This window comes from Anabrus simplex, chromosome 10, assembly GCF_040414725.1.
Source record: "Anabrus simplex isolate iqAnaSimp1 chromosome 10, ASM4041472v1, whole genome shotgun sequence".
Lineage (NCBI taxonomy): Eukaryota > Metazoa > Arthropoda > Insecta > Orthoptera > Tettigoniidae > Anabrus > Anabrus simplex.
The window spans coordinates 49,684,755-49,756,843 of NC_090274.1; positions in this window are offsets into that span (position 1 = coordinate 49,684,755).

Below are 72,089 nucleotides of genomic sequence, written 5' to 3' on the forward strand. Positions count from 1 at the left end.
ACTCTGTATAATCGCTGTTTACCATATATATTTTAAGTAAAACAGGGCCTACGAAAGTACTGCTTGTATATCCTTATTTAGAGAATAACACAAGGATGACAGCTAGCCGCCATGAATTGGAGAATGAGTGTAAATAAACTGCAAGTTAATGAAATAATGAATGTTGGAAAGAGTTCAAGAGTTGTGGGTAGACAGGCAAGCTGAGGGTAATTGCTCGACCGTGAGAGAGATAGAAAGAGAGAGAAGAGAGAGAGAGAAAGCTAGCAGTTGCGCTAGATACTCCAACTGGAAGTTGCGTTGCTCCATTGCACCGGAGAGAACGCTATTACGACATGCTCGTTGTTGAAAGTGTCTTGGTAGCAACACTCCAGCTGCTACCTCGTATCGGTAGTCTGTAAGGTGTTAGACGTTCTTGCATTATTTGCAGGAACTTGGGACTGCAGTCAATAGGCTCGTGTACTTTTTGCGTGTTGATTCTGTCTGATAGCCACATGTCCGAAAATTAGATACGAAGTGGCCAGAACAATATCAGTTAAACAAAAAGAGAAATGTCATTTATATAGACAAGAAACAACAGTGGGCCTAAGACTGAACCTTGAGGAAAATTTTGTGAAGGAACACAGTTTTCATAGAAAGATCACATAGAAGGTTTTAGAGGAACTTTCACTTACCCCAAGTCAGTGGCGTAACGCCAGGACTTGCAAGGCCTATAATGTAGGTAAGCGCAGGGCTTAAAGGCCCCGCAGACTTCCCCAGAGGAAAAAACCTGGACATCAGTATGTAGAATGGGACGAAAAAGTTTGTCATTTCAATTCGTAAGTGGATTAATTGTCAGATGGTTGTATATGTCTGCAGTTATTGTTTTTGTGTTTAGTCTAGCTCAGCCATCACTCTTAACACGAGCGGCACGCTCCCTCAGAAAGATCATCGTCAAGTTATTATGAGAAAAACCAATGAAAGCTGGTTTCAAAGTATCATATTTTAGATCTATTTATTCCCGTCACTATTTCCTCAGTAAAACGATCATTTTCGAAACTCAGACTTATAATGCACTACCTATGAAATGGTATCCCCAAGACAGACTCAGTGAACTCAGCCTCGAATGTGACATGCGCTGATCTCAATGAGTTTGCATCCCAGAAAGCACTCCGTGTGGTCCAGTTTCTTTTTACAATTTGCTTGAGCTCACACCGACACAGATAGGTCTTATGGCAACGATGGGATAGGAAAGGACTAGGAGAGGAAAGCAAGCGGCCGTGGCCTTGTATCCAGTATTCGGGAGATAGTAGGTTCGAACCCCACTATCGGCAGCCCTGAAGATGGTTTTCCGTGGTTTTCCCATTTTCACACCAGGCAAATGCTGGGGCTGTACCTTAATTAAGGCCACGGCCGCTTCTTTCCCACTCCTAGCCCTTTCCAGTCCCATCGTCGCCATAAGACCTATCTGTGTCGGTGCGACGTAAAGCAACTAGCAAGAAAAAAATTAAGGTACAATATTTGCCTGGTGTGAAAATGGGAAACCTCGGAAAACCCTCTTCACGGCTGCCGACAGTGGAGTTCGAACCCACTACCTCCAGATTAGAAGCTCACAGTTTGCGCCTCTAACTTCACGGCAACTCGCTCAGTACATCCCAGTTTTAAAAGGAACCATTCTCTTAAGCCAACTTTAGCAATTGAAATGTTTTATGTATAAAAGGAAATCGGGCAATTATTTTACCAGAGTCTGAAATATACAACTAACTGAAACCATTTTTTAAACTGAATACTTACCTAGATCGGCAGCGCGCCGCCCTCTCACCACTGTGCTCCGTGGCTCAAATCCCGGTCACTCCATGTGAGATTTTTTCTATGCAAAACGGAGGCGGGACAGGTTTTTCTCGGAGTACTCTGGTTTTCCCTACCATCTTTCATTCCAGCAACACTCTCCAATATCATTTCATTTCATCTGCCAGTCATCAATCGTTGCCCCAGATGAGTGCGACAGGCTTCGGCAACCGGCACAATTCCTATTCGCGTCCCTAGATAGGGGCTTCATTAATTGCATTCCTGACCCGGTCGACTGACTAGAACAGGCTGAGGATTTTCAATTGCCTAGATATGCCCAAAAATGTTATATTCTTTACATAATATGTAAAATATGTAATATTGTGAAGAGGTAAAATGAAACCGAAGTATAACCCTATCAGAACCACAATTCGCCGACATTTTCCCTTTATATTTGCCTACAGGTAGTAGTAGTATAAAATTACATAAGGGTGAGCGCGAGCCCAGACTACATAGCCTACGGAGAGATGAAGCTACACAGAAACAGGTTTACACCCCCCATCATTCCCCCACCACGTACAAAAACATGTGGCATGAGTCCCAAAGGGTAAATAGAGAGTTTAGGGCTGCTGTGTTGGTATCGTATCGTTCTGTTCAGGGAGTAAAGAATACAGGGAGCTGCCCGCTACACTACTCTCTGTCGCTATCGCTTGAAGCCAACGGCCACGCCCCCCATGGTTACCAAAACATGGCAGTTTTTACGTTGTGGATATATACAAACTAAGACATTTTCTCGGGAGTAAGGAAACTTCGAATCGCTCAATGAAGTACAATCGTTTTCAAAATAACACGGCGATTAACTGTAACAAAGTTTTCTGGCAAACCGACCTATTAATGCATTTTTACTGAGCTCAAAGGAAGCGTTTCTCATGACCCACAGTCTTAAATCTACCCTCTCGCTAGTTGACTATCGGTACTATAAACCGAGTATATTAAAAAAATAGATGCAAATCTATCAGATATCAGTAAAGATAAGGAGTAGGCTGTTAATAATGGCATACCGCAATCTGAACTTTAGGGGAATAAATCACCAAACTGGGCTTAGCAACATTGCTTACTACATATTTTTTACTAGTGGTGGTGATTATTGTTTTAATAGGAAATAAAACCATCAAGCGAACCATCCTCTGACACCAGTGGAAACAATGCAGGACTCAGCTAAGGGCCCCTTGGATGCCAACCCACACTCCGAAGTTAAGAGCCCTTAGGCTCTTAATCGCCTTTTACGACACGTGGTGGTGATTATTGTTTTAAGAGGGAGTACAACTAGGCAACCATCCTCTATTAATACTAATAAGAGAGAAATGAAGATATCGACCAAAGAAAGACAAGGGCCATGAAAGGCGAGAAAATGAGACACCCTAGCCCTCGAATCCACGTACAGCCTCAGGGTCGTAAAAGAACAAGAGATGACCATCGGAAGTCGTACATGATAGATTCAAATTAGCCTGGCAAAAGTGGAATGAATGCCAGGACTCAGCTAAGGGCCCCGTGGTTGCCAACCCATGCTCCCAAACTGAGAGCTCCTGGGGCATTTAAGTCGCTTCTTACGAAAAGCAGTGTATACCGTGGGTGTTGTCCTACTACACCCACCTCCCCAGGGATTTTTACGACAGGCAAGGAGATACCGTGGGTCTTCTTCTGCCGTAAAAGTACAACTGGGCAATCATCCTCTATTAACACTAATTAAGAGGAAAAATGGAAAAGATCCGACAATTCGAAAAATGAAGGTATCGGCCAAAGGAAGACAAGAGCCACGAAGGGCGTGAAAATGAAAAACTCTCTAGGCCTCGAGTGCTCTAATTCTGTACGTAAGAAAGGAATGCTAAAAAATAGTAGGTAATGCATTCTCCTTCATAACAACTTTCTTCATGGACCAATCACATAATTCCGGTTGGAAATGTGCTGAACATATTCTGGTGTAAGGAAAAGGTATCCGATTTTCCCTTCTAATGGCCTTAATCCACCCTGCTCTCCTTTCTTCACGAACAGGAAACCTCAGGAAAAATTGACGATAAACAACAAGTCTAACCTAAAAATTCTTACAAAAATTGAACGGTGCTTCTGAGACTCCGAAATACAATGGAGGTAATATAATGTACTGTAGGCCTACTACATATTACAAGCCATACTTAGAATCTTATCTGTGAGATGTTATTCCAGGAATAATTTTGGATTTCCGATTCTTGCAACCGTATGCACAACACGACATTGTAAGAGCTACAACTAAATATTAGTATCTCTTTTACATTTTAGCGTGTCGTACAGTGTTTGCATCTGAAAATTCCCGCAATTACAATCTTCGTACACCGTATTCACTTCAATGAGCTGTGATAGAATTTGACAATCAAAAAAGAACGTGCGTTCTCGCATCTATTCACGACCACGCCCCCTATGTAGACCACTGTCACTGGGCTTCACTCTCAGAGCTCCAAGGCATCTCCCTGTATTCTTTACTCCCTGGTTCTGTTGTAAGGAATGTCTAGGGTGGAATGGAAACTCCCCCAGCCTGTCCAGCCTGGCACTACAGCCCTGATGACCGCTCAGGCGAGGTGACGCCTGAACAGCGCCACGAATCCTCTCGGCTTTCATTCTTGGTTTTCTAGATCAGAACCGCTATTTCACCAGAAGACGGCTCCTCAATTGTATCACTTTGGCCAAGTGGACCTCTAACCAGCCTTAAGTCTAGGTAAAAAAAACGCTGACCTGGCAAAAAATTGTACCCCTTCAGAAATACCCTACCCAGGAGTACGTGTACCCCCCGGTTGAGAAACAGTGATGTGGACTACTTGCTATATCGAATACCATGAATATTGAAAACCCTAAACCCTAGAGTTTTAATAATATTGTTTTTACGTCCCACTAACATCTTTTGGTGGTTTTAGGAGACGCCACGGTGCCGGAATTTTGTCCCGCAGAAGTTCTTTTACGTGCCAGTAAATTTACCGTCACGAGACTGGCGTAGTTGAGCACCTTCAAATACCACCGCTCTGAACCAAGATCGAACCTGCCAAGTTGGGGTCAGAAGGCCAGCGCCTCAACCGTCTGAGGCAATCAGCCTGGCCCTTAAAGTTTAAAAAATTCACATTCAATAGGTGGTCTTCACACATCCTTAATCAGATTCAAAAGTATTATTTTTTTAAATATTATTTTTACAAGTTGCTTTACGTCGGAACGACACAGATAGGTCATATGGCGAGGATGGGATAGGAAAGGCCTAGGCGTGGAAAGCAAGCGGCCTTAATTAAGGTACACCCCCAGTATTTGCGTGGTGTGAAAATGGGAAACCATGGAAAACCATCTTCAGGGCTGCCGCCAGTGGGGATCGAAACTATCTCCCGAATGCAAGCTCACAGCTGCGCGCCCTTAACCGCACGGCCAATTCACTCGGTTCAAAAGTATTAACAGTGCAAGATAATGACCTCACTACTACAGTAAAATCGCTTTTCTTTGATGGTAAATTCTTATCATTACATAATGGACTTCAGCATAGATTTGAATACACCATTCGTACCAGTTCTATTCATCTGTTAATCATCCAGAATTAATGCAAAAAACTAATATCTCACAGATAAAAGAATGTTATTCTTTTGCACAAAATTGCTATATAGCAGTGTATATTCAAGTAATTTAATGTATTTTGAAACAGTAGTCAAATCTTACTGATCTATTTAAAATAGAGTGCAGCTAAATTCTGTAAAAGTAACAGGAAAATAGAATAAAAATGTATGTCAGGATTCACTTAGCAATAGTTGACCTAACATAAGTCCGTACTATATTCATCCTACCTCATCTCTGTCTTCTTTTGACTTGATATTTCTGCTTCCTATAGTGGTCGATCATAGAGAGCCTTTTTACCATCTTTTGATAACCCTTGTCCAGTAATTCTAATGTTTCTGCCATCATTAAAAAGGATAATTGCATCCCCTATTTATAGTGTATTCAAAGTCAGAAGCACTCACACGCACACACAGCAGTTAAATGTCTTATGGATTTTTTACGTGCCCATGAAAAACACTATCCAGTAACCTGGGATGAACTGGGATTGCAAAAGTTGCCTCATTTGCTTCAGGTATGTCTGGTGGAGGTGAATGAGTCAGCAAACTTATCTTACCTATAAACAAAGCAAACAATCAGCCAATCAATAGTATTTACAGCATTATGGTATTTTTTGGTAAAAGAAATTCCACCTTTACAATACACTTCTATTGATTTATTATTTTCAGAATAACAATTTCCTAATAAAATGGGACATGTTTCATTCCCATGGGGACATCTTCAGCCGTAAGATAAAATCTATATATATAAAATAACTTGTCCTAACTGACTGACTGACTGACTGACTGATTCATCATCGCAAAGCCAAAACTGCTGGACATAGAGAAATTAAATGTTGGGGATACATTCATATTAACATGTAGGTGCTCGCTAAGGGAGGGTTTTTGGATATTCCGTCGCTAACGGGGTGAAAAGGGGGATTAATTTTTAAAATGAGAATATCTATATCTCAAAAACTTAAAGGTTTAGAGTAATAAAAATTGGTGTTTGGTATCTCCATTAAAAATAACGAAACACGTATTTCTTTGTTTTCGGAAAATCCCATGAAGAGGGGTGAAAAGAGGGGGGGGGGGAAGTGGTTGAACACCTTTTATGAGGAGACTTATATCTAAAATACTGAAGATTTATAGTCATAAAAAATTAAATTTGGAACCTCCTTTAAAAATAAAGAAACACGTATTTTTTGTTTTCGGAAAATCCAAATAATGGGGGTGAAAAGGGGGGTGAATTTTTAAAATGAGTGAATCTATATCTCGAAACTGTAAAAGTTTTTAGACGTAGATATTGGTATTTAGAATCTCCTTTCAAAATAAAAAACACGTATTTTTTGTTTTCGGAAAATCCCAATAGGAGGGGTGAAAAGGAGTGAAAAATGGGTTGAATGCCGTTAATGAGGATACTTATATCTCAGAAACTGAAGATATTACAGACCTGAAAAAAGGTATTTGGGATCTCCTTTAAAAATAAAGAAACATGTACTTTTTGATTTTGGAAAATACAAATAGTGGAGGGTTGAAAGGGGGGGGGGTGCATTTTTAAGATGAGTGTATCTATATCTCAAATCTTTAAAAGTTTACAGGTGTAAAAATTGGTACTTAGAAGAATCTACTTTCAAAATAAAGAAAACGAGTCAGATCGCGAATATTGGCGGGTTATATATAAAACGATACGATCAATTATAAATTTCAGTATAATACCGTAGCGAAGCACGGGTATCTTGCTAGTACACAATAAATTGAACAAAGATAGATTTTAAAACACACACGTTAATAAAAGTGTCAGCCCACTGTCAAATAAGAAACTTGAACTTCCCTCAAGACCAGTACATCAAGATTTCAATCACTATTAAGCTGCAACATTTCTACAATACTACTTTACCAGTATAGTTGTAGGTCTAAGTTTTCCAAAAGAATGTTGCATTAAAAATGAACACTTTGCGACCAATTCTACACATTTTCAACTCTAATTGCTTGCATAGCAAGTTGACAGTTTATATTTTTAATCGGCATTGGCCAGAAAACACATTAGAACTACCCAATGCCTTTTAATGAAATGATATGAAATATAATTCTTGCAACAATAGTATTTATTCAGTCATATTGTGCAGTATATTTTACCTTCTTTTAAGAGCTTCTTCAGTGGAATCCTTAGATTCCCTAGATCAACATTACAAATTATAGTCAATGACAACACATTGTAGCCACTAATACAGTACTTCGTCTTAAAAAGATAATCATCACCACTAATACAACTTAATCATCATATATAATATACTGCATAACGAGAATTGTTTTAATGAACATTTTTAAACTGCACTGCAAAATTTAATAAATCCATGAGTAGTGTCAATTCAGTCATGAAAAAATGTCTCTAGTCCAGAGAAACACAAGACTACAGTACACATTTATAGAACACTAGAACACTTGTACGGAAGTGAAGCACGGACCATCAAGGAAAGAGATGAATCCCAAATCACTGATGCTAAGATGAGGTTCATGAGACCTACAGCAGGATACATGCAAAGGGACCACAAGAAAAACGAGGAGGTGATGAAAGAACAGAGGGCAGAACCCATGTTAAAATTCGCAGGAAAATGTGGAAAGAACAGGAAGGACTCCCAGGTGGATGGAGACCGTAATAGGCCACTTGGCCTAATACCTGTGTGGATGACGAAAAGTCTTTAAAACTAATTTAAAATAGGATATTGTAGGAATATTTCACATTTTCACATTCCTTCAATATCCTGGTCCAAAAATTGCTCATATACTGTACTATCCAAAGCTGAAGCCGGTTTTGTGTGCAGATTTAGACCAGGATAATGAAAGGACATGAGAACATGCAATATTCTTTCAATATCCTATTTAACTGAAAGACTTTTAAAAATGGTATTTAAAAAGAAATTATAATTATAGTGTTACATGAAGAAGTTGTGTGTCAATGTTATCTCAAGTTCAAAAAAAACTGCACTGCAGAAGCCCTTAACATGTAAGCTGCATAATATAATTATGTAGTAAGAAGTACTGATAGGATGATAAATTATTAGCTTTATTTAATATTAATTCATCAGTATGTTCTGACATGGCAGTCTTCTTTTTTTTTTTTTTTCAACAAAATGATCCTCTAGTTGTTTATGCACATTCAAATACAGAACTTTTCATTTGTGGGACAGGTATCATGGTAGGGACTGTTGCTCAGTGAAATATTGGTTTAACAGATTATCTACCTTCCCCTGATGGCTAGGGCACAGTAGCTGTAAGTTATCCTTCCTGGTTCTTCCATATAGGCCTTTTTACTATCTCAAAACTTTGCATTCTATAATATTAGCACCAAGATATCCTCATACAACCTAGTTTCAGTCACTCAAAACTACTTTGGAATAACCATGAACAAGGTACTCCACTCCACATGTGACACTTCAGATCTCCCAAAGATATCGAGTACATCATTTTTCATGACCCACTGTAGCATTCAGTAGTTATAAGTATTGCATTTCTTGATTTTTAGTGCATCCTTCCCAATGTTTTGTAATGCCCTCAACATCTAGAACTTGGCCTCTGTCCAATGATAAGGCACTAATGTAGCCATTCAAAGATAAATGGCCTGCCTTTAGCCACAGCTATCAAAACACTGACATTGTCACTGGCATAACCTTCATTGCATTCTTCACTGATAAAAAGTGAACTTACCCCTGTTGGAATATGAAGTACAATTCTGCTACAAGAATAGAAAAGTTTACTGACTACACAATTCCTGTGCATCGCATGTCATGTAATGATAGTAAATGCTAACGGTAGTAAATTTACTGGTGCAATATTGCACATTTATGTTGTAAAAAATCTCACCTATGTCTTCAGTACATTAATGCATTTAATTTCAAAGTGTCTATTAAAACCAAAAATATTTGAAACAGTGAATAGATGCTGGAATTTTTAATTGCTAATTGGAAAATTAGATGACTTTTAAATGAGTTAAGGATTTATTTAAAAGATGACCTTTTGACTCTGAATTAATTTTGGTTATGGCTCCTTGCGTGTTAATAAGATTGCATTTAAAACTCAAAATATATCAGGTTAAGAAATTCACTAGTTCTTTTGCATTTCTTAGAATTTCCAACCAGTCATTCTGATTATAGACATATAATCGGATCTAGTGTATTTCCCGAGAAGTTTTGTAGAATTTGTTGAAAAGAGTTCTTCATATGTTTTGACAACTTGCTGAGGCTGTTGACAAAGTTTCCTACATCAGAAAATGTCTCATTTTGTAACATTTAAGACTTAATATCTCCAAAAAACAGAAATAGATTTTGTGTCCTGATGTGCTATTGAACAGATAGTGTCCATCAAAGTAACCTCCCATGAATGTACTTTGTATTTCCTGATCAAGGTAAGCAATCTGAAAATTTGATCAGAAAAGTTGTTAAATATGAAGTACTGGAGACTATCAACACTAATAAGAGAACAATTCAGCCAACCTTAATTCCATTAAAACTGTAGATAATAGGTCTGCAACTTCAGCAGGCTTGAAGTAATGTAAAGAATGAAACAAATTAACTGTGTTGTTGTTGTTGTTGTTGAGTCATCAGTCCATAGACTGGTTTGATGCAGCCCTCCATGCCACCCTATCCTGTGCTAACCTTTTCATTTCTACGTAACTATTGCATCCTACATCTGCTCTAATCTGTTTGTCATATTCATACCTTGGTCTACCCCTACCGTTCTTGCCACTTACACTTCCTTCAAAAACCAACTGAACAAGTCCTGGGTGTCTTAAGATGTGTCCTATCATTCTATCTCTTCTTCTCGTCAAATGTAGCCAAATCGATCTCCTCTCACCAATTCGATTCAGTATCTCTTCATTCGTGATTCGATCTATCCATCTCACCTTCAGCATTCTTCTGTAACACCACATTTCAAAAGCTTCTATTCTCTTTCTTTCTGAGCTAGTTATCGTCCATGTTTCACTTCCATACAATGCCACGCTCCACACAAAAGTCTTCAAAAACATCTTTCTAATTCCGATATCAATGTTTGAAGTGAGCAAATTTCTTTTCTTAAGAAAATTCTTCCTGGCTTGTGCTAGTCTGCATTTTATGTCCTCCTTACTTCTGCCATCGTTGGTTATTTTACTACCCAAGTAACAATATTCATCTACTTCCTTTAAGACTTCGTTTCCTAATGTAATATTTCCTACATCACCTGCCTTCGTTCGACTGCACTCCATTACTTTTGTTTTGGACTTATTTATTTTCATCTTGTACTCCTTACCTAAAACTTCATCCATACCATTCAGCAACTTCTCGAGATCTTCTGCAGTCTCAGATAAAATAACAATATCATCGGCAAATCTCAAGGTTTTGATTTCCTCTCCTTGGACTGTGATTCCCTTTCCAAATTTCTCTTTGATTTCCTTTACTGCCTGTTCTATGTAAACATTGAAAAGGAGAGGGGACAAACTGCAGCCTTGCCTCACTCCTTTCTGGATTGCTGCTTCTTTTTCAAAGCCCTCAATTCTTATCACTGCAGACTGATTTTTATACAGGTTGTAGATAATTCTTCGTTCTCGGTATCTGATCCCTATCATCTTCAGAATCATAAATAGCCTGGTCCAATCAACATTATCGAATGCCTTTTCTAGATCTACGAATGCCATGTACGTGGGCTTGTCCTTCTTGATTCGATCCTCTAAGATCAGACGTAAAGTCAGGATTGCTTCACGTGTTCCTACATTTCTTCTGAAGCCAAATTGATCTTCCCCCAACTCAGCTTCAACTTGTTTTTCCATTCTTCTGTAAATAATACGTGTTAAAATTTTGCAGGCATGAGATACTAAACTAATAGTGCGGTAGTTTTCACGGTAAAATAAAAAATACCAACAATTCATTGCTGATGCGTTTGTAATGGTTGCCAAAAAAGAGTTAACTTATCTAAAGTAGAAGTTCATGAGAAGGGCTATGACTAACTCCTCTATTTTAGAGTAACTGCTCACTACCTAGTAAGTGTCCGACTCGTCCGACTGGCCTTCGGTTCAGAGAGTCCCGGGTTCGATTCCCGGCCGGGTCGGGGATTTTAACCTTAATTGGTTAATTCCAATGGCACGGGGGCTGGGTATATGTGTTGTCTTCATCATTTCATCCTCATCACGACGCGCAGGTCGCCTACGGGAGTCAAATAGAAAGACCTGCACCTGGCGAGCCGAACCCTTCCTGGGATATCCCGGCACTAAAAGCCATACATTTCACATTTCACCTAGTAAGTCCTTGTCGGGATCATTCAACTGTCTACTGTACAACTTGATACTGCTTAGTAAGTCCTTGTCGGGATCATTCAACTGTCTACTGTACAACTTGATACTGCTTAGTCTGCTTAGTAAGTCCTTGTCGGGATCATTCAACTGTCTACTGTACAACTTGATACTGCTTAGTAAGTCCTTGTCGGGATCATTCAACTGTCTACTGCACAACTTGATACTGCTTAGTAAGTCCTTGTCGGGATCATTCAACTGTCTACTGTACAACTTGATACTGCTTAGTAAGCCCTTGTCGGGATCATTCAATTGTCTACTGTACAACTTGATACTGCTTAGTAAGTCCTTGTCGGGATCATTCAACTGTCTATTGTACAGTTTGATACTGCTTAGTAAGTCCTTGTCGGGATCATTCAACTGCCTACTGTACAACTTGATACTGCTTAGTCTGCTTAGTAAGTCCTTGTCGGGATCATTCAACTGTCTGCTGTACAACTTGCTACTGCTTAGTAAGTCCTTGTCGGGATCATTCAACTGTCTACTGTACAACTTGATACTGCTAAGACATGACTATTTAATTTTCTTATCAAGGAATGAAGTGAAGATTTGCTTAAATGCTTTTGAACTGAAGGAGGACAGGCAGGAAGGATTCTATATTTGTAATATCGGGTATTAAATGCAATGTTTCCATGAATTGAATTAATTTCACTCAAAAGTGCAGTGCAGCTGAGTAGGAATTTGATTTACATATAAGTAGGCCTAAGCCTTATAGAAGATTTACATGGAAATATTTGTAATTATTTAGTGTCCTGCATACGATGCAAACACTGCAGAGATTATCGTAAATATATTGTATTAACGGTAATACCAATGCATTAGAGATAATAATAGACTACATGTAGCTAAAAACTATGTAGCTATAAGAAATGGATCATTACAAAAGTGTTATGAGGGTCAACAAGACATGGAATCTACAAGAATTCCTATGGTAGAAAAAATAAGTTACAAATCTATTTGTTTTTAATGTTCAATATTCTTAAATGCCAAAAAAAAAAAAAAAAAAAAAAGCAGTAGAAGTAAAAACGAGGAAACAGAAAGCAATTCTGAATCAGATGTATGTATTATTATGAAAAAAAGTGTTTAATTTCTGTGGTATCTTCTCTCTAACACCTCTGTAAAGAAACAAATTAATATTGTATTAATTCCATACCGTTACCTTTGTGAGTGTGCCAACATATAAGCCTACTGTATATACTCATTATAAGGCCTACTATTTACATAATATTCATATCATCACAAGAATAAAAACACGAGGAAGTATGTATATCGCACCTGGAAAAATAAACAAATTAGCCGAATCCCATAAAATCATGCTGGTCCTCCTCCCCAGTTGTATCCCCGACCCAAAGTCTCACGCTCCAGGACACTGCCCTTGAGGCGGTAGACGTGGGATCCCTCGCTGAGTCTGAGGCAAAAATCAACCTTGGAGGGTAAACAGATTAAGAAAGAACTATTATTATTATTATTATTATTATTATTATTATTATTATTATTATTATTATTATTATTATTATTGTTTACGCCTCCGTAGCGTAACGGTTAATGTTATTAGCTGCCGTCCTCGGGGGTCCGAGTTCGATTCCCGAAACTGCCAAAAATTTAAGAATGACAAGAGGGCTGGTATGTGGTTGGAATGGTACATGCAGCTGACCTCCATTGGGGGTGTGCCTGAAAAGAGCTGTACTACCTCGCAATGAGAACACGATTTTGTCTGACTCGTTGGCTGAATGATCAGTGTACTGGTCTTCGGTTCAGATGATCCCGGGTTTGATTCCCGATTAGTTCCAATGGCTCGGGGGCTGGGTGTTTGTGCTGTTTCCAACATCCCTGCAACTGACACACCACACATAACTCTATCCTCCACTACAATAATACGCAGTTACCCCCACATGACAGATGCCGCTCACCCTCATCGGAGGGTCTGCCTTACACGGCTGCATTCGGCTAGAAATAGCCACACAAATGATTACGTATTATCGTATTTACGCGAATAATACCCGAATATTTTTTTTAAATGAGGCACGGAATTGAGGTTCGGGTATTATTTAAGTCAATGTTGGCATTTTTTTTTCAAAATCAGCCTTCCTGAAGTTAGAGTGCGGGGATTATTCGCGTAAATACGGTATTAGTATTATTATATGAATAGGCTGCTTGTCAGCCTTCTGTATTAGAGGAGCACAATGTTTGCCTACGATACTGCAAATAATATAAGCCCGAGCGAATGGATGCGCGGTTTGAGTCAGGTAGCTGTCAGCTTGCATTCGGGAGATGGTGGCAGCCCTAAAGATGATTTTCCGTGGTTTCCAATTTTCACAACAGACAAATGCTGGGACTGTACCTTAATTAAGAGCACGGACGCTTCCTTACCACTCCTAGCCCTTTCCTATCCCATCGCTGCCTTAGGACCTATCTGTGTCGGTGCGACGTAAAGCAACTTGTAAAAAATCCTCACCATAAGATAGTGATGGCATAATCGAAAGCAAAATAATCGCTTATTCGATTATATTTTATTCGATTATTTTCTCCATTTTTCGATTATTCATTCCAATGAATGAGGCAAACGAATAGAAAATATTTTTCCATCCGATTATTTTTTTCGATTATTCATTCGGAACTGCATTCGAATCAATGAGGCAATCGAATAGTGAATTTTCTATTCGATTCTTCTTCTTCTTCTTCTTCTTCTTCTTCTTCTTCTTCTTCTTCTTCTTGCGTTCCGGCCACGTTACAATTTCAATTCTTCCTCCTTAATTGTTCTTTCTTTTTCTTCCAGTATTCTTTCAGTCCGGCTCCATAGCTAAATGGTTAGCGTGCTGGCCTTTGGTCACAGGGCTCCCGGGTTCGATTCCCGGCTGTTTCGGGAATTTTAACCATCATTGGTTAATTTCGCTGGCACGCGGACTGAGTGTATGTGTTGTCTTCATCATCATTTCATCATCACGACGCGCAGGTCGCCAACGAGCGTCAAATCGAAAGACCTGCACCTGGCGAGCCGAACATGTCCTCGGACACTTCCGCCACTAAAAGCCATACGCCATTTCATTTCAGTATTCTTTCATTGTTTCACTGTGCTTCTTTTTCCTGTCTTCAGTCCACTTTGTGCCTGTTTTCTTTTCCTTCCTCCCTTGGAATCCTTCCATTTGTAAGACGTTCTTCCTAAAAATATTTCTTTCAAATAGTTCTTCTCGTATGTTGTTCCTTTCCAGGTCTTTCTATCTTGACTTCTTGAATCCAGGTGGTGGTTGACTTCTTTTCCCAAAGGTACTCGAAGATTCGTTTAGTTAGTCTACTGTCATCCATTCTGGGCCGATGACCTTCGATGTTAGGCCCCTTTAAACAACAAGCATCATCATCATCATCACTAAATGTGTCTGATATGTTTTCTATGTTCTGGTAAATTTCATTGTTACTTCTTAATTTTCAAAACTTTGCAATTCTTAGAGAACCTAATATTTACCTTATAATTCTTCTTTCTAATATTTGTAATTTATCAAGCTTGTAGTTCAGTGCTAGACATTCGCTGGCATACATGCATTCTGGTTATACTACTGTGTTGTAGTGCTTTAGTTTTGTTGATAAGCACTTTTTGTTGTAAGTATTCTTAGTTATACCGTAAGATCTTTCCATCTTTTGTATCCTCTCCTCTATAGTAGATTTTTCTAAACCATTTTCTTGAATTATCTCACACAAATATTTGAATTTCTTTACCTTTTCTATTTGACCAATAACTGTTACTAAAAACTTCGGGACAATTTTTATATCCGTCAAAAATTTTGTTTTCTCGGCAGAGATTCTCAAGCCTGTCATGTTGGCTGTCTTTTCAAGGAGAGTGACTTGCATTGCTGCATCTGTAAGGCTTTCTGAAAGTATGGCAAAGTTATCTGCAAATGCTAGGCAATATGTTGCAACACTTTTGTTCTTTTTCCCCAGCACGAGTGGCAATATTTTGGATTCTTTCAGTTTTTCATTCCAGATTGTTACAAATTTCTCCACGACACAGTTGAAAAACAGCGGGGATAAACCATCGCCCTGCCTGACACCTGTATTTATTTTGAAAGGTCGATATATTATTCATTCGGAAGTGCATTCGAATGAATGAGGCAATTGAATAGTGAATATTTTCGACATATTCGAATGAAAAGTGATGTTATTAAGACGGTTAATTCACTCATTTAGTTCTAACATTTTGAGATACGTTTGGAAAAAGGCGTATTTCTATTTTTCGCAAGAGTTCGTCTATTCGCTTATTTCAGTTGATTATCCATCCGACACACTTAAAGCGAAAAATTGATTCATGACGCATCCGAATAGTCTATGCGATACACCTGAATGGTATTTGAAACTCATTGCACCGAACTCGATAGCTGCAGTCGCTTAAGTGCGGCCGGTATCCAGTATTCGGGAGGTAGTAGGTTCGAACCCCACTGTCGGCAGCCCTGAAGATGGCTTTCCGTGGTTTCCCATTTTCACAACAGGCAAATGCTGGGGCTGTACCTTAATTAAGGACACGGCAGTTTCCCTCCCACTCATAGTCCTTCCCTGTCCCATCGTCGCCATAAGACCTATCCATGTCGGTGCGACGTAAAGCAACTAGCAAAAAAAAAGAAAAAAAGAAAAGAAACTCGTTCGATTATTGTATTCGATTATTTATTCGATTATGTTAATAATCGGATGCAGGTTATTCGATTATTAAAAGTATTCGATTATCCCATCACTACCATAAGACTACACAAGCTATGCCGTAACGTAACACATTCAATTGCTACCGTACTATAAAGACATAATCTGGAGTTGCGAAGAGGAACTATAAAAGAGCTCTGTAATGGCTCATGATAGCCCTGAGGTTATAATTGAATTTAACTAGAGCCAGTTAAAAAGAACAAGGAGAGAACCTCGCATCACTTGGCATTGGCCACGCTCCCTATATGCGATGTTATTAAACAGCCAATTCAACAAGTGCTTTCAATAGATATTTACTTTCATTTGATTGCCGCTATAACGTCTTATGTTACATTCGGTTCATTGTATTTCAAAAACATTTAATGATCATATTGTACTACAGTAAAATAGACGGCCTCTTGGGCTCGCTAGTGGTTTATCGTCTAAAGATTTTATATTCGACTTCCTGTCGATAAATTCCTCTTTCTTCTCTGTGGTCCATTTATATTTTTTAAGGTCAAGCACTTCGCATGGATTAACCTCAGTTTTATGAATGAATACCTTGTTTATCTACCCCCTGTGGGAGGGTGAGGTAGAATAACACCCACGGTATCCCCTGCCTGTCGTAAGAGGCGACTAAAAGGGGCCCCAGGGGCTCTCAACTTGGGAGCGTGGTTGGCGACCACGGGACCCTTAGCTGAGTCCTGGCATTGCTTCTACCTACTTGTGCCAGGCTCCTCGCTTTCATCTATCCTGTCCGACCTCCCTTAGTCAACTCTTGTTCTTTTCCGACCCCCACGGTATTATACCCGTAATATTGAAAGAAACATTCTGACAGTCAGGGTGGAGGGAAGAGCATTGCACATGCCTTTACACGGTGTTGCAACATTTCTAGATTCCTATCTCCTTCCCTTTGCTTTTGGCTCACTTGTTCGTTCACCAGATCGCTTAGAAGTGAGAGATTTGGAAACTCCAGGATCCACCCAGCAGGCTTATCTCCATGGCAACCGCAGTGTGCACGCCCACGTTTCCATGGCAACCTACCTTCCACTCCCTTCTCCCCACCCAGGCAGGCAGTAAACGGACCTCCTTCTAAGAACTGTCAGAATGCTTCTTTCGGTATTACGACCATAGGTTTGCGAATCCTAGAGAGTATTTCATTGTCATGTCCTTCGTCGCCCTTGTCTCTCTTTGGCCGATACCTTCATTTGTCGAAGTGTCGGATCCCTTCCATTGTTTCTCTCTGATTAGTGTTATATAGAGAATGGTTGCCAAGTTGTACTTCCTCTCAAAACAATAATCACCGGGCGAGTTGGCCGTGCGCGTAGAGGTGCGCGGCTGTGAGCTTGCATCCGGGAGATAGTAGGTTCGAATCCCACTATCGGCAGACCTGAAGATAGTTTTCCGTGGTTTCCCATTTTCACACCAGGCAAATGCTGGGGCTGTACCTTAATTAAGGCCACGGCCGCTTCCTTCCAACTCCTAGGCTTTTTCTATCCCATCGTCGCCATAAGACCTATCTGTGTCGGTGCGACGTAAAGGCCCTAGCAAAAAAAACAATAATCACCACCACCACCTTATTTATCTTGGCTCCTTGCTGCGAGAAAGAGATCAGAAGAATAATAACCCTTGGAAAAGTTGCTATGGATAAGCTCAGAACGATCTTACGTGACCGAGCTATCAATAAAAACACTAGTTTGTGTCTTAGTATTTTTGGTCTTCTTCTATGGCTGTGACTCATGGACAGTGAAGGCCAAGGACAAAAAGCGCATCGACACATTTGAAATGTGGTGTTGGCAGAGGATGTTACAAATACCTTGGATGAAGATAAGATCTAAATCTATAATTGAAGAGCTTGGTATCCCGAGACGACTTTCCACTCTTGTTAGACAAGAGAAACCTGCAGTTCCCTGGACATGTATCAAGGAGAGAAAAATAAAACCACAATTCTAGTCCTTCAGGCAAGCAACTCAATGTTGAAAATATCCTAGGGATATGCGCTACGAATTTTAGGTAAATAAAATATAATAAAGTAAGAGAATGTATGTAAGTATTTATTTATTTATTTATTTATTTATTTATTTATTTATTTATTTATTCCTAAAAATTACAATCCGTTTCTTAATCGTCGTTATCCGGTCGATTAGAATAGCACTATGCCCCTTTTCTACCACTACGAGCGCTAATGTGAGTCAATGCAGAGTTTTTCACATTCGGTGTAGATATTTTTCAAAAAAATCAAAAAAACACCTGAGAGTATTGAACACATTACACACAAAAAAATGTAAATAAGTTAATTTTCTAGGATTTGAATAAAAAAGAAAACGAGTCAAGAAACATGCGATTTTATGTTGTTTTTTTCGGAACTGCATTTAGGACGGAAGTGATTTTCGAATTTTTTTTAGTTACGGGAGTGAAAGATGGGTGGATTCAGGTTATGTTATTCAGAAGTTAACAGACATGAAAGTAGCGAGAATGATTGCTGGTACACACAGGTGGGAACAATGGCAGGAAGGTATTGGGAATGAGGGGTAAAAGGCTAAGTTAGGAATGAACTCGATGGATGAAGCTGTGCGCATACACCGGCTTCGCTGGTGGTGGTGGCATGTGAGGTGAATGGAGAAGGATAGGTTACTCTGTTAAGGAGGATGAGAGAAGTTGTGGGAGTCCAGGGCGACGATGATTAGACTCAGTTTCTAACGATTTAAAGATAAGAGGTATAGAACTAAATGAGGCCACAGCACTAGTTGCGAATAGAGGATTATGGCGACGTTTAGTAAATTCACAGAGGCTTGCAGACTGAACGCTGAAAAGCATAACGGTCTATAATGATGATGTATGTATGTATGTGTTTAGTTTGATAGAGTTATCCAAGACTCGTAATTTGAAATCTTTCGTCACAATTGAGGAAATTGTGTAATTTTCCATTTTTCGTAGTATGGCGACCCCCTACTTTGTCTGCTAAGAAATGTGTTCACCGTTAATAGCATTGAAAGAATAGTTGTGCAAGGAAAGGTAAACAATATCAGGCCGCGTGGAAGAACTCCCAGAAGATGGAGAGACCAGATCAAAGACTGGCACAAGTGGAAGCATTGCCAGACTCAGCTGGAGAAATCATGGTCGCCAACCCACACTTTCAAGTTAAGAACTCCTGGTCTCCCCCTTTTAGTCTCCCCTTAGGACAGGCAGGGGATACCATTAATGAATTCTACCATCTACAGAAACGGCAGAGAGCAAGAGGCATTGGCTTCTCTTCAAACCGATCAGGTTCGAATTCCACATTAAGGAAAATTCTCCTTCTTCTTCTTCTTCTTCTTCTAAGTCACATAACTCGTGTCTGAGTATCGCAATCTCATGCTTACTTTTACTATTCGACGGAGTTCACGAGCAGTCGCCATTGTCTATGGTCTCCCACTTTCTGGACTGTCACTATGGCTCATTCCATGTTGGTCCGGCTCCATGGCTAAATGGTTTGGTCCCAGGGGTCCTGGGTTCGATTCCCGGTTAATTGGTTAATTCCGCTGGTTGTATGTGTCGTCTTTGTCATCATTTCACCCTCATCACGACGTGCAGGTCGCCTACGGGCATCAATTCAAAAGACCTGCACCTGCCGAGCCGAACTTGTCCTCGGACACTCCCGGCACTGAAGGCCATACGCCATTTCATTTCATTTCATTTCATTTCATTTCATTTCATTTCATCCTGCACTCCATTCAACCTTCTTGTGCGAGGTCTATCTCGTCCTCTTTGTCCTGGGTTTCCAAAGAGAATCTTCTTTGTCACCTCAGACTCCTCCATTCTTGCCACATGACCTGCCCGTCTTATCCTTCCTGATCGTATGAGTTTTGTTACTAGAACATTGTACCTTGTTCTCCATCGTTCTTTATCATACACGGGACCAATAATTTTACATTTTATTCCCATTTTCTCCCATAATACTCTGCCAAAATTCGTATGCTATATGTATAACAGCTATATTAGTAAACCTGTGTATGGAATCTTTTATTGAAGAAGTTTTTTCAAGTAGTAGGGATCTTTAAATTCAAAATTTTAGAATCTTAAAATTACACAAATTTTAGAACAATATATCTTCTTACATAAATTATTCACAGGAAAATCAATACACAGTACGTTTTAAAGAAGTATTATTTACGTAATTCCAAATTTCCATTAAAGATCTCAAGTACAGTTCATGAAAAAATGGAATTAAAAATTTTAAAAAAATGTTTTAAAAATATTTTTTGATAAACTATTAATTTTATAAGAAATACGTTTTCGTGATAAACCTACTTTTATTTAGGTGAAAGTCAATGCATTAGGTAAAAATATCTGTTTATCTCCAGACTGTCCCCTCAAGTTCTATGTGGACTATGGGTGGCCAAATTTGGCAAAAAAACTCGTCTTCATCTTCATCATCATCATCACCACCACCACCCGTCTTTTCTATGTATATAATATGCTGCTCTTATTCAGGAATCTGATCGATTCGTCGAATTGGTTTTATTTAGTTCTAGATTGTCCTGACATCAGTAATTTCTGAACGCCAGTTAACATAACGTCTTCACACAATAATGAGCCCTCCTATAGCACGAACCAACTAGTACATTGCAGTAGTTAACAGCAGAGAAAGAGACGTGATGAACAAATATCCTGGCCTTACCTAACATTTCCTGTTTGCCAGTCATTTAACATCCTGTGTTGTGAGTCATCCTTTTTATCTGAATATTATTTTGCCTTATTCATCCTTACTTGATAAAAGTATAAGATTAAAATAAATGTTAAGCGAAGGAATGTATCCCTGGTCGCAAAAACCAAGTAGTACACAGATGAAGCTGTCGTCACCTTGACCCCGTGCAGCAGCCTTATAGGCACGTCAAGACCCTTAATTTAGTTTTATTTATTTCGTTTTTTTTTTTTTTTTTTTGCTATTTGCTTTTACGTTGCACTTTTACGTTGCACGTTGCACTTATGGCGACGATGGGATAGGAGAGAGGCCTAGGAAGTGGAAGGAAGCGGCCGTGGCCTTAATTCAGGTACAGCCCCAGCATTTGCCTGGTGTGAAAATGGGAAACCACGGAAAACCATCTTCAGGGCTGCCGACAGTGGGGCTCGAACCCACTATCTCCCGATTACTGGATACTGGCCGCACTTAAGCGACTGCAGATTTCTTTTTTTTAAACGAAAAAAAAATTCGTTTTTAACAAAGTTGTCGATATAAATATGTCTTATGGTTTGGGGTCATCTGAAAATTTGCGTTACGGAAGTTAGCGTCACAAGAAATGTGGGTGGAAAACCATGGCCCACAGACATATTTATCATCATTTGATTTTCGCAAAGGGAAAATTGTTTCTACTTCTTCTTTACGATGTGGCCTGCTAGGGACCATATGTCAATTTCAGTTCATCCTTCCTTGTCGTTTCCTCTTCAGTTTTTTCATGTATTCCTTCTTCATTGCCCTGTACTTTATTCTTCTTTTCTCAAACCACTTTCCTTTTCATTCTTCCTTTGAATCCTCCCAGTCTTTTTTTAAAAAAATCTCTTATTTTATTTCTTTCTAAATCTTTCTTGTATGCAGCTCGTTGTTCACTTTTTCTCTCAAAGTTACTTGAATACCTGTTCTATCAATCTGTTATCAGCCATTCTGTAGATAGGCCTATGTCCAAAAAAATACAGCCTGTGACAATAAAGTTCGGTGAATAGTCCTGTACTATCAACATAGATGAACAATGCACGACAGTGACCTTACTGTCCTTCGAAGTAGTTCTCTCCCCTAACTACACACTGCTGAGATCGGCGATACATGTCCTGGAAACTTTGCAAGAAAGCTTCCTTTGGGATGGTGTTCAAAACGTCGTTTCCTCAGGTAGAGATTCCTTGTGGATAATCCCTTGACTATCGAAAAAGGTGATGAGCATCGATTTGATGCGTGAGTTTTCGGCTCTGACCTTTTTCCGGCGAGGGGATCCCGGAGAACGCCATTCCATGCTTTGCCGTTTCGTTTCAGGGTCATACCTGAGGCACCAGGTTTCATCCTCAATGACGATAGAGTTTAAGAAATTTGATGTCGCATCCGCCTTTTCGACAAATTCCTGTGAAGGCTCTAAACGTGGCTGCTTCTAATCGTCAGTCAAGTGATGTGACACAAGATAAGAACACGTTTTCCTCTTACCTAACTTCTGTGTAACGATTTGTCGCACGGATTCACGGTTAATTTACAGCTCATCCGCTATCATGCGCACGGTTAATTGCCGATCGTTCGTGATTAATGTCCTCACCTTCTCAATGTTTTCGTCACTGACGGCGGTCGCCGGTCTTCCGCTACGGGGGTTGTCAGAAACACTTTCCCGGCCTCCTCGGAAACGGGCGAACCACTCGTACACACATTTCAAGGACAGTGCTTGATCTTCATAAACAGGTACCAGCATCGCATGCGTTTCTTTCCGTGTCTTGCCAAGCTTAAAACAAAACTGTACATTGATATTTTGGTCGCCGGGCTGAGTGGCTCAGACGGTTAAGGCGCTGGCCTTCTAGCCCCAACTTGGCAGGTTCGATCCTGACTCAGTCCGGTGGTATTTGAAGGTGCTCAAATACGACAGCCCCGCGTCGGTAGATTACTGGCACGTAAAAGAACTCCTGCGAGACTAAATTCCGGCACCTCGGCGTCTCCGAAGACCTTAAAATGTAGTTAGTGGGACGTAAAGCAAATAACATTATCATTATTATTGATCTTTTGGTCGTTCATGTTCCTGTTCGCAGTTCAGAACCAACGCACTAAACACGCACTGTTTCAAACAGGTTTACACGGCACACACACGATGCTCAACTGAACAACGTTGGGAGCAGGTGGTCAAAACCTGCTGCTACGCAGGTGCAACGTTGTGTGTTGCCAGTATTGCCGGATCGACCGTTCTGACTTCATTCACCGAACGTTATTGTCACAGGTTGTAGCAATCTTCTTTTTCTATGTTCTGGTATTACTTCTTATTTTCCACTATTCTGTTGTTTTCATTGGTCTTTCTAGCACTTCCAGTTTATCTAAACTATAGTTCCCAACTAGACTTTCTGGTTTCACCACTGTATTGTAGTACCTTATTTCAATACATTTAAGTTACTTATTGTAAAAATTCTTAGTGATGCCGTACGCTCTTTCCATCTTGTGTAACCTTTCTTCTACAGCAGAATTTTCTAAACCATTTTCTTGAATCATTTCTCCCAGGTATTTGAATTTCTTTACTTTCTCTATTTGACCAGTGTGTGTTGTCAAAAAATTTGGACCTTTTTTAATGTTTATATTAAATTTGTTATTTTTTCCTACAGAGATTCTCAAACCTGTTTTGTTGGCTGTTTCTTCCAAGAGATTGATTTGTGTTGTTGCATCTGACAGACTCTCTGAAAGTATAGCAAAATCGTCTACAAATATCGGGCAATTAATTTCAATACTTTTGTGTTTTTTCTCCCCAAACTTATTGGGGAAATTTTGGTATTTTAAAAATTTTTCATTCCATATTCTTACAATTTTATCTAGGATAAAGTTAAACAGAATTGGCGATAAGCTATCGCCTTGCTGTACACCTGTGTTTTATTTTTTATTGTATTACTAGCTGTAGTACCCGGCGTTGCCCGGATAGTTTCTGAATATTTACCTTTAAGATTTGCATTACCAGTTAGTTCTGTGTGATGTGAATTTTTATAGAATTCCTTTTTGACTTGCAGATTGATATGTTATGATCTATTACGTAGTTTTAAAATTATTTATATGTGTTTGATTTCAAGTTTTAGATTATTTAATTTTCGAGTAAAACTTTGTCCTTATGGAAGCTCGAATCGACTGGGAATTATTTGATCCTGTCAAAAATTAATAAGTGATAACTATATGTATTTAGCCGTCGCACTATAGATACGATGTACAGGATTTCAACTGTCAATGAGACTGTCCCCCTCCCGCCCTCCACCACTAAGAGATATAAAATCTGGATTGTCGCCATTAACCTCAGTGACCCAGAAAACTGTAGATTCGACACTGTTTTCGATTATTTTTATATCTCACTCCCCCTCACCCACACCCCAAAGGGGGCTGAACATGAATTTAAAAAAATTCGGAGTGTCACTAATTATTTCAGCTACCACGAAAACTATGGATTCGATAATATTCTAGATTATTTTTATACCACCCCCCTCGCCCCCTGGCCATAAGGGTGCTAGGGGTGTCTTACCCTCACGCGGTTTGTCTCCTGATACTAATTGATAAGTGTACCAAGTTTGGTGAAATTGCTCCAGTGGTTTAGGAGGAGATTTGTCATTTACACACCCACACCCACACACCCACGCACACACATACATCAATTTTCATATATAGTAAGAAGAAGAAAATATTTGTATATGTAGTTTTTCGATTAATTTTATATCTCACCGCCTTCCCTCCCCACTTGGACTTGCAAAAAATCCGGAGTAATACTATTCATCTCAGAGACCCTGAAATCTATGGATTCGAAACTGTTTTTAATTATTTTTATATCTCACCCCCCCCCCCCTTTGCTCCCCACTTAAAAGGGGGCTGGACTTTAAAAAATTCTAGAGTATTACTTTTCAACTCAGCGACCCCGAAAACTATGAATTCGACACTATTCTCGATTATTATTGTAACTACCCCCCCCCTGACTCTCTTCCTTAAAGGCGCTAAGGATGGCTTACCCCCCCCCCACAGTACTCGTCTCCCGATAGTAAGTAATACGTGTAACAAGTTTGGTTGAAATTGCTCCAGTGGTTTAGGAGGAGATGTGTCATTTACACACACACTTCCATTTCTATATATAGTAAGAATTTTATACTCGTACTTCACCCCCTTTCCATCCCCGCCCAAAGGAGTCCTATGAGTGCCTTACACAACAGTATATTTTTTCCAGATATTAAGTCTTATTTGTACCAATTTTGGTTGGCAGCTATGCCAAAACGTACATACATAATCTCACTGCTCTAGAATCCTGGAGCTGACGTTGCCATGGTTACGGCAGTTCATTTCTTTATCCGATTCCTAGAGCAACAGTAGTGTGGTGCCAATAACTCCGTAACGGTTGGTTTTAGGGCCTTAAAACATGGTTATCGGGCCCGTATGGCTTACCGAGTTTTGTTCTTTGCGTCAAGAGGATTAAATTGAGCTTTGTCTCGTCCTTATACGACAAATTCGATATTTTGCCTATAATAGTATAAGAGAAAAACGGTTTTCCTATAAAAACCCCCGTCTTTTCAAAGATTTTGAAATGATATGCATATCGAAACCTTCCCCGGGGTGAGTATACTCTAAATATGAATTTTGGTTGAGATCTATCCAGCCGTTTCGACGTGATGGTGGAACAAACAAACAGACACGAACAACTTTATTTATAAGATTTCTCTCAGGCAACCTCCTAGTGGAGGAAGATTTTGAAAAATAAAAAAATAAGAAAATAAGGAATAGGCCTATGCCGGAGAATCTCGACATCAGTGTAGGATAGAGAAATGCGTCCAACTTTCGTAAGAGTTGACCTCTGTTAGTAGTGGGGATAGACGTCTCTTTTGTTCCTGGTAATCCCTTCTCCTCCCACTCTGTGCCCCTCTATCCTGTTATGCCAATGCCACACTCTAGCCTTGAATGTGTAATGCCTATTCAGAGAAAGAACTGGAAACAGAATGAAGTGCATATGTTTTGAAGACGATAAGTGCGCCATGTTTTGGAACTTGCATCTCGACCATACAATCTCTAAGATAATTTCTAGACTGGAATACTTTTATTTTATTCTGCGGTACTTCATAACGCCGACCCTTGACCCGTCTGTATCAATTCGCATTTCACAAGTTGAACATAGAAAACAAACCCCAAGTTCAGGGACACCAACATCAGCAACTTTCCACTACATATGGCAGTTCTGAAGTAGACAATGTTGTCGATGGCTAGTGAGATACCGGTAGTCGTGAAGTTAGTAACAGATAAGGTAGGGGTCCACCATACTAAGAAAAACGTAAAATTAAGCATTTTCCTCAATTGTGCCGAAAGTTGAAGGGCTAAAGGGCCAGGAAAAAAACAAACAAAACTGATCCTGCAGCTTTTTAATAACTGTCAAATCGGTTTATGTTCGTTTAATTAGTTTGCTGTTACGTCGCACCAACATAGACATGTCTTATGGTGGCGATGGGATAGGATAGGACTAGGTCTTGGGAGGAAGCCTTGTAATGAAAATGGGAAACTACGGAAACCCATGTTCAGGGCTGCTGACATTGAGATTCGAACCCACCATCTCCCGAATACAAGCATACACTTTTTCCCCATGGCACTTCAGCCCTTGAAGGGCCTTGGCCTACCAAGCGACCTTGCTCAGCCCGAAGGCGTGCAGATTAAGAGGTGTCGTGTGGTCAGCACGACGAATCCTCTCGGCCGTTATTCTTGGCTTTCTAGACCGGGGCCGCTATCTCACCGCCAGATAGCTCCTCAAATCTAATCATGTAGGCTGAGTGGACCACGAACCAGCCCTCAGGTCCAGGTAAAAATCCCTGACCTGGCCGGGAATCGCACCCGGGGCCTCCGGGTGAGAAGCAGGCACGCTACCCCTACACCACGGGGCCGGCAAACATACACTTACGTGACTCAAACAGTGTAACCAACAGTTAAATCATTATGTGTCAACTTGTAAGACGTACAAGAAAACCACGAGATCTCGGCTGAATCTGACGTTTCCACTTATGTGTGTCGCCTGGTTTTCCATGCCACCATATACGACCTCCCGCACTGAACTCTTGTTGCCGTGTTTCCCATTTTTACACCAGGCAACTGCTGGAGCTGTACTTTAATTAAAGCCACGGTCGATTCCTTCCCACTCTTAGCCCTTTCCTATCCCATTGTCGCCATACAACCTATATGCGTCGGTGAGACGTAAAGAAAAAAAATCGTCCGAGGTCCTTCGTTCCTCTGTCTTTTATACCGAACTGAGTGGCTCAGACGGTTGAGGCACTGCCCTTCTGACCCCAACTTGGCAGGTTCGATCCTGGATCAGTCCGGTGGTACTTGAAGGTCGGTCATCGCGACGCGGAGATGCCGTAATTCCCGAATTATGTGTATGCAGAATTGAAGGTGCTCAAATACGACATCCTCGTGTCGGCAAGTAAAAGAGCTCTTGCGAGACTAAATTTCGGCACTTTGGCGTCTCCAAATACCGTAAAAGCAGTCAGTGGGGTGTCAAATAATAACATTAAAAAATCATTAACCTTTTTCTCTGGTCGATTATGTTCAATCTTCAAGGGATTGAAACTTGTCTTCTTGATTGATGATAACCTCGTTGTTTTGCACCTTACAGTTTGTTAGAATAATAATAATAATAATAATAATAATAATAATAATAATAATAATAATAATAATAATAATAATAATACGAGGGTCGAGTCATAAGTCATGGCAACTATTTTTTTTTTCTCGCGAACAGGAAACAACACGGAAAATCTAATGTATTTGGAAATATAGGGCATGTACTTATGCATAGTGCTTGAAGACAAATTCTGACTTCAGAAGATTCTCGTAGGAAAGTGGCAGAACACAGGCCATTGGTAAACATTGTTTTATTATGGTATAGACAGCAAATACACAAGACTACATACAAAGGACAGGTATCCACTGGTGACAGAATTTCGAAATAATAACCCAAGGTTTGCACTGTGTGTTGCCAGCGGTGGGGCAGGCGCTGAATACCATTCGCTGCATGTGTATCTCTAACGTGTGACAACTCTCTCCGAAATGCTGTTACGATGTCCCCTTTGTTAGCAAACCGTTGTCCGCGTAATGGCTTATTGACTTTGGAGATTACATCACAGTCACTTGGGCTCAGATCAGGCGCATAAGGCGGGTGTGGAAGAACCTCCCATCCCCACCGTTGTAAGCGACGCTGAACGATGGCTGCCATATTGTTGCCGCTGGTATTGCAATAAGTTCTTGCGATTCCGCCAGAGTCCAGCGCCTGTCCTCATGTAAACATTGATCGATCACCATTATCCGTACATGTTTGTCCATGGACACTGGACGGCCTGGGCGAGGCAAATCGGCAGTTGATACTCTACCCCGTTCGAACGTCTCCACCCACCTCGCCACTATTCTATAGGACATGGCATGCACACCTATTGCTTCCCGCAACTCTGCATGGCACTGGCGTGCATTTCTGCCGCGGAGAACTGCTATTTTAATATACGATCGTTGCTCCTGCTTGTTGACTTCCATTTTGTGACGCTCTCACTCACACACTGAACTTTGGGGCATGCTTAGACCCACACTGTTGTTTACATACACCATCTAGTGGCATCATACGCAAGTACATACCGTACGTTTCCAAATGCGATTTTTAGATTTTCCGTGTTGTCTCCTGTTCGCGAGAAAAGAAAAAATAGTTGCCATGACTTATGACTCGACCTACGTAATAACAATAATATTTTTATTATTTGCAACAAGCACGAGTATCCTTTGAATTGGAACCCACAAAGCGTTCCATAATGAGCTCATTTAGCAATGACGTACCGTTGGAAGAAATTCCCAACGATAATAAAAAACTCGATATTGTGAAAGTCACATAACTCTGATGCAGTTATCACTGCCTTCGTGATGGACAGGTCGTATTGTAGCTCCGATGACGTCACGCAAAAAGGCGAACAGCGCAATACAAGCACATAATACGTCTCTGTCATGTAGTTAAAAACATTCACAAATGTTGCACTGCTATAACAGGTGAGTTCGTTAACAATGTGATCATTTGATACCTCGTATGTAAATAATAATAATAATAATAATAATAATAATAATAATAATAATAATAATAATAATAATAATAATAATAATAATAATAATAATAATAATAATTTTGTGGTTACATTCGTCGACTATAAAAAACACTATGATTCTATAGATCGACATACACTCCTTCAAATTCTAAAGGAGATGGGTTTAGACAACAAAACGAGACCAATTATCTAACAGACTCTAACCAACACAACGTCTAGAATGATATTCAGGGGAGAGATTTCGGAATCTTCGAAATCAAGACAGGTGTAAGGTAGGGAGACGGATTATCGTCTCTATTCTTCAACTACGTACTGGAGAAAATCATTCGCGAATGACGCAAAGAGATGTGCAAGGAAGAGTTCGAGATTGGACTTCGAATAAGATACAAGAGAACTGGACTCATCATAGATTGCCTAGCTTTTGCAGATGATCTTGCGATATTTTCTGATTCCCTAGATACTGCTGAAAAACAAATCAACCCAAGCAGCGAAGGCTGGCCTCCATATTTCCTTTGTAAAAACGGAGTTTATAACGAATATCAAGCCGGCTCCTGGAGAGTTTGAGTGTAGCTTTTCCTATTTGCAAAGAAAGAAGAATGAAGAAAGAAATAGCAGTTTCAGTACACCGGTAAGTGTCTTACGTGTTCTCGTTAACAGTTGTTGGTTAGTTATTATTATAATTACATTTATCGGTGGCGTACTATTAATGATGGCTAATTATGTAGGAGGCAGAGACCACCTACATCCGACTTACCTGTTTATGGGTGCAAATTTACTTACATGGGGGCCTTCATGCATATGGGTCGCGGATTATTTTCCATAATTATACTGTAGTGCGTGAAGTTGTCCTCTCCAATATGAATGTTCCAAAGCCTTGGACCAGGTATCCAGACATTCTGAAGAAAATTTGCTTCGATAAATTTCAAGTGTCTTATATCAACTAAACGTAACGAAGTGGCAAGTGAGCACGTAGCTCAATGGGTAGCGCCGGAGTACAGACATTGAGGGATCGCCGGTTCAAGTCCAGCTGCGTGCATGGGATTATATTCTACGTAAGAATTCTCATAACGGCTCAAACGTGGGTACACTGCTGTGGGTGCCAGTGGATGTCCGATCTCGTTCACCAGCTATTTCCATGCCGTAAGGTCCATCCATTGATACAACTGCCAAGCAAAAAGACCTGACCTTTCTCTGGAAATCCATCTCTGCCACAATAGATATTCATCCCTTCCTGCATCTGTTACTTGTTTACCGCTCCGCTCAGGGAGGAGCCTCTGCCTTTAAGAAGGTTTTTTTTATTGGCGCTCGGCAAAGCTCTGGAACTCTCTGTCAGGGGATGTCAGAAACTTACCTCTTCCAAAATTTCAGTTGCACATAAAGAAAAAATTTATTTAAAGCACCTGCTGTATGTGTATGTAACTTAGAGTTGCCAGATTTTTGAAACACCAATTGATGTATCCACAATGATGCACACAAAATACTGTCAATTAATGAACCGCCATCTTGGCAAACATTTAACTGCTACAGTAGCACGTCACAACCAACTACCAACATAACCAATTCACACACTTGACTTCAAACACTCGGCTAACACGACTTCCACACACGTTTCATTACAACAACTCAATTCTACCGCCAAGACTGCCTCTTTATATACATTGCCTGGCCAGGCTTCTAGAAGAATATGACACAACACGTTTTCTCGTAATTTTGAGTCTCTAATAGTCTATTTACAATGTAAGGAAGTTTCTACACAATTCTAGTCGCACATTGCGTTGTCCTGGATTTATTACAGTGTGTTGCAAAATGTTGCCTTGGATTATACATCATACATACAGGTAATAATACATTATAAACTATTAATTACGTGTTCTTATATTAAATAAACTCATATTATATATATATATATATATAGCAGATGACATAACCTCACAAATAATACAATCATGATTATACCAAATAATGTTCGTGCACAACTACGTAAATAATAATAATAATAATAATAATAATAATAATAATAATAATAATAATAATAATAAATATAATAATAATAATAATAATAATAATAATAATAATAATAATAATAATAATTCGAGCTTGGTTTTTACATTATTTACCCACGGGTTAAAGAATATTGTTTCCAAGTTATACTAGTCTATTACACCTGTCTGTAGCGGCGAGGATAGGAATTGTGCCGGCTGCCGAAGCCTGTTGCACTCCTCTGGGGCAATGATTAATGACTGACAGATCCAATGATCCTCCAATGCTGGAATGAAAGATGACAGGGAAATCTGGAGTACCCGGAAAAAACTGTCTCACCCCCGCTTTGTCCAGCACAAATCACACATGGAATGACCGGGATTTTAACCACGGAACCCAACGGTGAGAGGCAGGCGCGCTGCCACCTAAGCCATGGAGGATCCACTGAAATGGAAATGATATGGCATATGGCTTTTAGTGCCGGGAGTGTCCGAGGACAAGTTCGGCTCACCGAATGCAGGTCTTTTGATTTGACTCCCGTAGGCGACCTGCGCGTCGTGATGAGGATTAAATTAGCTCCCTCTGTGGACCAGCGGTAGAGTGTTGGCCTCCCGGATCCCAAGATAGCGGGTTCAAACCCAGCAGAGGTAGTTGGATTTTTGAAGGGCGGAAAAAAGTCCATTCGATACTCCATGTCGTACGATGTCGGCATGTAAAATATCTCTGGTGACACATTTGGTGTTTGAAAACCTACAACCAGTTTTCCAGTCATTGATCGGGTCAGGGATGGAATGAATGAAGACCCCATCTTGCGGCGAGGATAGGAATTGTGCCGGCTGCCGAAGCCTGCCGCACTCCTCTGGGGCAACGATTAATGACTGACAGATGAAATAACATGATAATGGAGAGTGTTGCTGGAATTAAAGATGATGACAGGGAAAACCGGAGTACCCGGAGAAAAACCTGTCCCGCCTCCGCTTTGTCCAACACAAATCTCACATGGAGTGACTGGGATTTGAACCGCGGAACCCAGCGGTGAGAACCGACACGTACCCGACAAAATTCATTAAATCTCAGCCATAGACGCCCAAGAGAGTTTCGGTTTACTCGGTCTGCCATGTAGTGGACCTAGAGTAAAACGGAACGTCTAAACTGACCAGCAGACAGCCAGATGGCGTCAAATTGAAACATCTGCTTACGGTAGTTCAGGCCATACGATTATTATTATTATTATTATTATTATTATTATTATTATTATTATTATTATTATTATTATTATTCCTAACTTAGCATTTATCTCCTCATTCCGAGTACTCTCCTGCCTGATGACTCCTTAGTTTTTAACTCTTCAAATGAAACAGCAATTATCACTAGATTGTCGTCCGTAGTGTCGCCCAGTATTTTATTGACCTTATTTTTCGTGCTTGCAACTAAGAGTTTAGATAACCAAACACAATGTTGTCAAATGTTGAGAGTGCTCTTTGGACCCAGTGTGTGACCTACTTTGCACGACTACCGTTATCTAACCCTGGGCTTATAATCTCTAATTTCATCTGAACACTTAAAATTTAGTGGCGAAAATAAGATCAGTCATTATCGAGAGTTTTTTTTAATGGATTGATATCTTCTAATTGGTAGGTTAGTGGCAATGTTGGGTGTACTCGAGTTTCTGGTCACATCTGAGATAAACACGCGATTCTTCTTCTTCTTTATCTGTTTACCCTTCAGGGTCTGTTTTTCCCTCGGACTCAGCGAGGGATCCCACCTCTACTGCCTCAAGGGCAGTGTCCTGGAGCTTCAGACTCTGGGTCGATGGATATAACTGGGGAGAATGACCATTACCTCGCCCAGGACACACGATTCTCAGAACAATGATAATTAAAGTTCGGATGTTAAGGAAAAGTCATATTTTTTTCCTGAGGTCATTTTACCCGAAAGAACTGTGAATAATGGATTCCTGACCCCATTTAAAGCAATTTTATGTTGGTGTTTTTATTGCTTTGGTCATATTTTCCTAATTATAGTGAAATAAAGTCATATTTGGTTATATTTTGAAACTAAGCCTCAGGGCTTATACTGAATGTGAGAGCTTCAAGGCACCTACTGCAGCTCTGTCGGTTTCAATGATTAAATGTGACTGCTGTGTTATCGCTTTTTTTTTTTTTTTTTTTTTTTTTAAGGCACGGTTAATGTTAGTAATACTCTAATAGTTGCAAAATGTGTGTGATTAAATTCCATCCCCTGGTCTATGGAGTTTGGACAGCCCAAGTAGGGGACTGCCTGTAGGGGTGAAGTACAGTGGGGACTTCGAGGGCCCTGGGACCGCTACGGTAGCTGTGAAGGCCCTTCAGGAACTCTGAAAAGAGGTGGCAAAAGGGGCTCTGGTTAAGACGCAGCAGGTCGTTATGTTACTTAGGTTCCAAAATGGGTAAAATATAAAAATGTAAATAAATTCAATGTTAATTTTAATCTTATACCAGTTAAATTTATTAAGGATGATGTGTGTGTTTAATAGAACAAATTATTAGCGTAAATTGTATAACATTGTATTCTAGGAAAATTTTCTTCGTCTCTTGTTAATTTAAAATTTAGTGCTTGACAATAATGTATTTTAGTGTACCATTTGCCACCGAGGTAGACACCTCATTTGCAAATAAAGAGATTTTGATTTTTTTTATCTATCCCTAAAGTGTTTAAGTCTTATTTTAGCGTTCTTAAGGTCATTTAGCTAGTTTTAGGATATATTTAGCTAGTTTAGGCCATAATTAGCTAGTTTTAGGGCATATTTAGCCAGTTTCATGTCATATTTAGCTAGTTTTAGGACATATTTAGACACTTTAGGATATATTTAGCTAGTTTTAGGTCATATTTAGCTTAGTTTATGCGACACTTAGCTAGTTTTAGGATATATTTAGCTAGTTTAGGACATATTTAGCTGGTTTAGGTGATATTTAGCTAGTTTTAGGGCACATTTAGCTAGTTTTAGGCCATTTAGCTAGTTTTAGTATATATTTAGCTAGTTTAGGCCATAATTAGCCAGTTTTAGGGCATATTTAGCTAGTTTCATGTCATATTTAGCTAGTTTTAGGACATATTTAGACACTTTAGGATATATTTAGCTAGTTTTAGGTCATATTTAGCTTAGTTTAGGCCACACTTAGCTAGTTTTAGGATATATTTAGCTAGTTTAGGACATATTTAGCTGGTTTAGGTTATATTTAGCTAGTTTAGGCCACATTTAATTAGTTTTAGGATATTTTAGCTAGTTTTAGGTCATATTTAGCTAGTTTTAGGATATATATATATAGCTAGTTTAGGTCATGTTTAGCTAGCTTTAGGACATATTTAGCTACTTTTAGGTATACTTAGCTAGTTTAGGACATATTTAGCTAGTTTTGGGTCATATTAAGATAGATTTACGTCATATTTAGATTGTTTTAGGTCACATTTAGCTAGTTTAGGTCATATTTAGCTAGTTTTAGTGTATATTTAGCTAGTTTTGGGGTCATATTAAGCTAGTTTTAGGTCATATTTAGCTAGTTTTAGGACATATTTTAGACTGTTTTTGGTCATATTTAGCTAGTTTTAGGGCATATTTCTTCTTCTCCTTCTTCTTAATCTGTTTAACCTTCAGAGTCGGTTTTTCTCTCGGATACAGCGAGGGATCCCACCTCTACCGCCTCAAGAGCAGTGTCCTGGATCGTCAGACTTTGGGTCTGGGATACAACTGGGAAGAATGACCAGTACCTCGCCCAGGTGGCCTCACCTGCTACGCTGAACAGGGGCCTTGCGGGGGGAGGGGAAGATTGAAGGGAAAGACAAGGAAGAGGAAAGGAAGCGGCCATGGGCTTAAGTTAGGTACCATCCCAGAGAAGTAGGAAACCACGGAAAACCATTTCTAGGACTAGTTTAGTTTTGCGTGTGAAGGCACTAGTCAAAGCGAAGCGTAGGCATATACTTAGTTTTCCGTAGTTTTCCTTTTCTTACTGTTGACAACATTCTCTTTAAATTTTGAAACGGATCTTAAACCATGACACACGTGCTATATAAATTCACACTGTTGAGAGTCACGGTTAACTGGTTCTGAGGAAGCCACGCTACCGGGTCTGAACCCCGCAGCGACTAGTTGAGTCTCCATTCATTGCACGTGCGAAGCAACTGGCTGTCCCACCTTAATGCAGAGTTATGGCTGCCTTATAATCGAGTAGTAATTACGCCTTTGCAGCTATAAAATGCTTTACATTACTTGTGATATTTATTCCTTGTCACTGTTTCATTTCTAATTTCCTGTTCATTAGAGAGTGGAACCTGTCTTGTTCCGTGATGGAATGGTTAGCATATTAACCTTCGGTTCAGAGGCGCCGAGTTCGATTTCCGGTCGGGCTGGGGAATTTTCACTTCTTATGATTAATTCCTCTAGTTCGTGTTAATACACTTCCTTACATTTAAACACAACAGATTACGGTCCCAGACACCACAGATATAAGCAATAGTGAATAGAATACTTCCCATGCCCTGGTTACACAATCACTTAGTAATCATTTATTGCAGTTCAAATTGTTTTTTTATACATGCAAGATTTTCTTGTTACAATTAATTAATCTATTACTACATTAATCATTACTAGGGCTCGGAAGTTGAGGAAAAATCCTTCTTTTCTCGAGTGTCCAAAAACGAGGCCCAACATAATATATGTTCATTCTGGGTCATTGTAGGCCAAAAAATGGTGGGTTGTCTTTGTCCTTTTTGGTGCCTTTTCCGGCGTTTTTTACTTATTGGCTCTTTTTACCCTTTTTTAGGTCTTAAAAGCTTTTTAAATGAAACTTCACCCTTTTTCAACTACGCTTTTACTGCCCATTCTCAGTTCGTATCACCGTTAGTTCATCCATCACGTCCTAATGATCGTTTCTCTAGTCAATACATAATTCATTGACGCAGATGCGATAAACAGATATAACTTGAAAACAATATTTTCTCACCCATAGGTTACTAATGCAAATATCGAGCTCGAATAATAATAATTATTACTTTACAATCATGATTGTTATTATTATCATCATCATTATTATTTTACGATTATTATTATATTATTATTACTACTACTTGTATGTATGGTGTTGTAACCAAGGTTGAAGTTTACAAAACACAACTTTTATTGCTTCACTTTATGATATTTACACAAATAACTGAAATTTATTTTGAAGCAAAAAGGAATATTGAATCTTGAGAAAAGTCTGTCTTTATACAATATGTACAGGTTTGCAGTCTTTATATACACTTCTATCTTGAAAAGATAGTCTTTGTGAATTGACACTTTGATAGTCGAGAACTATCTGGCACACTAACATAAATGTCTATGAGAGTCCTTGTTTGTTGAAGTGCCTGAATTCCTAAAAAGCAAGTTCAATTGATTGAAGAAATTCCACCTAGCGAAACTAAGGGAGCTTGCATAAGTTAGGGAATGAAAATGGCTTGTAAGAGAATTACGGAACATAGGCAGCGGAAACAGGTAAGGGAGCGGTGACCAGAGGTGAAACCTCGTACTGCCAGAAATTCAGTCCACCTGGTCGAAGCACATTTTCAAGAGGAGTAGCCTCCGTGCTCGACGTAGGGTGTATTCTGGAGCTGGACACCGGGGCAAGTGGGCAAGTGAGCAGACAGGGAGCTCCTATTTATAGTACACTCGATGGTCAGGCACGCGCACTGAGGGCTGCGCGTCGAAGCTAGCAGAATGATACACAGGCGCGCGTGCAGCTGGCTGGCGGAGCGAGAAGGGAGCGCCGGACATACAACACCCTCCCCTCCTAAATGCGCCGGTACGGCGTGAAACGGCGGCGGCGCTGGCGGCGACTGCGATGCTGGGGCGGAGCTGCTGATATCTCTGTTGTATTGTCCGGAGCTGGAACTGGGCGGAGTGGCGCTGTCTCGTCCTGAAAGGAACCCATTGTTATTAAATGATCTAAGGCTCGTTCAGCAATAGATTTATCTGGTTTAGCAATAGCATCAATGGCTGGACAGGGGCGGTAGCGCAGACGTATCTGATCTTGATGGCGGCAGATACGTTTCTCCGTAGTCTGTATCTCGTAGAGACGATGACCCAAAGATCTGCAGATGACTCCAGGTATCCAGAGTGGGTTGGATTTGAATGTCCTGGTGTAGACCTTGTCGTTGAGGGAGAACTTCATTGGTGAGGTCTTATGCTGGGCCGGAAGAGGCTGTAACAGAGAAAGTAAAGTTCTGTGAGGTCGTCCATGGAGCTTCTGTGCAGGAGTGATATTATCAGCGCCGGGGAGAGTTCTGTAGGTGTTTAAGAGTTGGAGCAAGGCTTGGTCTTTAGTTAAGCCTGAAGAGACAGCTTTCTTCATACTTCTTTTAAATGTTTGTACGAAGCGTTCAGCGTCACCATTAGATTGAGGGTGAAAAGGTGGTGCTAGGATATGACGAATGCCATTATGTGTACAAAAGTTCTGAAAAGCAGTAGCTGTAAATTGAGGTCCGTTGTCCGAAATGAGTACTTGCGGTAAACCTTCTGTAGTAAAGATTTTCTGGAGAGCACGAATGGTAGCTTCGGTTGTAGTAGTCGAATGCATATCCACTACATATGGAAAGTTTGACAGTGAATCGATGACTATTAACCACATGGAATTGAGGAAAGGACCTGCGTAATCGATGTGAACTCGTTCCCATGGAGTAGTAGCAGGAGGCCATGAAGCAAGATCAGAAGACGGGGCGTTCTGATTCGTTTGACATTGCTCACAATGACGTATTAGCTTTTCGATGGCGGCATCAATACCGGGCCAGTAGCAGTGTTGACGGGCGAGTTGCTTTGTTCTGGAGATACCCCAATGGCTTTGGTGTAATAATTCGAGAACTTGTTTCTGTAGGCTAAGTGGGATAACCACTCGGAAGATGGTGCCTGCTTCTAGTAGTACAACTCCGGCACGAGTCGTGAGACGATGCTGCATACGATGATAAGGTGCCAGGTGGGCAGGAAGTGTGCTCTGAAGAGGCCAACCGTTGCGGATGTAAGTACGTACAGTAGCAAGTGTACTGTCCTTATCCGTAGCTTTAGCTATGCAGGTAGCATCAATAGGAAAACTGGATACAGTATCTTCAAGTTCTATGTCCAACTGAAGACATTCAGATTCTTGAGAATCGAAGGCAGTATCAGGACCAACGGGTAAGCGGGAGAGGCTGGGATGTGGCTCGATATACAATCTGATAGGAATAATCAGAAAGGAACATGGACCATCTTTGAAGCTTTCTGAGGGAATTCTCTGGGATCTTATTACCAGGATGGAATAAGTGTACGAGAGGCTTATGATCGGTAATGATCAGGAAATGGTTGCCATAAAGATATTCATTGAAACGGCGAATACCAAAGATGATGGCTAAAGCTTCTTTCTCTATCTGTGAGTATCGACGTTGATGGTCATTAAGTGTTTTCGAAGCGAAGGCGATGGGGCGTTCTTGTCCATGACGATCCTTCTGGGAGAGAACTGCACCGACACCGTAGTCTGAAGCGTCAGTAGCTAGCGTGATGATCTTGTCGGGCTGAAAGTGAGTGAGTTGTATAGCTTGAATTAAGGCGTTGTTGATTGTTTTCCATGCCTGTTGGCATTGCGGAGTCCACTGAAACTTAACACCTTTTTTACGTAGAGCGTTTAATGGAGCTGCTACTGTAGCGAAGCGTGGAATGAACTTATTATAATAGTTCGCTTTGCCTATGAAGGACTGAAGCTGCTTGAGGTTCTGAGGTGCTGGCATGTTTACTATCGCGGAGACATTCTGTATACTAGGACGAATTCCATTCTTATCAAGTATATGTCCGAGGTAGTGAACTTGAGGCTGAAAGAAGGTACATTTAGCGAGATTCGCTCGTAGGCCATTGTCTTTCAATTTCTGGAGAAGAAGGCGGAGATTGGTTAGATGTTCCTGATGATCTTTTCCAGTAACAATAATATCATCCAGGTAGTTAGCACAACCGGGAATTGAGGCGGTGAGTTGAGCCAAATAGCGCTGAAAAATAGCCGCTGAGGATGAAACACCGAATGGGAGCCGCTGGAGCTGGAGCAGTCCTAGAGGAGTGTTGAGTGTGAGAAATTTCTTAGATTCTTCGTCTAAAAGTAGCAGGAGATATGCTTCTTTAAGATCAACTCGAGAGAAGAATTGTCCACCAGAGAGACGACGGAATAAGTCTTCTGGACGTGGAATAGGAAAGATATCGGTTTCGAGTTGTGCGTTGACTGTAGATCGAAAATCGCCACAAAGTCGAACATTACCATCAGGTTTCTTGATTACCACGAGTGGAGTAGCCCATTGACTAGAAGTAACTGGTACTACAATTCCAGTTTGTATCCATCTTTCTAATTCTTTCGTGACCTGGTCTTGAAGTGCTAGGGGTACTGGACGTGCTTTGAGGAAGCGAGGCTTAGCTCCGGATTTCAGCTGTATGTGAGCTGTATAGTCGTTTGCTGTTCCGAGCTGAGAGTCGAAGACTTCAGGAAACTGCGCTAGGAGAGCGGTAACGTCAGAAGTAGGATGCAATGTAGATACGACGTTAATGTTGTCATGTATCTGGAAACCAAATAAGTTAAATAGATCCATGCCCATAATGTTTGATGCAGTGTAGTTGTTAACTACGAGAAGAGGAATGGCCTTCTGAATTCCTTTATAACTAGCCTGAAGCTTAATTTGACCTTTGATGTCAATTTTCTTCTTGTTAAATGTCACGAGCTGGATGTCAGCTGGAGAGCATGAAGGTGAACCTAAGTCGTGGTAGGTAGTCAGGTTAATAATAGAGACAGGTGATCCAGTGTCTAATTGAAAATCGACAGATCGATCAGAGAATGATAGAGGAATGATGATTTTGTGAGAATCCTTTGTGGGCAGAATAAGATTGATCTGATCAACTTCCATGTCTTGGCGGGGCTGTATATGCTTCCGGCGCGCTGCAGTAGTCTTAGCAGGGCGGAGCGAACTTTGACAGACAGTCTGAATGTGTCCAAGTTTATTACATCGTTCACAAGTAGCTTTGAAAAAACGACAGTCACGACGTTCATGATGCTTGAAACAACCTCGGCAGGAAGGCAGGAGTTTCGAGGTGCTTTTAGAATTGGGCTTCCGTGTAGCATTACGAGAGGGAACCTGGCGAGAATGCTTGGTGGAGAGCGCCTTATCCGTACGGTTCACTGTAGCAGAGGACTTGCGGGCCTGAGGCGAGACTTGTGCAACTTCGTGTGGAGAAGCTATGGCTGCGGCAGTCTTGGTAGTAAGCTCATAAACCGTAGCAATACGCTGGACGTCTTCTAATGAAGGGTTACTCTGCTTGACAGCGTCAAAACGTATTTTGTCTTCAGGAGTATGTAAAATTATCATGTCCCGAATGAGAGAATCAGTGTAGGATGAACCACAACCGTCCTTGGAGCAGATGAACTGGCAGGGTTTAGCTAGACCACGCAATTCAGTTATCCATTCAGTATGTGTCTGATGGGGTTGCTTTCTGCTCTGAAAAAATTTATAGCGAGCAGCCACTATGTGAGGAGCTTTGGCATAGTGTTCCGTGAGACGGTCTAAGAGCTGCGTGAAGGGTACCTCAGATAAGTGTTCTTCTAGACTTAATTTACGTAGTAATTCACACGTAGCATTGCCAACCGAACTAAGAAATAGTGCGCGGCGGCGTTGATCATCTGTGACAGAATGGCAGATGAAATGCTGTTGCAAGCGGGCTAAATAAACTGACCATTCTTCCTTAGCCGGATCAAAAGCAGAGAACGGAGGAATAGCTGATGGCTGTGTAGAGACAGAAATAGCTTGAATGGCCTGAATTAATGCTGCCTGTTGTTGTTGCATAAACTGTTGTTGTTGCTGCTGTAAGGCTTGGAAGACCGTAGCGAGTTGTTCCGCAGTAGCCATTGCGAGATGCGTGCAAGAAAGAGTAAGGTAAGCTGTGTGTCAGAACTGATTGGAGTGTCGTTGTTGTTTAGCACGTCGCCGTAGAGTTGACAACTGGGGCCCGTTGAATTGTAGTGTTGGTTTCGTGTGTACCTCGTCGCTATAGAGTTGGCAACTGGGACCGAAGAATTGTAGTTTGTTGCTTTTTTACCTCGTCGCCATAGAGTTGGCGACTGGGGCCGATGAATTGGAGGGTCGCTTTTTTACCTCGTCGCCATAGAGTTGTGTTGTAACCAAGGTTGAAGTTTACAAAACACAACTTTTATTGCTTCACTTTATGATATTTACACAAATAACTGAAATTTATTTTGAAGCAAAAAGGAATATTGAATCTTGAGAAAAGTCTGTCTTTATACAATATGTACAGGTTTGCAGTCTTTATATACACTTCTATCTTGAAAAGATAGTCTTTGTGAATTGACACTTTGATAGTCGAGAACTATCTGGCACACTAACATAAATGTCTATGAGAGTCCTTGTTTGTTGAAGTGCCTGAATTCCTAAAAAGCAAGTTCAATTGATTGAAGAAATTCCACCTAGCGAAACTAAGGGAGCTTGCATAAGTTAGGGAATGAAAATGGCTTGTAAGAGAATTACGGAACATAGGCAGCGGAAACAGGTAAGGGAGCGGTGACCAGAGGTGAAACCTCGTACTGCCAGAAATTCAGTCCACCTGGTCGAAGCACATTTTCAAGAGGAGTAGCCTCCGTGCTCGACGTAGGGTGTATTCTGGAGCTGGACACCGGGGCAAGTGGGCAAGTGAGCAGACAGGGAGCTCCTATTTATAGTACACTCGATGGTCAGGCACGCGCACTGAGGGCTGCGCGTCGAAGCTAGCAGAATGATACACAGGCGCGCGTGCAGCTGGCTGGCGGAGCGAGAAGGGAGCGCCGGACATACAACATATGGCATGAAGTGATATACAGTACATCCATTTAGTATTAGTATTATTATTAATTACGTAGTTGAATAATCGTATTGTGTGTGAGGTTATGTCATGAAACATGTGCTGTTCATAGACATTTATATCAGTTCGATTAATGTGAATACCTGTAAATTAATATTATAATTCATTCTTACCTGTATATATAATTTGTAATCCATAATTGTGAAACACATTGTGGCTTCCAGAATGGTAATAGGTGACGATAACTATGGAGACTATTCTGTGCATTGTAATCTATGTGTTGAGCACTGTAGAATTTTCACGAAGGTAGTTTTTTTTTGTAATGTGTCTTTCTGGAAGCCTGGCCAGGCACATATATAAGGAGATGGTCCTGATGGTAAAGTTAGTTTATTGAAGTTAGTTACTGGTTGGAGAGAGTGACTGGTTGACGAGTTGTTGTTCAGTAGATTTATGGTGTAGCAAGAATATACTTGTGACTTCGTGACATGCGGTGGATGCAGTCGCCATATTGAAGTTACTGTCAGTTGTTTTATAATGGCGGTTTGTGATGTGTGTGTTTAATTTGTAAATACATGTAAATAAAAATAATTGTACCAACTGACAGCATCTCGTGTGCGTCTTTGTGGATACGTTAACATTTGAACATACCTGAAAGGAGAGAAAACGAAATGAAAACGAAATGAAATCAAAATATGAAACTAGTGCTTAAAAAGGGGGAGTATCAAATGATGTGCAAGACTAGGGGACCCGTGCGAGAAATCTCGCATGTTCATAAAGTATATGTTGGAGTAGCCCACTGGTGAATTAAGGAGTATACAAATCAGTGCAATCTTAGACAGTCTTACTTATCACTTAATGTAATCTTTGATTTTTTAAAACATTTATGGTATCGACTTGAACGGAAGCAAATGCAAGTGCATTATTATACTGACGAATGTTTTGTAAGTAATTTTTGGTTTTACTATCAATCTTTCCTTAACTGATAATTACAGCATATTGTAATGGCATAAAACAGGCGTCCCAGCGGCCAAAATGTGAAGTGGACAGCAATGATGGCGCGTATTTTCCTATTTGCATATCGCACACTTTGTACAATTTTTTAAAGAAATTATCGATATTTATGAAATGAGAGTGCAATTAATCACTGCTAATGTATGTTCTCTTTCTTTTGAATGCTCATTTGTCACGATCGGTTACTTGTGAGCGCCGCAAAAGGGATCTATACTGCTGAAATAATATATATGGTAACTAAAATATTGAAAGGGAAAAAAATTGAAGTGGTTGTTTTTCAAGTATGAACCCTTAACATCCGATGATGTGGAGAGAAGTTTCTCGATGTTTGCAATTTGCTGTCTGAAAATCGACGATCCTTTACATCTAAGAACCTGGAGATAACCGTTATGATATACTGCAAAGTCAACTAAGGTAAGGTTTCCGAATTCCAATTTCTGTAACCTTTTAAGCCAAATGTGATTCCACTTATACCAATTTCAGTTTATTTCTACGGGTTCGCTGAATACATTCTAGGTGGAAAAAGTGACTAATTCTAAATTTTGCAAATATTTTTTTAACAAACATGGAATTCCTTTTTTAAAATTTAGTTAATCTAAAACTATATACTGTCTGAAAAATGTATTTCACTCATATATTTTTGGGCTGCATGTTGCATATCATCAGAACTATGCATTTTTAACATTATATTCCTTTATTAAATATGTGATTAAACTAAATTTATGAATGAATTAATATATCATTTTAAAGTCATTTTTGTCAGTTTTAGGTCTATTTTTTTTATATTTTAGCTCTTTTTGGCAATTTATAGGTCTTCTAGTTCCTTGCCCTAATCGTTACAGTTAAGCCGAATCACTATTTACACTCAATCACTAAATTATTTTCAAAACTGCATTTATGTTTTCTTTCTTGCTTCATCCGTTTTCCCTCCAGGGTTGCTTTTCCCCTCGGACTCACGGAGAGATCCCACCTCTACCATCCCAAAGGCAGTGTTCTGGAGCGTGAAACTTTGGGTCGGGGGATACAACTGGGGAGCAGCATCAGTACCTCACTCAGGCGGCCTCGTCTGATATGCTAACAGGGGATTGGAAGGGATAGACAAGGAAAAGGCAAGGAAGCGACCATGGCCTTAAGTTAGGTCCCATCCCGGCATTTGCCTGGGGGAGAAATGGGAAACTACAGAAAACCACTTTGAGGATGGCTGAGGTGAGAATCGAGCCCCCCTTTACTCAGTTGACCTCCCAAGGCTGTATTGACCCCGTTCCAGTTCTCGTATCACATTGCACATTTCGTGGTAGAGTCAGGAATCGAAACCGTGCCTCCGGAGGTGGCAACTAATCATACTAACCACTACGCTATACTGAACATTATAGATGACTTAAATTATTCTAAAAATCAAAACGAAACCAAACCCCATGGCATTACAGCCCTTGAAGGGCCTTGGCCTACCAAGCGATCGCTGCTCAGCCCGAAGGCCTGCAGATTACGAGGTGTCGTGTGGTTAGCATGACGAACCCTATCGGCCGTTATTCTTGGCTTTCTAGACCGGATCCGCTATCTCACCGTCAGATAGCTCCTCAATTCTAATCACGTAGGTTGAGTGGACCTCGAAACAGCCCTCAGGTCCAGGTAAAAATCCCTGACCTGGCCGGGAATCGAACCCGGTGTCTCCGGGTGAGAGTCAGGAATGCTACCCCTACACCACGGGGACGGCTAAATTATTCTAAACCTAGTAAAAATTTGCATGATATTTTCCTTTCTCTTGACCCTTTCTAATTTGAAGGTTTAACATTAGTCAGTTTCAATTAACGAGTGAAAGTACACAGAATGAAAGTTATGAATTGACAGTAAGACTGGGCCACTTCCCTCCCAATAAAGGACACCTCCCTGATGCGGACAAATTGCTGCATCCCTTCGATGTCCGTAAATGAGACATTTCTCTGTATTAACTTTTATTGTCGGAGCTTTCTCTACCGACCAGTTTTGGGGCTCACTAGTGTACATTCTGGTTTCAACACTGCGCATTATCCTTAAGATTATGTGATGACTTTTAATTAGTGTGGGTTGCACGTCCAGTCGTGTGAACCAAAGTCGTCGTGAGCGATGGGCGACTTTCCAGAAGCGAGCCTCCTCGCTTCTATGATGCTATCTACTGCGGATATTCAGGCCCGTTAACGTAATAGAGGTCAACTTGGCGACGACCCAAGGTCATCTTTACTTCTCTTTTCCCTTGCCCCACCTGACTGGCCTTTGCTGTCTAGTCTTCTCTTCCCGTCAGGTGCAGTTTGAAAAGTGCAAGGCTCATCATGGTGGTGATAGCTGTCACGCAATGGTGACGATTAGAGAAGTCGCCCCTCCCCCCGCCCCTACCTGGTGGTGAAAACATTACAATTTTATTCCCTTTTAGCCGTCTGAACTAGGAATTATTGTAAAAAAAGCAATTTGTACAAGCCCTGTTGTATTATCAGTAGATATCAGTTCTATATGCTGTGGTCCGAGTCGTTGGCAGAATGGTCAGCGTACTGGTCTTCCGTTCAAAGGGTCCCGTGTTCGATTCCCGGCCGGGTCGGGGATTTTAATAATCATCATCATCATCATCATCATCTGTTTTACCCTCCAGGGTCGGCTTTTCCCTCGGACACAGCGAGGGATCCCACCTCTACCGCCTCAAGGGCAGTGTCCTGGAGCTTCAGACTCTTGGTCTGGGATACAACTGGGGAGAATGACCAGTACCTCGCCCAGGCGGCCTCACCTGCTATGCTGAACAGGGGCCTTATGGAGGGATGGGAAGATTGGAAGGGATAGGCAAGGAAGAGGGAAGGAAGCGGACGTGGCCTTATGTTAGGTACCATCCCGGCATTCGCCTGGAGGAGAAGTGGGGAAACCACGGAAAACCACTTCCAGGATGGCTGAGGTGGGAATCGAACCCACCTCTACTCAGTTGACCTCCCGAGGCTGAGTGGACCCCGTTCCAGCCCTCATACCACTTTTCAAATTTCGTGGCAGAGCCGGGAATCGAACCCGGGCTTCCGGGGGTGGCAGCTAATCACGCTAACCACTACACCACAGAGGCGGACGGGGATTTTAATAACTTCTGATTAATTCTTCTGGCTCGGAGACTGGGTATATGTGTCCGTCCAAACACACTCCTCCTCATATTCAGACAACATACCACACTACCAACCACCACAGAAACACGCAATAGTGATTACATCCCTCCATATAGGGTTGGCGTCAGGAAGGGCATCCGGCCGCAAAACAGGGCCAAATCCACATGTGCGACACAGTTCGCATCCGCGACCGCGAATAAACGGTAGCAAAAAGAAGAAGACGAAGATAAGTTCTAAATACTGTATAAATCAGCAATATAAGCATGCAATTATACTGCCAAAAAGTGGTGAATGACACTCCTGTAACGTCAGCGGGGGACCTTATTGCATGAGTCCACGGAGCGATTGAAATTTTTCAAAGACAGCCGCACGTATTGGGTCATGGGCGTGAGGCTCAGTACCGCCGATGTAGGCTCTGCAATGACGTAGGAGGTACACAGTTCGAACCCCGTTTGTAATGAATCCAGTGTGCTAGTCATATTTGGTTTATTGATGACATGAGGAACGCGTGCTGCCCTTTGGTCACAGGGGTCCCGGGTTCGATTCCCGGCAGGGTCGGGAATTTTAACCTTAATTGGTTAATTTCGCTGGCACGGGGGCTGGGTGTATGTGTCGTATTCATCATCATTTCATCCTCATCACGACGCGCAGGTCACCTACGGGTGTCATATCAAGAGACCTGCATCTGGCGAGCCGAACATGTCCTCGGACACTCCCGGCGCTAAAAGCCATACGCCATTTATTTATTTACTTCGATGGGCTACAGCGCCCAAGCCATGCGTTTCTGAATATGGGTTCCTTGTTGAAAACGGATCAGTTTGCGTTCCCGCACAACATACTAAGCGTTGTCGGTGTTTTCTTGGGACATTCTGTATACAATGCATTGTTGTTATTGTTAGGGAACAGGGTGGTATAGAGAATTACCTGCTTGCCTGTCATTTCAGCGACCGTGGTTTGATTCCCTGTGTTGCTGGGGTGAGATTTTCAGTTGAAAATCCCGTGGTGTGAGGAAGGGCATGTGACCTTAAATTCCTGGCCACAACTGTTTCATGCTTCAGTGCGTGCCGAGAGCCTGAGCTAGCGGGATAAGAAGATTATTATTATTATTATTATTATTATTTTATTATTATTATTATTATTATTATTATTATTATTATTATTATTATTATTATTATTATTTGGCATCTAGCAACAATCATTTTGTTATTTCTGGTATGAAATGGAAATGGCGTATGGCTTTTAGCGCCGGGGGTGTCCGAAGACATGTTCGGCTCGCCAGGTGCAGGACTTTTTTGACACCCGTAGGAGACCTGCGCGGCGTGATGAGAATGATATGATGAAGAGGACAATACATACACCCAGCCCCCGTGCCAGCGAAATTAACCAATGATGGTTAAAATTCCCGACCCTGCCGGGAATCGAACCCGGGATCCCTGTGACCAAAGGCCAGCACGCTAACCATTTAGCCACGGAGCCGGACATTTCTGGTATAATCGCAAAATACTCGTACTTCGGGGGCCACGGATGTAAACCGATTTATATCCGTCAATCACTACTGATCTGCAATTAGGGCAGTCGCCCAGGCGGCAGATTCCGTATCTGTTGTTTTTCTAGCTTTTTCTTAAATGATTGCAAAGGAATTGAAAATTTATTGAACATCTCCCGTGGTAAGTTATTCCAATCCCTAACTCCCCTTCCTAAAAACCAATATTTGCCCCAATTTGTCCTCTTGAATTCCAGCTTTATCTTCATATTATGATCGTTTTAAAGACACCACTCAAACTTATTCTTCTACTAAAAAAATGTCATTCCACGCCATCTTTTCACTGACAGCTCGGAACATACCACTCAGTCGAACAGCTCTTCTCCTTTCTCCCAAGTCTTCCCAACCCAGACTTTGCAACATTTTTGTAACGCTACTCTTTTGTCAGAAAACACCCAGAACAAATCGAGCTGCTTTTCTTTGGATTTATTCCAGTTCTTGAATCAAGTAATCCTGGTGAGGGTCCCATACACTGTAACCATACCCTAGTTGGGGTCTTAGCAGATTTTGGGGGTACGCCAACCAAAAAGTTTGAATACCACAGAAGCCTAGGCCATATATGACAGCTAATGGTGCAACTGTTGAGGATCCAACCAATCTTCGGGTTGAGGACTGAACGGACATACAGATGCTATGACTGGGCGAGTTGGCCGTGCGGTCAGGGGCACGCGGCTGTGAGCTTGCATCCGGGAGATAGTGAAGATGGTTTTCCATGGTTTCCATGGTTTCCCATTTTCACACCAGGCAAATGCTGGGAATGTACCTTAATTAAGGCCACGGCCGCTTCCTTCCAACTCCTAGCCTTTCCTATCCCATCGTCGCCATAAGACCTATCTGTGTCGGTGCGACGTAAGGCAACTAGCAGTTACTATGAAGTCCAGGTTGCGAATCTAGGAGTGAAAATTCTCCCTAGTTAACAAAGAGCTACCATGTTTGCCACAGCCTTGAACAATCGTAGTAGTCACACTTGTTATAAACAAGTTACATAAGTCGTGTGAAATCTTGACCCAGTTCGGCAGAGTGTATCAAGATGATCTCCGCGTTCTTAGACTACGCATATTTTAGGAGTGTTTTTGAACAACTGAATGATATAAAGACATTTGCAAAGTTCACCCACAGTATTTTTTGCTTAGTGTAATTTGCCTCTTTCAAACAATTGGTGTTGATTTACAAAGATGTGTGTGAGAAAACCACAAGTGCTTTGTGCCCTCTTTCCATGAAAATAAATAAATAAATAAATAAATAAATAAATAAATAAATAAATAAATAAATAAATACAAAAGACGAGACCAGGAAATGGTCTGAGGAACGTAAGATTGAATTTAGCCGGAAAATGAAGGACTACTGGGCCATCAGGAAAACTCGAGGTACCAACAAGAAAACAGCTGCCAAACCAGCCGCTAAGAACACCAATTGTGGCAAACAACGACGATGACTTCAAGAAACAGCTAAAACACAAGCACCGTGGTCCATAGATGGCCCTAACGAATTAAAAAAAAAAAAAAAAATAAATAAATAAATAAATAAACACTTCTAATCAAACAACGGTGGAATTTCCGCTCATTCTGTGATGAAACTGGGAAGTTGCATTATTAAAAGACCCGAGAATCATTGGCCATCCATCAATACTTCACATCACAGCCATCAAGATCACATCGACCACAAGTACTCTTTGATAATATGTGTCTCAGCCATGGACATCCATCAATACTTCACATCACAGACTGTACGGTTGCTAGGTAACACCGCTTCACACACTAGTATCGCTAATTTTACGTGACTCCCAGGCATAAGACATATTTATGTCACGTCCGATGTCAAAATAAGTCTCAAACACGTAAAATGAAGAAGAACAGAACCATTCCAAACGGAAGTGCCTCCCTAATATTGCTACTGACTCATGAAACTCGTTGTCTAACATAAAAATTCACAGCCTGTTTCCAGTCTTTTGACCGGGTCAGGACTGAAATAAATGAAGTCCTCATCTAGCGGCGAGAATAGGAATTGTGTCGGCTGCCGAAGTTTGTCGCAATGATTAATGACTAACAGATGAAATGAAATGAAATGATATTGGAGAAGTGCTGGAATGAAAGATGACAGGAAAAACCGGAGTACCCGGAGAAAAACCTGTCCCGCCTCCGCTTTGTCCAGCACAAATCTAACATGAAGTGACCGGGATTTGAACCACAGAGAGAGAGGCCGGTGCGCTGCAGCCTGAGCCACGGAAGCTGTATTTGTCTGATCGATAATATTCCTCATTCCTCCTACAAGTTGACTCTACCGGTCTCTTGAAAATAAAGCAGTAGCTAATCTCCATAGCTTACTTGTTATTCTCCTCATGTAAACAGTGAACTATTTTACCACGACTGTGATTATGTAAAGCGAGGCAACTAGCCTTTCTCTTTGAATACAGAAATAACATACTGCAGTGAAAACTGCTCCGTGCATCACACATACCAGTGAAGACTTGCCAGGTTCTGTAAGTTAAAAACTGTGGCATTTCTCACCCGTTACTCGTTCTCAGCCATCATATCAGACGTAACATATTGAAGAGATTGCCGTACACTTCTTATATCGCACATGATCTTAATACTGTGGTCATGGATGAGGTATTTTCTATTAGGGTTGTGTGCCCTAATGTAGTGACTTTCGTAAGATGAGAACCGTTTGATGTGGTCCACTACCATACTGACAACATCCCCTGGAAGTTTGTCTTTTGGAATGTTCTTCCCTCTCAAATCCTCTCCAGGTGTTTGCTCCAGTTCTTCTTTCTTTAGTGCACGGCTTAATCTGTAATTGGAAATGAAAAAGATATCCAAGAAAAACTGTTTACTTCTATGTACTAAAATTTAAAACGTGAAGGTTGGTTGGCAGCAGCTATCCAAATGTTCCGGTTTTGTGCCATTCTCTTCATTTCTACATTAGACTGGCATCCCAGCTCCTCTACAAGTTGACCAATATATACCAGTCTAGGCCTTCCTCTACAATTTCTTCCTTCCACTGAGCCTCCTGGATGAAAGCTAGTAAACTCGGGGTTTCTCCAACTCTTTTCATTACTTCCTCATTAGTAACTCTATCTGTTCAACGAATTTTCAGTATTCGTCTATAGCACCATTGCTCAAAGGCTTCTATCCTCCTCCTCTCGGCCACCCCTAGTGTCCAAGTCTCACTTCCGTACATAAATACGCTCCATACATATGTCTTAACTAATTGTTTCTTCAGTTTTAAGATGATAATTTTAGATGTGAAGAGCTTTATCTTATTATTGAAGGCTATCTTTGCCTGGTTGATTCTGCTGACCACATCTCTCTTACTTCGGCTATCAGCTGTTATTTTGCTTCCTAAGTAAAAAAGAGAACCTCTTCAACGTTACTGTGCTGGTTCCCACGCAGAGCTATCTTTATTTTCTGTGTTGTTTACTTATCACCATTATTTTTGTTTTGTCTGAATTTATTGTCATGTTATATCCATATGTCAAAGTACTGTCCATTACTTCCAGCACTGTCGTTAATTGTTTTTCACTCTCCGATATTATTGTTATGTCGTCAGCAAAACGAATTGTATATATTCTCTCTCCTTGAATCTTCAAACTGTTTGTAAACAAAAATGTTTTCAGTTTTTACAGTCTCAAAGTACTTGTATGTAACTGGATACGGTCCCTTGTGCTTTCTTAGCAAATTATGCGTAAAAATGGAAGGGTGTTTCAAGAAGACGAAGGGTTTGTTAAACATTGTATTAGTTCTTTCTTGAAGCGAATTTTCTCGACAACGAAGCTTATCAAAATACATATCTTTTTCGCTAGTTGCTTTACGTCGCACCGACACAGATAAGTCTTATGGCGACGATGGGACAAGAAAGGCCTAGGAGAGGGAAGGAAGCGGCCGTGGCCTTAATTAAGGTACAGCCCCAGCATTTGCCTGGTGCGAAAATGGGAAACCACGGAAAACCATCTTCAGGGCTGCCGACAGTGGGGTTCGAACCCACTATCTCCCGGATGCGAGCTCACAGCTGAACGCTCCTAACCGCACGGCCAACTCACCCGGTAAACACATACCTGAAAACGACTTTGTAACCTAGTAGTATTTATTTAACCTATGGTACAAGTTAAGCCACGCAAAAATTGAGTAAGAAAGAACATGATAAAAAACACAGCGAATAATTTACAAAACAGAATAAATATAAAAAGTGAAAGATAAAACACAATGTAGAAATCTAGAGAGATTTAGTAGTGATTCGTCCGTCGGATGGAGACTTAAAGCTTTGAGCAAACCCCTCTGGTGTTATTCGACAAAAGTAGGCTCCACGTTGGGGCACCTCCAGATTCGACTTGACAGTTCACTGAAGGTCGGAAAGGTTGCGCCAAGTTGTTAACGTGAACGATCAGCTGATACACAACCAGAACCGCACAAAGCCGTCCTCGTGCTTAGAATAAAATTAGTGTTATAAAACCCTAAATAGTTATCGCGAGTAATAACACACTTTGGTAGGGATTGTGAGATAAAACATAAACAAAAACACAGTTATTAAGAAGTGAAATATCCAGAGAATAAAATGCATGTTTAAAAAAAAGTCGGAATAATACAACTCTTGATTACAATGATGCAAGCAGGACAAGAATCATAACGTATAATATAAAAAGAAACCACTCAAACAGTAAATTAAAAGGTGCCTGTTCAGGAATGAACTCAGGGTAAATTACAATATACAGTACTCATTAAGTTTGAAACTTAAAGCATTATTAACATTGCCATTGATGCTTTCACGGCCTGTACTTATACACATGATGCTGTATAGGCTTTTGGGCTTATGCTGTGTCAAGAAAATAAGGTGAAATTCTTTACGTTTCGCAGACTACTGTGCTCTGCGTCATCAGAAGAAAATCTCGACTGACCACGAGAAAGGTTTCTTAAACAATGACTTTTTAAAATTTAGACATTATAATAGAAGTGGAAATGGTACGTTCATTCGCCACCAGATGGCTCCACGGACGTGGCACAGCGCTAGCGTTCGAAGTGGAAGCTGACAGAACCATCATAATCAGTCTAAGAGGGTCACATAACAACTACGTAATATAGGACATTGGCAGGTGTATGACATTGACACAAGCCTGGAATGAAACATCTGGCGAATTTGGAAAACATCGAGACGAACCGTGGTCAGTCGAGATTTTCTTTTGATGACGCAGAGCACAGTTCTCTGCGAAACGTAAAGAATTTCACCTTATTTTCTTGACACGGCATAAGCCCAAAAGCCCATACAGCATTATTAACATTATTATTGAGCTGAAAAATGATAGTAATTAAAACATTAATTTGGAGAAATTGAAAACGATAGGTCTACGTGTTCTCTGTCCCTTGCTACTGCTCCGCGAAGAAAGATGTCAAGGACTGTTTTAGTTGAGTTCACATTGCACTATCCGGCTCCATGGCTAAATGGTTAGCGTGCTGGCCTTTGGCCACAGGGGTACCGGGTTCGATTCCCGGCAGGGTTGGGAATTTTAACCATCATTGGTTAATTTCGCTGGCACGGGGGCTGGGTGTGTGTGTGTCGTCTTCATCATCATTTCATCCTCATCACTACGCTCAGGTCGCCTACGGGCGTCAAATCAAAAGATCTGCACCTGGCGATCCGAACTTGTCCTCGGACACTCCCGGCACTAAAAGCCATACGCCATTTCATTTCATTTCATTTCGCACTGTTTGTGAAACGGTAAGATACATAATGCCATACAAACAGAAGATATGTTAAATATAGTGTTGTGATGGATGGGGATTTGAAGAGTAGACTTTTTAAACCCATTATCTCTGTTATAAAAAGTAGGAAATATCATAATATAAAAGGGGCATATATTCGTTTACATGATTAGGAATTGGAGTTAATAAGTGCCAATTCCCTTTTAACCGTTTCATTGCCGAAAGAGTTGATGGCATTAATTACTTTACATTTTCTTGAAGACTGCTTGTAAAACGTGTTAAAATATGCCTAGTAAAAGTCGAAAACATGCACTAATATAAAATATATATCAATAGGAATTTGGGATTGGAATGAAATGAAATGAAATGTCGTGGAGCTTTTAGTGCCGGGATATCCCAGGACGGGTTCGGCTCACCAGATGCAGGTCTTTCCCGTAGGCGACCTGCGCGTCGTGATGAGGCTGAAATGGTGATGAAGACAACACGTACACCCAGCCCCCGTGCCATCGGAATTAACCAATTAAGGTTAAAATCCCCGACCCGACCGGGAATCGAACCTGGGACCCTCTAAACCGAAGGCCAATACGCTGACCGTTCAGCCAACAAGTCGGACTGGGATTGGAATGATTTACCAAGAGAGATCTCTTCTTCTTCTTCGAACTCATTTAAGAAAAGGCGAGGTAAACAACTGATAGGAGGGAATCTGCCTCCTGAGTGATAGCTCTGCATGGAGATCAGTGGCGAATGAACTGGCTCCATAGAAGAGAGACTGTTTGAACCGTGGCTGAAATACCAAGCAAGCAAGTTTGTAGCTTTTCATTACAGTTCATATACAGATCTCCAATTTCACGTAAAATCCAAACCACAGGAAAGAGAGTTTCAAAAATCCCCAAAACCAGTGCCAATATTGGCTGCCACGCCCCTGACATTTTGCCATTTTTCTTAACGTCGCACCGACACAGATATGTCTTATGGCGACGATGGATAGGAAGGGTCTAGGAAGTGGAAGGAAGCGGCCGTGGCCTTAATTAATGTACAGCCCCGGCATTTGCCTGGTGTGAAAATGGGAAACCACGGAAAACCATCTTCAGGGTTGCCGACAGTGGGGCTCGAACCCACTATCGCCCGATTACTTAAGCGACTGCAGCTATCGAGCTCGGTCCTGACATTTTGAAACTAACAACAGGATACATGAGTTTTTACTGGGGACGTGAATCGAAACTACAATGAAATGGAAAATCCACAGCATGTTTCCAATAATTCGACCGGGTCAGGAATGAGATGAATGAAGCCCGCATCTAGCGGCGAGGATAGGAATTGTCCCGGCTGCCGAAAGCCTGTCGCACTCTTCTGGTGCAATGATTAATGACTGACTAATGAGATGAAATGATATGGAGAGTGTTGCTGGAATTAAAGATGGCAGGGAAAACCGGAGTACCCGGAGAAAATCTACAGTTCTTGCCTTTCAGGCAAACATCTCTGTTTTGAAAACATCCTAGGGATATGAGCTACGAGTTTTAAGTAAATAAAACATACTGAAGTTTGAGAATAGATTGTTTATTTATTCCTGAAAATTACAATCCTTTTCTTAATTATCCTTATCCGGTCGATTAGATTAGCCGGCTCCGTGCCTGCCTCTTACTCGGAGGCCCCGGGTTCGATTCCTGGACCTGACGGCTGGTTCGAGGTCCACTCAGCCTACGTGATTAGAATTGAGGAGCTATCTGACGGTGAGGTAGCGGTCTCGGTCTAGAAAGCCAAGAATAACGGCCGAGAGGATTCGTCGTGCTGACCACACGACACCTCGCAATCTGCAGGCCTTCGGGCTGAGCAGTGATCACCGAGCTCGATAGCTGCAGTCGCTGAAGTGCGGCCAGTATCCAGTATTCGGGAGATAGTAGGTTCGAACCCCACTGTCGGCAGCCCTGAAAATGGTTTTCCGTGGTTTCCCATTTTCACACCAGGCAAATGCTGGGGCTGTACCTTAATTAAGGCCACGGCCGCTTCCTTCCCACTCCTAGCTCTTTCCTATCCCATCGTCGCCATAAGACCTATCTGTGTCGGTGCGACGTAAAGCAACTAGAAAAAAAGAAAAAAAAAGAAAAGAGCAGTGATCGCTGGTAGGCCAAGACCCTTCAAGGGCTGTAGTGCCATGGGCTTTTGGTTTGGGTCGATTAGATTAGCAGTTTGCCTTTTTCTACCACTAATGTGAGTCAATGCAGAGTTTCACTGAACTCCTTACAACTACATTCGCTGTCCGACTCGTTGGCTGAACGGTCAGCGTACTGGCCTTCGGTTCCGAGCGTCCCGGGTTCGATTCCCGGCCGGGTCGGGGATTTTAACCTTAATTGGTTAATTCCAATGACACGGGGGCTGGGTGTATGTGTCGTCTTCATCATTTCATCCTCATCACGACGCGCAGGTCGCCTATGGGTGTCAAATAGAAAGACCTGCACCTGGCGAGCCGAACCCTTCCTGGGATATCCCGGCACTAAAAGCCATACGACATTTCATTTCAACTACATTCGCTGCGAACTTTTTCCAAAAAATCGAGAAAGGGCTGAGGGTATTGAAGCAAGAAACACATAACAGAAATAATTATGTAAATAAGTTAATTTTTTTATGATTTGAATTAAAAAAGGGAAAAGAGAAAAGTAACAAGTGATTTTAGGCTGTTTCTACGCCGAAAGTGATTTTCGATTTTTTTTTTTTTTTTTTTTTTTTTTTTTTTTTTTTTTTTTTGATAGAGCTATACCAGACTCACAATTTGAAACCTTTCTGGGTCCTTTAGCCCTTCAACTTTCGGCACAATTGAGGAAATTGCTTAATTTTAAGTTTTTCGTAGTATGGAACCCCTACTTTGCCTGCCAGGATTTGAACCACGAAACCCAGTGGTGAGAGGCCGGGCCTGAGCCACAGAGGTTCTAGATACTACAATAATTATTTTTGAAAATAGCATTGGAGAGAGAAACTGGTTACCTTGACTTCACAACATGGATGTTATGGAAAGTTAGCAACAAGTGCCACGTGTTGGCATCCAAGGTTACCGTGTTGTGCTTTACATCATCATTTCACCGAGAAATGCTGTAATTTGTTCCGCACAGCCTACACTAATAACTCATCCTGAAGGTGTTGGCGTCCCAGCTCTCCTTATCTGCCTGCTGTACAAGAATTGTTTTCTTTTTGTTAACTGCGTCTTCGTCAAGTATTCAACCTGAGGGAGGAAATGCAAAAATGTCGACGGAGTGTTCGCTACCACCTTTTAGAATGGCAAACTGAATTTTACCTTCCTCAGGATGCTAGTTATCTTCAATCCTGAACATTTTTCAATAAATTCCGACGTTGTCGTTGTTGACACGAATAACTGACGCAAGTGCGATAACAGGTATAACTTGAAAACAGTATTCTCGCACCCATGGGTAACTAATGCAAATATCGAGCTCAAATTCTTCTTCTTCTTCTTCTTATTATTATTATATGTATAGCTGTGAAGTGTTACATCCATTTGGTATTATTATTATTATTATTATTACATCATGTGTACATGCGATACAGTCGCGTTGTTTTTGAGGTTATGTCATGAAACATGCACTGTATATAAACATTTATATCAGTTCAGTTAATGTAAATACCTGTAAATTGATATTATAATTTATTCTTACCTGTATATATAAATTGTAATTCATAATTGTGAAACACACTGTAACTTCCAGAATGGTATAGACACGAGAACGATTAAGAATATTTTATCTCCATATTGAAATGCTGGCAGTTGTTTTTAATAATGGCGGCTTTGTTGATATTCTCGCTGTGAAGTGTTTTGATACTGTGATTAAGGTTAGGTGTGTGTTAATTTGTGAATATGTAAATAAAAAATAATTGTACCAACTAACAGCATCTCGTGTGCGCCTGTGTGGCTACGTTATAGCAAACAAACCAACGTTGCCAACTGTATGGTTTGAACCTTACATTTACGGTGTACGATTCGAATGTCAAACCATACACGCTATATATATGGTTCTGCGAACATTTTAAATGAATATTTTTTTAAATTATGGAAATATTCAGATATTGTGTGCAAAATTATTATTTCTCCTGTTTGAACATACCTCATTTCCTGGACATGTATGACAAGGCTTCCATTTCTCCAGGGGACTCCCAAGCTTTGAATGTTGTGATTCACCTTTGAGCTGGTTTCATATCAACCAATTAAGCGCCTGAATAGTCGGACACGTGGCATTTTTCTGTCTCACTCTGCGGCCGGGATTTATTTTATTAAGTGCGCAAAAATTTTGCATTACAAACTCGAATATTCACAGATACTTTTTGATCGTAATTTACAACTTAGAATGTGGTAGCGTTCACAGCGTTCATTACAAAGTTCACACACACACACACACACACACACACACACACACACACACACACACACACACACACACACACACACGCACACACACACACACACACACACGCACACACACACACTGCTGGGGATGTGATACTTCTTATTTATGCACAATTTGGTATGAAACTCGTGCACCGCCATCCTGGTCACCACATGTCGTAAATGCTGGTTTACTTGTCTCCATTTGGTAGTCATCACTGCTTCTGTTGTATAGAAGCGTTCCCATATTTGATCTTCCTTCTCCCGTCTGTTCCGCATAGCAGGTGTCTTTGGTAACAAGTAGCTTAAAGTTTGATCTTCGAATAAAAATGTTTATTTTGCCATAACATAAACTAGTCGAGACGGCGTGTATTTTGATAAGCCCATAGTTCTTTTCAAGAATCTGGCTTTTAGAGCCTCGATATCTTCCAGTTAGGTGTTCCCAGATGAGCTCTATTCCGTATGTTAACGTGGGTAGTATTTTCGTATCGAACAAGCTGTAGGTCTTTAATTTTGTTAATTGCTTTAACTGATGCGATCAGTCTTTACCTGAGGTGTACTGAGAAAGATTTTGCAGTCATCTGTATTGTGCATAATTATTATTTCTCCTATTTGAACATACCTCGTTTCCTGGACATGTATGACAAGGTCTCCATTTCTCCAGCTTTGAATGTTGTGTTTACAACTTAGAATAAATAAATAAAGAAATAAAGAAATAAATAAATAAATAAATAAATAAATAAATAAATAAATTAGAATAGTCACGGTTTTATGCCCTTTCTGACACCAAACCTCCGTGGAGGTTTTCAGCGACACAGACCGGGATTACCCTACTTCAAACTTCATCAACTGTGGATCTCGCAGTCGGATATTTTTGTTCTCATGAGCCCACTCCGAACTCCGTCAATCGTTTGTTAACCAGTGTGAAGTGTGGTGTAACATCAAACACGTAACAGTGCAGCGTCTAGTTGTAAATCTTATGGATACTGTGATTTCGTCAAACTTAAGATTAACATTGTGATGTATTTTCAAATTCTTTTGCGTGGTAATGCAGTGCTTCAATTTCTTGGTGATTACCTTGCTATGTATTAATTAAGTATATAGTATTTTATTTAGCGTTTATTTTGAATGTTAAATAGGTAAAGATGCTGTTAACTTCTGATTCAAAAATTAAAGCAGGTCCTTCGACAACCAAAAAAAAAAAAAAAAGGAAGTTTCTGTTAAAACACCCAGAAGGAAATAAAAGTCCAGGCAGTCGTGGGAGACTATGCATATTATAGGAAGTGGCTGCGTTCTGATCCAACATGTGTAGAATGGGCAAAGTGTATATGTTGCAATTTTCTTACTTCTAGTAATACGTTTCGGTTAAGTTTTCCTATTTGATATTATTGCAAGCATTCTTTATAATTTTAGTGTATTTGGGTGAATATTAGTACGATAATGAATACGGTTAATTTTGAATTTCTGTACGATTTTTCAATGTTCGAAGATTGGCAATGCTGGGTTCTATAAAACTGCAATTAGTATTGAACTCTAGTCTTCGGTTTGCTTTCATCTTGAGTTACGATTCTCACGTAACTCCCACCTCCAACGCTCTTTCCTGGCTGAAACCCGAAGGACGGCGGTACATCGAACTCTAGATGAAAATCTCCCTCTATATATTCCTTCGAAATTACATTTTCTTTCCTCATTCCATAATCTTAATACTAGATATGACTGTTCCCTCGCTATTCCCCTTAACCGCTCTTCAAAGTACAATAAATCCTTCGTTGTGTCTACTTAGAATGTTTTTTTTTTTTTTCCTACTGAACATTGCCGATTGTTTCGAGTGACTGGCGAATAAATAAATAAATAAATAAATAAATAAATAAATAAATAAATAAATAAATAAATAAACCATGTACATTATAAAGTGTTAAAATAGTAATATCTCGCAGAAATGACAGTCTAAAAATGAAAATTGCAGATGGGGCTATGACGAATACACTATGCATTCTACAGTATATGGGCTCCATCTTGTCTTATATATATATATACAGTAGCATGTACCCGTCGCTTCAGCCGCGAAATAATAAAATATAAAATTGAGTTAGTTGAAAGAAGTACGATTCAAGTTTTATTGCTGGGATGGCGAAATCCTCTTATATGCTAAAATTGTAAGTGACGGGTAAATAAACGATTAAAAGTAATAATGAAAACAGGTCTTTACCTGTATAAAAGATTCATCCAAGAATACGCCTATGTGCCGTAGATTTGGCCGGGCACCGCACACATACACACAGACAAGCAGTTCCGGATATTACGGTGTCGGGACCGAAAATGTCTTCCTACGCCATGGACTTAAAATGGCTTCTTGACTTGTATTACCTACCTTATGTACGTTGCCTAGCGGCAGTGAATCTATGCATTTAGATTTAATCCTGGTGACAGCACGATGAATTGTCGTATCCCAACACACGTTTATAGCCGGCTGTTCGTTCATAACTCACCAACGAAAGCGAAAATTCTTCGAGGTGCATTTGGACATCCTTCCATCTATCTACGGTATGTTAAAAATTTCCGATCTCTTCGTGCCATAGATTTGGCGGGGCATCGGACACGCGCACAGAAAAACACTTCATTTTATTATTATAGAAGTTACAGCTTCGGCATCTAACAAAATTAAATGTAAATATTATTAAATTCAGGTCAATGATAACTTCTGTCCAATATTTAGGCCTACTTTACGATAAGGACACAGATTTATTTTCTTCTATCTATCAATTTTTTTCAATCCCCAACCTGAAGGGGTGGGGCGAGCCACCTTGAGGGTTACACCGTCTCTCTGGCCAAGTTCTTGTGGGAAACACTGAATCATTTTTTCCAGTTCTTTTATATTTTTCAGGAGATATGTTGAATCATCGCCATATGCTGTCAAATGCATGATCATGAATTAACTAATGGTTTTGGCTCTTTAAAATATATTTACTCTTTTCGAATCTTTTATGCCTGAATGCAGTCATTTTTTTTTTTGCTAGTGGCTTTACGTCGCACCGACACAGATAGGTCTTATGGCGACGATGGGATAGGAAAGGCCTAGGAATTGGAAGGAAGCGGCCGTGGCCTTAATTAAGGTACAGCCCCAGCATTTGCCTGGTGTGAAAATGGGAAACCACGGAAAACCATTTTCAGGGCTGCCGATAGTGGGATTCGAACCTACTATCTCCCGGATGCAAGCTCACAGCCGCGCGCCTCTACGCGCAGAATGCAGTCATACACAATATTCGAATGCCTGATATAGTAGTTTGTTATAATTAACACATTATCAGCTGCAGTTTAAAAGTTAATGACGTGACCCGATGTCTTCCTCTTTACTTTAAATGAGTGAGAAGGCTGGGATGATGTAATCACTTCCCTTACATCATCAGGTAGGCCTACATTATGATTCCAGTGTCCTATTGCGCTTTTCATTTAAAGCGAAATGGTGATCATAGGCCAGAAACTATGGCCTGATACCCGATATTAATGTTCAATGCATTCAAACAGCTGTCTGTCTATCTGTTAGGTCGTCAGCCCAGAGGCTGGTTGGATCCTCAAATTGCACCACCAAGGGTTATGCGGTTATAAGGAAATTGCAAAAACCAATGGCAGCACCGAAATGAGGCGTACTAGGTAAGACGAGGAGTGAGGTAGTTTGCCATTGCTTTCCTCACTGGGTCAGAAAGTGCTATTGCAGCACGACTGACCCTATGAGCAACACCTTTCATAACACTCAGATGCACTAGTCGTGCTCTGAATGTCATTACTCAGCACCACGCATACCCCAGCAGCTTCCATATTGTCACAGCCATGGATGAGACTGGGACTTCGGTGGAAGCTACACTTTACTCTGGCCTGTGCTGTATGGCACTAAAACAGATATACGGATGTTTTAGCAGGGATTTCTTTGCCGGAACATGACGTATATGCTTAAGCTTTCCTTTTGTATTATGACGTTTAATCTTCTTAGATGCATGCTCACATCCACAGCTTTTCCTTCACCATTACCCTTCACTATATCAAGAGAATTATTAAAGCAGTCTGTACCTCACATGGCTTCCAAACCCGACAGGAATTGCTGCAGTCAGTGAATAATGAGCTTAGTACACACCATGCCTAGACTCAGCTAAAGACCCCGCGTTGGCTAACCCATGCTCTCTCAAGTCAGATACCCCTTTCAGTCGCCTCTTACAAGAGTATTCCATAAGAAAACAACATCATATTGTCTGAAGGTGTCAGAGGTCGTAGCGCGTAGCTAGAGGTGGATTGCGCGTGGCGGCCATCTTGCGCAGTAGACCGTGGCTCAGCTCCCAGGAGTTAGTCCCGTAAGAGCCCATGTACAGTCGCCATCTTGCTCATTAGCCCCTGGCCCAGAATCCCCTTTTTATCCCGAGAGCGAGAGAACACAAGCCGTGAAACGCATATCCGGTCAGCTCGCACGAGGCCATTGTTCACACAGGCACATGGGCTAGAAATCATCGAATGTGGACAGTAGTTGACTGGCGGAATGTAATGTGGTCTGATGAATCACGTTTTTGCCTGTATTTCAATGACGCACCTCGTTGAATGCCTCAAAGGCCAAATGAAGCATTTCATCCTGGATGTATGCAAGGTCAGGTTCAAACCGGAGGTTGGTCTGTGATGTTTTGGGAGTGATTCCTTTATCATGGATTGGACCCGCTCATTGATGTGACTACTAAAATGAACCAGCATGTTTATTTAAATATTCTGGATGATCAGGTGTGACTGTGACTGATTTTATGAACACTCCCCCACCCTATTACATCTCGATTGGCCTGCAAAATCACCCATTGAAAATCTGCAGGATATGTTGAAACGCCGACATCAACATCACAGCAATTTGGTGAAATTGCGCGGTCAAATCTTAATGATTTCCGACAAAAGAGTAGCGTTACAATAATGTTGCAAAGTTTGGGCTGGAAAGACTTGGGAGAAAGGAGACGAGCTGCTCGACTAAGTGGTATGTTCCGAGCTGTCAGTGAAAAGGTGGCGTGGAATGACATTAGTAGACGAATAAGTTTGAGTGGTGTCTTAAAAAGTAGGAAAGATCACAATATGAAGATAAAGTTGGAACTTAAGAGGGCAAATTGGGGTAAATATTCGTCTATAGGAAGGCGAGTTAGGGATTGGAATAACTTACCAAGGGAGATGCTCAATACATTTCCAATTTCTTTGAAATCATTTAAGAAAAGGCTAGGAAAACAACAGATAGGGAATCTGCCACCCGCGGGACTGCCCTAAATGCAGATCAGTAGTGATTGATTGATTGAAATCCTCAGCGAGTGGTTTAACCGGGATGCGATGTACCTGTACAACCTTGTGGACTCACTTCCTAACTGAATCCAGGCAGTTATCAAGTCCAGAGGCGGAGTAACTCGGTCTTAAATGATGCTTGTAATGATTTCTCCAGGGATGACTAATTTGTTGTCCGGTGAACTTATATGCACATTTGGATGTACACAAGAACCTTGTTCATCCGGATTAAGTGGGACCGTAACTGATCCGGATGATCGAAAATTCGGATAATCCGCAAAACTAAAAAAAAAAACAAATACAGAACATGTTATATATTAACGTAAGTTGTACAGTAATACCGTTTTCCAATTGTACAAAATAATATATAAGAACACTTTTCTTATAACTCTGTTTTATGCACTAAAATAATGTGTGAGCCTTTTCTGTTTTACATTTGTGTAGGGTTCCGGCGCAGCACGATCTCAAAGACGTTTTACTATACTGAGAGTCAACTCAAGACCTTAGCGGTCCCTTTGATGTTAGTCAGACTTCTGGTCGGTGAAAAGGCTTCCGCAGCACCAAATAGTTCCCAACGTTTGTTACTTGTTTCTGAAGTCAGGAGCTTTTTTCAGTTTCGTTAGATATTGTGGTGAACTGACTTGATGAATCAAATTTTTTTGCCCTGAATTAATATGAAAAATATATCACAGGTTGTATGTTATTCGGGTTCGTTACCAACTCTTATATTTCATACGTAGATGGCCATGAATAGTTATTGTTCTCAGTGGTGTATGTAGCAAAATAAAAATGCTTTAATATGATATTGATATCTTATTGCACTGTGTACTTAGTAAGCTTTGTTCGAGTTCATTCCATTGCTGATGTGTTCGCATAATATGTGCGACGTTGAAGATGGATCCAAGAAAACTGTTGGCAATACTGGCTGCAACAGCATATTCAGCATTCATAATGGCTGCTAGCTGTGAGCAAGACGTGTGTGATGCTGTGATGCTTGAGTCCCCTGTGAAATACATTAAAGCTTACAAAAGTGGAGAAAAATTAAGTAGGAAATCTAAACCAAATGGTTTTAAACGTTTACAGTAGCCTACGAGATTAGAATCCGCTGTGGACTGTGGAAGGCGTGCAAAAGACCGCGCAGCTGACCGGCGCTTCTGTGTGCCGTGTTTACGCCGCTCACTTGGAATTTAAACTCCACGGAAAATCCAAGTCTCCATCGAAAGGTCGATGTGTCAGCTCAGTTCAAACTATGCACTCGCCGTAAATAAAACAGGAAGGGCCTTAACACGGTATGGTTATAGGATCCTTGGCGTATTCGATAATGATAATAATAATAATAATAATAATAATAATGATAATAATAATAATAATAATAATAATAATAATAATAATAATAATGTTATTTGCTTTACGTCCCACTAACTACTCTTTCACGGTTTTCGGAGACGCCATAATAATAATAATAATAATAATAATAATAATAATAATAATAATAATAATAATAATAATAATAATCTGTTTACCCTCCAGGTTCGGTTTTTCCCTCGGACTCGGCGAGGGATCCCACCTCTACCGCTTCAAGGGCAGTGTCCTGGAGCTTCAGACTCTTGGTCGGGGGATACAACTGGGGAGTATGACCAGTACCTCGCCCAGGCGACCTCACCTGCTATGCTGAACAGGGGCCTTGTGGAGGGATGGGAAGATTGGAAGGGATAAGCAAGGAAGAGGGAAGGAAGCGGCCGTGGCCTTAAGTTAGGTACCATCCCGGCATTCGCCTGGAGGAGAAGTGGGAAACCACGGAAAACCACTTCCAGGATGGCTGAGGTGGGAATCGAACCCACCTCTACTCAGTTGACCTCCCGAGGCTGAGTGGACCCCGTTCCAGCTCTCGTACCACTTTTCAAATTTTCGTGGCAGAGCCGGGAATCGAACCCGGACCTCCGGGGGTGGCAGCTAATCACGCTAACCACTACACCACAGAGGCGGACAAGTCATTTTTCAACCAGTCATTTACGTCGTTCACATCTACGTCCGAGCATCCGGGAATGTGTGCAAATGTGTCAAGGAACTCATAAGAGTCCACGGTTTCCCATTCTCAATTCCAGGAGACTGCGGCCGACTTGCTTCCAATTTCTGTCCGTAACTATCCATGGCGGAAAAGACATTCAAGAAGAATCGACTCCGTAAAAGAAATACTGTACAAGTAGAAATACATTTTTATTATTTTTCATCCGGATAAACCGGAGATCCGGATTAATGAGGGCCGGATAAACAAGGTTCTTGTGCATTACCAATAAGCCCAATAAAATATCTGAAAAACTGGCGCTTAGCCCCTTTAGAATGTTAAGTCTACAATTGCTATTCCATCATAAGGATATTTATTTATTTTAAAAAGTGATTAAGCGTCCCACTCGGCACAGTTCTCGTATAATAAGCGCGACAAAGCAGTTGGACAAGAAGCATGACGAAAGTAACTTTCGCGTGCCAGAGAGCAAGCATTTCTCTTACCCGTCAAGGTCACCTGCGACCGGAACACCTTAAGGCGCTTCCCCATTACGTCACGATGGGAGCAGGATTACTTGTAACCTACTATCACGGTGGGTTCTTACGTAACACAATTCGCCTGCCAGTTTTTTTATATCTATTTATTGAGAGACTTGTATTGAGGACAAAAGAGCTAATGGCGAAACAAACCTATTATTACAGTGACATTCTTGAAATGTAATGTATGGAGAAATTGCTGAATGGCGTGGAGACAGTCTTGAAGAAGGAGTACAAGATCAGAATAAATCCAAAACCAAAGTAATAGAGTGCAGTCGAACGAAGTCAAGTTCGTTCGTAATCTGTTTACGCTCCAGGGTCAGTTTTTCCATCGGACTCAGCGAGGGATCCCACCTCTACCGTCCTGGAGATTCAGACTTTGGGTCAGGCATACAATGGGGAGGATGACCAGTACCTCGCCCAGGCGGCCTCACCTGCTATGCTGAGGGGCCTTGTGGAGGGATGGGAAGATTGGATGGGCCAGGCAAGGAAGAGGGAAGGAAGCGGCCGTGGCCTTAAGTTAGGTACCATCCTGGAATTTGCCTGGAGGAGAAGTGGGAAACCACGGAATACCACTTCCAGGATGGCTGAGGTGGGAATCGAACCCACCTCTACTCAGTTGTCCTCCCGAGGCTGAGTGGACCACTTTTCAAATTTCGTGGCAGCTAATCACGCTAACACCTACACCACAGAGGCAGACACGAAGTCAAGTGCTGTAGGAAATATTAGATTAGGAAATGTTTTAAAGGAAGTAGATGACTTAGTTGAAGCAGAAATAAGGAGGACATAAAATGCAAACTAACACAAGTAAGGAAGGCCTTTTATATGAAAATAAATTAATTTAATGATATTGGCTTTACGTCCCACTAACTACTTTTACGGTTTTTTGGAGACGCCGAGGTGCCGGAATTTAGTCCTGCAGGAGTTATTTTACGTGCCAGTAAATCTACTGACACGAGGCTGTCGTATTTGAGCACCTTCAAATACCACTGCACTGAGCCAGGATCGAACCTGCCAAGTTGTGGTCAGAAGGCCAGCGCCCCAACCGTCTGAGGCTCTCACCCGGCAAAAAAAAAAAAAAAAAAAACCTCACTTCGAACATAGATATAGGGATTAGACGTTTTCGAAGAATGTCCTCTGGAGCGTTTCATTATATGACTAGCTGAGAAAGAAAGAGAATATAAGCTTTTTTTAAAATGAAGTGTTATAGAAGAATGCTGAAGGTGAGAGTGTTAGGTCGCATCAGGAATGCAGAGATACTGAATCGATTTGGTGAAATCTGGCCAGAAGAGAAAGAATGATAGGACACGTCTTAACGCACCCAGGACTTATTCAGTTAGTATTTGAGGGAAGTGTGAGCGATAAGAACGGTACGGGTAGACAAAGCCATGTATATGATTTACAGATTAACGCGTAGATATAGGATGTAACTCTGCATAATATGATACATAGCCCTGGACGGAATGATGAGATAGATAAAGCACTTTCTGCACTACTTATGTTCTATACAAAAATAATAGCCTACAAGTTTTGAAAATATGTGCTCTATAGAGGTTATGGAACATCCTATGTCTAAATGATGAATCATAATGCTAACATTGCCGCATATTAATTACTCCCCACCCCCAACGTTTAAATGAAGAGACCACGGTCTAATATTGTGAAACAATCTGTTTTTATCCTTTGACATTCAATGGCATTACGTGGTGTTTGCACTTTCATTCATTCTTTTGTCAAAGATTGTTCAAAAATTGCTGAAGGTTTGTCTAGATTTGAAAAGATTTCGCAGGTTTGATAGCATTTTGTTTAACGTGGAGGAAAAGCAAATGGCAGTTGTGGTTCTTGGATGTGAAGTGAAGAAGACAAATGCGCAATAAATCATTCTTAACATGGGGACTATATGAATGTGGTTATCGGTGGTGGTGGTGGTGGTCATGGTGATTGTTTTACGAGGAAGTACAACTACAGTACGTAACCATCCTTTACATAACACTAATTAGAGAGGGGAAAAGAGAAGGGATCCGATACTTCGAAAAATGAAGGTATCATCGAAAGAAAGACAAGGGCCACGAAGGGCGGGAAAATGAAAGACTCCTTAGACCCAACAGCGTCGGGGTCGGAAAAGAACAAGAGTTGGCCAAGAGAGGTCGGATAGGATAGATGAAAGTGAGGAGCCTGGCAGAACTAAGTGGAAGCAATGCCAGGACTTAGCAACAGGGCCCCGTGGTCGCCAACCCACGCTCCCAAGTTAATAGCACGTGGGGCCACTTTTAGTCGCCTCTTACGGTAGGCAGCGGATATCGTGGGTGTTATTCTACCGCCCTCATCCACAGGGAGCAAACGGCGTGAAAATGAAAGATTCCCTAGTCCTCGAATGCCCTAATGCTTGATCGAAAGCAAACAAGAGTTGGCCAAGGGAGGTCGGATGGGATAGATGAAAGTGAGGAGCCTGGCACAAGTACGTAAGTGGAAGCAAAGCCAGAACTTAGCTACAGGGTCCCGTGGTAGCGAACCTACGCTCCCAAGTTAAGAACCCCTGGGATTTGTCAAACCGAAGTTCATCTTTGCATTTGCTGAAGAGAAGATCTACAGGGACAATTAAAGGAATACCTGTGTTTAAGATCATCCCGAACAGTGATGGATAGTGTAGGATAAGTTTGACGTCTTTAGAGGTCTGGCTGTAATAGACCTGAAAATGTTATATTCCCCATCACTTAATTTTTCCCGCTTCTTCTTCCATCGATTGCTAGAATGTATCGATTACAATTCAGTTTCAAGAAGAAAATTAAAAGTAAAAATACATTTTGTAAAAAGTAACAATTACAAGTAAATATTAAGTATACGTTACAAGTAATTCGATTACTTCCCGTCTGTCCATAATATGGCACATGGCCGAGGACGGAATGATGAGATATATAGAGCACAGCCTGTAATTATTATATTCTAAACAAAAATTATACAAGTTTTGAAAATATGTGGGTGTTAATGTGCTTTATTCGAAAAGCATATGCCACCGGAGAACTTCAAACCCATTCTTCAATTGAGAGACAAAGATTATCTGAAGTGTAACGGATAGAGTATAACAGTTAGATCAGTAGAATTCTACAGTAGAATTATTGTTATGAGAGAACTGAAATTCGTAACACAGTTATGAAAACCTACAACCTGTTTCCCAGTCATTGGCCGAATCAGGGATGGAATGAATGAAGCCCCCATCTTGCGGCGAGGGTAGGAATTGTGCCGGCTGCCGAGACTGTCGCACTCCTCTGGGACAATGATTAATGAATGACAGTTGAAATGAAATGATAATGGAGAGTGTTGCTGGAATGAAAGATAACAGGGAAACCGGAGTCCCGTCTCCGCATTGTCCAGCACAAATCTCACATGGAGAGACCGGGATTTGAACCACGGAACCCAGCGGTGAGAGGCCGGTGCGCTGCCGCCTGAGTCACGGAGGCTCCATCGTAACACAGTTATGTTCCTAATAAATTTCTTTGAACGAGATAGCCTATTATATTTACTGTTAAAGCGCATGGTGATAGAACGGTCATTCAAATACATGTATTTCTAAAACAAGTATTGATTTATAGGAAGAAGAATTACGGACTGCGATAATTTTGGTGCTTCCTACAATATTTACACCAATTCGATAAATTTCCAACTTTTTTTTACATCATTTAAGGAAAGACTGGGTAAACAACTGATAGGTAATCTGCCACTTGGACGACAGCCCTAAATTCAGATCATTGGTGACTGATTGAGTGAATTGAAACAGCCACACTTTGAATCGCATCAGATATTCTCCAGGACTGTTATTTTAGAATGCAATCCTCGACCATACTAGTTAATAAAAGAGACTTATATTTTGAATTTTCCACATAATGCTTATCTACATATGTCTTTAGATAGCATTGGTTCTATTACCCCCAAGTAAGGCGTTCGTGAAGAGACCCCGATCTAAGATTTTGAAATAATTTGGTTTTATCCTTTGGCATTCAATGGCATTATATGTGCGTTTGCACTTCCATTCCTTCTTATGAAATTTTGTCAAAGATTGTTCAACTAGATTTGAAAAGATTTGACAAGCTTTGATACCATTTTGTTTTAATATGGAGGAAAGGCAAACGGCAGTAGTGGTTCTTGGATCAGCAGTGGGATATATTCTTAAAAAGAAGAGAAACGCGCAATAAACTCACGAAGGAAATATTAATGTGGTTATCTTCGACATAATTTTTGCAATGAATTTACTGCCATTATATCATTTGCAGAGGTTATGTTTAGAGCCCGAATTTTTATGCATTAATAGGTTAGAATGCAAACTTACTAAAACGAGAAGCAAGTATAGTCTACCTTCACAACGATTATGCTCTGGGGTTTGCATAAACATGAGGGGTACGTCCATCAGAACCACTATAATTTATGTTACTCTAGCTACATTATGGAAGAGCGGGTGGCCGACACTTCCTACTAACCAAATTATTTTGCAGTCTAACCTATTAGGCCTACTGCATGAAAATCCGGGCCTTAGTTATGTTATATTGCATTTATGTACAACAGGCTTTACGTATCTTTTATATTTTTTCGTTATACCTTTTGAGTTTTAAAAATAAGCTTGTTTTATAAACGACTCATTAATTTATATTTCCTGGTTGGTTTTAACGTCACTAGATCAGCAACAAGTCAATTAAGAGACTTAGCCAGATAGCTCACTCTTTATTACACAGGTTATATGAAAGTCCAATTGCTGCTTTATGTGTAAGGCATAACGCGAAAGGCAATGCGGTTTTTTGTTTCAAGGCCACACCACACCCGTTTCCTCATGACCTTACTTTCGAAAGCTCAGCAAGTAAACAGTGACAGTTTATGGAAGGTGTGCCCCTTCATGATTGTTCTCTTCTCTCACACGCCTGCTCTAATTCACCCCTCCCTCTATAGAACACCTGTAATGGCTGAATGAAGCAAGAACAGGGATTACTGAAAGGGCAAAAATATTGTCTCCATGTAACGTTAGGAGCTAACAAGCGATCTAAGATCCAATGATAAATCCCGACGCTATAACGTCTGTCCAAAAAACAGTTTTGCTCTAATTCACCCCTCCCTCTATATAATTTCTGTAACGCAAGAGCAGGACTTATTGAAAGGGCAAGAATGTTGTATCCGTGTAACGTTACGAGCTAAAAGCCAATGATAAATCCCGACGCTGACAACGACTATCCTAAAAGCAGTTATCTTCTCGTGCTTCTTTACTAGCGTTTAATCCGCTTTTAAACATGCCACCCTCCACTTCCTGCGATCAAAGGCGTTAGCTTCAGTGATGCCCAGAAGACGCATGTCTTCGTTGATGTAGTCGAGACATCGCTTCTTGGGACGACCTCGGGATCGGGAATCTCCAGGATCAAATTGGAGGGCTGTAAGTATCATTGAGTCTGCAGGGCTTCAGCAGCTAATGACAACGGCACAGGATATCAAATTATTTTAGGATTATTTATAACTATGACCAAACATCTAACGCTCATATACCCGGTTAACGTTGTTTCCGATCACCCTGTATATTCAAAAGATATGAGTCTATAAACTTCTTCGCCATAAGACCTCTGTGTGTCGAAGCGACGTAAAGCCAATTATTAAAAAATCTAGGGAACCCGTGCGAGAAATCTCGCATGTACATAAAATATGTCGTGGAGTAGCCCCATGGTGAACTAAGGAATACACAAATCAGTACAATATTAGACAGTCTTACTTACCACTTAATGTAATCTTTGATTTTCTAACATTTTTGGTATCCACTTGAACGGAAGGAAATGCAAGTGCATTATTATATTGACGAATGTTCCGGAAGTATTTTTTGGTTTTACTATCATTTTTTCTTAACTGATAATTACAGCATATTATAATGACATAAAACAGGCGTCCCAGTGGCCTAATATGAAGCGGACAACAATGATGACGCGTATTTTCCTACAACAACAGTATTTGCAAATCGCACACTTCGTACAATTTTTTAAACTCATTTATAGATACTTATGAAATGAGAGTGCAATTTGTCACTGCTAATGTCTATTCTCTTTCTTTTGAATGCTCATTTGTCACGATCGGTTACTTGTGAGTGCCGCAAAAGGGATCTATACTATTGAAATAATATATATGATGATTTAAAATAGTCCCTGAATCTTTCAAAATGTCCACTATAATATTTTCCAGTGTCATGTGCTGGATACTAAGCTTTTCATTGGCTGCTGATAGGGGGGCTCGAACCTACTATCTGCCGAATGCAAGCTCACAGCTGCGCGGCCCGAACAGTAAAGCCAACTCGCTCGGTTTTCAAGTTTTCCCCCACACTGCGTCTGCTTCAGAACAGCAGAAGCATCACGGACCAGTTTTCTAGGCGAATGTTATATCTCTCATTCAGATATGGGATGCATGCTTGATGATTCATACATGCTCTTCTTTTCCTGGTCGGTTGCCGGACATTTGCGGTCACCGGAAATTTGTGGCCACTGGGGTAAACTTGTACCCTCTAACAAAAAATCCCCAGCAA